Below are 60,948 nucleotides of genomic sequence, written 5' to 3' on the forward strand. Positions count from 1 at the left end.
GTTTTTTGACCACTGTGTGACACAGAGTGTTGGACTGGATGGACCACTGGCCTGAAACAACATGGCTTCTCTTATGTTCTTACTGGGTGGGAAACCAGGGCTCAGGAGAAGAAAGTGAGAGAGCCCTCTGGGCAGAAGTGCCAATTAACAAAGGGGGCCTGGAGATCCCACTGAATGACAACTAATATCCAGACAGCAGAGATCTGTTCTGCCGGAGAAAATGGCTGCTGTGGAGAGTAGACTGTAGGCCATTATACCCTGCCGAAGTCTCTCCCCTCCTCAGATCCTGGCTTCCCCAGGTTCTATTCCCAAATCTCCAGCAATTTCTCAACCTACAGGTGGCTACCCTACCCCTGAGCCGGACTTGAAGACTTTAACTGTGATATATTTATTGTATCTATGTAATGGAACAGTCTGCTCCTCCCCTGATATCTGTGAAATTTAGTTTGGTCCTATTGGGTGGAACTTTTCTTTCAGTTTCCAGTTTTGTATGTCAGCTGTCTTTGGAGTTGTCTCCTTGCAAATAAACCTCTGATGTTTTGTGCCAGCTTGTCTCTGCTGAATGGACTGAGAACGGGTGGGTGCCTGAGTGAGTACTCTGACCTGGAAACCCACAGCCAAAGGGGGAAATTACATTACCAGGGCTTTTTTTGGTAGCAGGAATTCCTTTGTATATTAGGCCACACACATCCTGACCTCCTGGAGCTTACTGTAGGCCCTGGACTAAAACCCCTCTAAGTTCTTGGAGGATTGACTACATCAGGGGTGTGTGGCCTAATATGCAAAGGAATTCCTGCTACAAGAAAAAGCCTTTAAACCAAAAGCTCAGGTGGCCAGGCTAGGTTGAAAGTGGGAATTAATTTGACCTCCCCCTCCCCTCCCTCCTCAATGCATTCTGATAAGTTATCTTTTCTGGTTCTCATATATATATTCATTCAATGTCTGATATTCAGCAACTTCTTCTGACACCCAGACAATATCTGTCAGGGTGGACAATCTTTGACAGATGGAACACAGAACAAGTCAATCTGCGATAGGATGCCACATATTTTGCATTCGCTGTGGCTTTTTTGTAGCAGGAACTCCTTTGCATATTAGGCCGCACCCCCTGGTGTAGCCAATCCTCCAAGAGCTTACCGAGCTCTTCTTACGGGGTCTACTATAAGCTCTTGGGGGATTGGATGCATCCGGGGATGCGGCCTAATTTCCAAAGGAGTTGCTCCTATAAAAAAAAGCCCTGACTGTGCTCAAACAAAGCCAGCAGGTTTGAGCCTCCACTTTCACTGGAGAGAGAAGAAGAAGACCACCACAGATTTATACCCCGCCCTTCTCTCTGAATCAGAGTCTCAGAGTGGCTTACAATCTCCTTTATCTTCTTCCCCCACAACAGACACCCTGTGAGGTGGGTGGGGCTGAGAGAGCTCTGACAGAAGCTGCCCTTTCAAGGACAACTCCTACGAGAGCTATGGCTGACCCAAGGCCATTTCAGCAGCTGCAGGTGGAGGAGTGGGGAATCAAACCTGGTTCTCCCAGATAAGAGTCCTCCTCACACTTAACCACTACACCAAACTGGCTCCCTGAGTGGCAAAATCTGAACATTGGCCCAAGTCCTCTGAGCTTGGGAGCAGGTCAGTGGGACCCTGGAACCCAGAATGTCACTGGCAAAGGCCGGAATGCAAGAAAGTCAAGCTAGGAGGCTCCGGCCCCAGCCCTGGATCTCACAGCTGGTCTTGCATAATGAGAGCAAAGCCACGCCTGGAGCCCAAAGATGAGAACTCACCGAATTAACATTTTACAATCACACAGCAAGACGCCTGACAGAATTGTCTCGCCCCGAGGTCTCTCATTTATCTGATTATCTGCTTTCCTGCTAATGTACCTTCTCCTCTCATTTCTGGCCTTGTAACACTTTGTGCGAAATCTTATTAGTTGCTTTTCCAGGGACACCAGAGGGGGAGGGAGGAAGTGCTCGTTCGCTCGCTCTTGGTTTTTCATTAAGTTTCCTAATAAAGGCAATCACAGCTATTCTGTCGCCGCCAGCATAAAGGCAACTCATTGGCCTGCCTGCAGCAACACGGATGAGCAGAACCCCAACTAGCCAACAGAGTCCTGACCAAGCCCAGAGGGTAGACAGACATATGATTGCCAACTCTGGGCTGGGAAATTCCTGGAGCTTTGGAGGTAGGGTCTGGTGAGGATGTAGTTTGGAGAGAAGAGATCCTCAGTGGGGAATAGAAAGCAGGGGTGTCAAACATGCGGCCCAGGGGCCGAATCAGGCCCCTGGAGGGCTCCTCTCAGGCCCCCAAGCAACTGGCTGTCATCTGCTTCCTTCTCCCTCTCTCTTGCTTCCTTCTGCATTACAGCTTGCTTTGGAGGGCTTGCACAGGAGCTACACAGCAAAACCTCTATTGTCTCCATTGGCTGAGGCTCTTCTCTTGGGGAGGAAGCGGGGGAGAACTTGCTTTGCCAGGGTCTCTCAATCACACAGCAGAGCTACTGAGCCAAGCCTCTCTTCCTTCTAATGGCTGAGGCTCCTCCCCCTCCTGGTCTCCTGAGGAAGGAACAAAGAGCCAGAGCTTCCTTTGCCCAGTTCCCTGGATCCCATGGGAGAAATACAAAGAAAACACCTTTAAGACCAATGAGTGCTCAAGTTTTGAGCATGTTTTATTTTAAGGTTTTTTTTAAAAAAAAAACTTTAATTGTGTTTGTGTCCCTTATAAAGTTTATACCTCTGCTACCTGGCATTACATTTTATGACACACGTGGCCCAGCCCAACAAGGTCTCATTTCTGTCAGATTTGGCCCTCATAACAAATGAGTTCGACGCCCCTGCATAAAGTCCAAAGCAGCCATTTTCTCCAGAGGAATTGATCTCTGAGATCTGGAGATCAGTTATAATCCTGGGAGATCTTCAGGTCCCTCCACACATGGATAGCTCTCCACTGAGAAGGACTCCCATCTGAATACGTTCCTCCAGAGGTCAGTATTCTGAGGATACCGCAATTTCTTAGTAGCACAACAAAAGGGATCTCTTGGCTGAAGCACTCCAGTGGTGGAAAGTGTCCTCAAGACACGGCCGACTTATGGCAACTCCATAGGACCTTCAAGCCAAGAGACTAGCAGAGGTGGTTTGCCTGGTGCCTGCCTCTGCACAGCAACCCTGGACTTCCTTGGTGGTCTCCTGCCTAAGTACTAAGCAGACTGACCCTGCTTAGCTTCGGAGATCTCCTGGGCCATTGAGATCATGGCTTTAAAAAGGTAGTCCCCTGTGCAAGCACCAGTCATTTCCAACTCTGGGGTGACGTCGCATCACGACGTTTTCACAGCAGGCTTTTTACGGGGTGGTTTGCCATTGCCTTCCCCAGTCATCTACACTTCCCCCCCAGCTAGCTGGGTTCTCATTTGATTGACCTCGGAAGGATGGAAGGCTGAGTCAACCTTGAGCCAGCTACCTGAACCCAGCTTCCGCCGGGATTGAACTCAGGTCGTGAGCAGAGAGCTCAGACTGCAGTACTGCAGCTTTACCGCTCTGTGCCGCAGGGCTCCTGATCAGGGCTTTACTCCCTGAGAATCTCAGCATCATTTTTTGAAACAAGAAGCAATGCTCTCCACCAAAGGTCTCTCTTTCTCAACAGGCTATCTTAAAAAAAAAAGTATTTGTGTGTGTGTGCACACGCACGTGTGTTCATGCACCTACTTGCATGCCTGGAAATCATGGTGAATTCTAGCAACCCCCAATAGGGCTAGGACATTTTTTTTTCAGAGAGGTGACTTCTATTGCCTGCCTCTGTGTCCCAGCCATGGTATTCCTTGGACATCTCCCTTCCATGTATGCTTTGGTACTGAGATCTGATGAGATCAGGCTCGCCTGGGCTATCCAGGTCAGGCAGCCTTGGCCACCTTGCAGAATTGTCAGAAGGATAAGATGGAGTAAGGGAGAATCACATATCACCACCCGAGGGCCTCAGACAAAGGGCAGAACAAGAAATGTAATAGACAGTTGGCTGTGAAGATACGCCTGGAAACTGAGCCCATATCTCAAAAGACAGATCTCCAGAAACCAAGAGATGGACTTCAGGGTTTCAACAGCCTGCTCCCTCCCTGTGGTGAGCAAAATAACATAATCATTGGAGAACAGATGATGCAATAAAGATGCATACTTTGGGTAGATACAATATGTATTATCTGTCTAGGTTTTGTGATTCTGGAACTGCCTGAGAGTACAATCATCATCATCATCTTCTTCTTCTTCTCACACACAGGCATGCTCTTGGGAGAATTAGCAGTTCTGAGGTTGGCAGGAGGGACATGTTCTATGTGTCCCCCCTCCATTGAAGCAAGACAGGCAGCAGCCAGCGTTTCTTCTAAGCTGAGTTAGCATGAGCTAGCTCACAGATTTTTATCCTCCAGCTCACACATTTTTTTGTCTTAGCTCAGGAAGGATGACCCCAGAGCACAATAATTTATGCAGTAGCTCTCAACCCCATGGCGTAGAGTGTTAAAGCTGCAGTACTGCAGTCCTAAGCTCTGCTCGCGACCTGAGTTCACAGAAGCTGGGTTTTCAGGTAGCCGGCTCGAGGTTGACTCAGCCTTCCATCCTTCCGAGGTCAGTAAAATGAGTACCCAGCTTGCTGGGGGGAAAGTGTAGATGACTGGGGAAGGCAATGGCAAACCACCCTGTAAAAAGTCTGCCATGAAAGCGTTGTGAAAGCAACGTCACCCCAGAGTCGGAAACGACTGGTGCTTGCACAAGGGTTCTTTCCTTTCCTCACAACTTTAATGCCAGTGGCTCACAAAGTAGAATTTTTGCTCACAAGACTCTGCAGCTTAGAAGGAACATTGGTGGCAACCAGTGACAGGGCCTTGTCAATGGTAGCACCACCATCATGGGATGCTCTTCCAAGGGAGATTCTTCATGCTTCCTCACTGCTGGCATCCAGGAAGCAAGTGAAGGCCATCTTGCCTTGTGGTTGAATCAGTTGGGGCATCGTCATGCCAATAAAGGTGATTGATTGATTGATTGAGTTGGGGCATCCACGCTAGACTATGTGAATTGTGGCCCTGAGGCTGAAAAGCGAAGGTCTGTCGGCTTGGGCAAATAACTAAAATGAAATATCTCTCTGTGAGTGTGACAATTGAACTGAGCTACAGAGCCAAAGCCCAGCCAAAGCAGAGTCTTCCAGTCTGCAGGGAGAGAGGGTTTTCTCTCCAGTTGTCTGAGGACTGCCCTACACAGACGCATCAGAGCAAGCTGACCATGAGCCCGAGGAATTCTGGATGGGCATTGTTGACTCCGGCTGGCTTGGCTGGTGTCACAGTCGTGCATCACAATCCTGGAGCGTATTGTTTGGCAGGCAGCTCAGGTGTCTTGCGAATGGTTGTTCCCTGAGTTGCTTTCCATGCCTGCCTTGTGAGTGGCCCCCCCTGCCTCCGTCTGCTGTGCCGTGTGCTGCAGGGATGGTTTCAATGAAGAATTAGGCTCACATAGAAATAAACACGGGGAGGGGCCTCTGTCTTTTTTTGTATTTGTGTGACTGTGTGTGCGCACCTGGAAGTCATGGCGACCTCTGGTGACTGACCCCTACTGGGGGCCTGGAGGATGTTCAGGAGAGTGGCTGAATCAAGCCTGCCCCTGCCCTCCCGACTGCTGGTATTCCAAGGAGGTCTCCCATCCAAGGACTTACCTGAGCTGACCCAGCTTAGCTTCTGAGATCTGAGGAGCAGCAGGGATTCGAACCTGGGTCTCCCAGTTCCTAAATTGACACAGTCAGGGCTTTTTTTGTAGAAAAAGCCCAGCAGGAACTCATTTGCATATTAGGCCACACACACCCTGCCACCAAGCCGGCCGGAACTGCGTTCCTGTGAGTTCCTGCTCAAAAAAAGCCCTGGACACAGAAACCATTACACCACAGTGGTAGATCCATGTGGGCAAGCGTGTTGGCCTTAAGCAATAGAACAAAATTGGACTCCACTAGCACCTTTAAGACCAAGCGTGTTTTATTCAGAATGTAAGCTTTCATGTGCATGCACACGAAAGCTTACATTGTGAATAAAACTTGCTTGGTCTTAAACGTGCTAGTGGACTCCAACTTTGTTCCACTACACCACAATGGCTATTGAAACGGAGTGTTCCTTGCCGTAGCCCACTAGATCACAGGGGTTCTTATTTTTTAACAAACCACTACTGCATTGCTGGTTGAATTCTGCTTCTGTATATAATTCTGCATCTGCTTAGCTTCTGATGAGATCAGGCTAGCCTGAGCCATCAGGTGATTAAAAATAAGAACCACAGTGGACTAGGTCTGGGAACACGTTATTATCTGACTGGATTTGATTAAACCCAACCGTACTGCATTTCCTGAGATACGGCTGCCCGTTGCTTCTCTGCACGAGTGGGCTTTCCCTCCTTCCCATCAGAACAGCGACTCATGCAGAACTGCAGCAAACAGGCCCCTCCGAATGCAATCGCGCCGTCTTTCTAAACGCAGCTCTCTAGCGTGCGGGGAAAGCGTTGCAGCTGGATTATTTGCAATTCAACACTTCCTCACATGGGAAGTTCCATGTGCACGAACGCCAGTTGCTGAGATCATGCCAGGATTGCAGAATCCACACACTCCCTCTTGACATTTGAGCTGCACAACAACACATCCCTGCTTTCCAGGTGTGGTGGAGAGAACTACTCTCTCTCACACACACCACCCCCCCAAGCAGGCTCCCCTGGTGCACACCAACGCCTCATTCATTTGAGCTAGCAACGGACTCACACACACCCCTCCTTTAATTTTGGTTTAATATGGTCTCCAAGTCCTTTTCATAAATCACTTCCCTCCCCTCTCTGCCCTGAAGTGGGGGACCAGAGGGGTTGGGTTTAATTTCTCCTCTTCTCCTCCCCCCCTTTTCCTTTCAAGAGATATTTTTCTTAACACTTGATCTTATCGGTCCCTTATAAATCAAGAGTGGGGAGGGGGGGCGCACTTTATCAGCTCTTGCGGGCAGAGGTATCTTGGCGGCCAGGAGTGGGTAGCCCGGCCATTTAATTTTCTGCTTTGACTTTTATAAATGTGGTGAAGAGTATCGGGGGATCTAAGTAAATCAAATTGTTTCAGAGCCCAGGCTGGGCAGCGGCTCCGCTCTGCAATTCTTCTTAGGGGCGCCTTCCAGGCCTGTTTATGCACCGTTCAGAGGCTTAAGCAGGGATCTAGCAGGCTTGCTCTGAGACTGCCCCCCCCTTACACCGGCCTAACATACTACATTTTCTATGCAGAAGGACTAAGGCTCAATCCCAGGAAAGACCCCGGAGAGCTGCTGCCAGTCAAGACAGACAGGGCTGAGCGAGGGGGACAAATGACCCATATACAGCTGCTGCATGTCTTCTCTCTAGCCTGCCTAGATGTTACCTCCGTATCGCCAGACTGATCTCCCTGGGCCCTGTTACTAGCAGAGAGGCGGAGGCTACCGCTGCCTTGGATGCAGAAGCTTTAGTCCCTGGCATTTCCAGGATCTTGGATTTCGGCTGGAAACCCTGGAGCGTGACTGTCCGTAAGAACTAACAATACCCAGGCTAGCCGGCTCTAAGCTCTGGCTTGGGAGAAGGCGGTCTGGGTGTTAAAGGGGCTGTGGCTTAGTGGAAGAGTGGCTGCCTTCAGTTCCTGGCAGGATGGGTATCTGGCATCAGGTGTTGGCAGGGCTTTCTTTTGTAGCAGGAGCTCCTTTGCCTATTAGGCCACACCCCCTGATGTAGCCAATCCTCTTGGAGCTTACAGGAGGCCCTGTAAGAAGAGCCCTGTAAGCTCTTGGAGGATTGGCTACATCAGGGGTGGATGGCCTAATAAGCAAAGGAGTTCCCACTACAAAAGAAGCCTTCAGTGTTGGGAAGACCCTGCCTCTGCCAAGGACTCTGTGGCACTGCTGCCAGAGGGAAGGGGCAGCCGCTGAGATGCCAGGAACTGGATCAATATGGAAGAGCCGTATTCTTCTCTCTCTCTCTCTCTCTCTCTCTGTCTCTTTGGATTTATATGTGCATTTCTGTGTGTGTGTGCATGTGTGAGTGTGTGTGTCTGCACCTGGAAGTCATGGCAACCTCTGGTGACTGACCCCCTCCTGGGGGGCCTGGAGGATATTTAGGAAGGTGGCTGAATAAAGCCTGCCCCTTCCCTCCCGACTGCTGGTATTCCAAGGAGGTCTCCTATCCAAATACCTGCCAGGGTTGGCCCAGCTTAGCTTCCGAGATCGGGCTTGCCTGGGCTATCCAGGTCAGAGCGAGGCGTGTTCTCCTCTTGAGCTAGGATCGGTGGGACTCAAGTTCCATTCCCTGCTCTGCCAGTGGAAGCCTGCTGGGTGACCTTGGGCCAGTCATGCACTCTCAACCTTAACCTACCTCACAAGGCTGTTGTAAGGATAAAATGCAGGAGAGAAGAACAATGGGAGCCTCGTTGGATCTCCGTTGAAGAGAAAAGAGGGATGTAAATAAAGTAAATAAATTAGCAATATTAAATAGTTGCTGCTGAAGTTACTCTAGCTTGGTTCTCTGTAGAAGAATAAGAAGAGCTGGTTTTGTACCCTGCTTTTCTCTGACCTAAGAGCCCCGTGGCGCAGAGTGTTAAAGCTGCAGTACTGCAGTCCTAAGTTCTGCTCATGACCTGAGTTCGATCCCCGGCGGAAGCTGGGTTGACTCAGCCTTCTATCCTTCTATCCTTCCGAGGTCAGTAAAATGAGTACCCAGCTTGCTGGGGGGGAAGTGTGGATGACTGGGAAAGGCAGTGGCAAACCACCCCGTAAAAAGTCTGCCGTGAAAACGTTGTGATGCGACATCACCCCAGAGTCGGAAAAGACTGGTGCTTGCACAGGGGAGCTTTCCTTTCCTTTCTCTGACCTAAGGAGTCTCAAAGCAGCTTAAAATTGCCTTTCTTTCCTCTCCCCACAACAAACACCCTATGAAGTAGGTGGTGCTGAGAGAGCTCTGTGAGAACTGCTCCTGAGAGAACATCTCAGAAATAGCTGTGACTGGCCCAAGGTCACCGAGCAGCTGCATGTAGAGGAGTGGGGAATGAAACCCAGTTCTCCAGATTAGAATCTGCAGCTCTTAACCATGACCCTGTTCTAGCCTCACACTGACCCAAGGAGATAAATTAGAAGAAGAGCTTGTTTATACCCTTTTCTTCACTACTCAAAGGAGCCTCAGAGCACCTTACAATTGTCTTCCCTTCATCTTCCCACAACAGACACCTTGTGAGGCAGGTGGGGCTGAGGGAGCTCTGAGAGAACTGTGACTGACCCAAGGTCACCCAGCTGGCTGTGTGTGGAGGAAGAGTGGGGAATCAAAGCTGTTTCTCCCGATTAGAATCTGCTGCTCTTAACCATGACCCCGTTCTAGCCTCACACAGACCCAAGGAGATAAATTAGAAGAAGAAGAGCTGGTTTTATACTCTGTTCTTCACTACCCAAGGGAGCCTCAGAGCACCTTACAATTGCCTTCCCTTCCTCTCCGCACAACAGACACCTTGTGAGGCAGGTGGGGCTGAGGGAGCTCTGAGATAACTGTGACCGACCCAAGGTCACAACAGGAGCTGCCTGTGGAGGAGAAGTGGGGAATCAAACCCGGTTCTCAATTAATTAAGAAATACAATTTCAGTATTGGATGCCTATGTTGACAGTTCCTCTTGGAGGGTATTGGATTCTGGATATCAAGCCTTAGCATCTCTCTCTCCCTCTCTCTCTCTCTTATTTTTTCATGCACACACCCAGTACACTGTAATTCGCAGCTCATCATACAAACCCCAACAGCACAGGGGAAGCAGATCTGCCTTTTCATCTTGCCCCCTGCCTCGCTTTGATCCTTCCCTCTCTCACACTCAGCCCCCTTTGATGAAATTTTCAACAAAAGTCACAGGAGATGCCGAAGATGACAAAACACTGTTGGCAAAGCTCTGCCGCCCTTTGGAGACCGTGTCCAGGGGAAGGGAAGCGGCCACGTTGGCCAGTCAGTGAACAAGGAACCCTGATGGGGAAACTGCAAGCCCCCACAACGTCCTGGCACCCGTCGCAAAAGGGGTGGTGGTGGGGGGTGTTGCTGCTGACGCAGCCGGGCTCATTTCTTAATGCTCAAAAGAAAAAAAGGAAAACGCTGAGCATATGAGCTCGGGGAATCGGCCTCCTCGCCGTCAGGATGACATCTGTCGACAAGACTAATTGGGCCCCTGTCCATGGTGCTGATCGCACAGCCCATCCATGTGGTTCCTTTGCAAAAGTGCTCCGGGGAGGGAAGGAGGAAGGTAGTACAATACAATCTGTCTTTTTTAAAAAACCCAGCATTGGGGGAGAGTCCAACTTCTGATGCGGATTGGAGGGTAAGTCATCCATGCAAATTGAGCGCGCTCGGAGCCAGGAGCAAACGCCAAGAAGTAGGGGGGGGGGGGGGGGAATCAGGCCTGGGCCGCCATTGACTCTGATGTTCAGAGCTCAGCTTCTCCGAAGAGATGTGCCAGGATTTGTGCTTATTTGGGAAAAAACACACCCATCATTCCAAGTATGAGGGGGCTGGCTGCGCTGGGTCAGTGGGGAGGGAAGGGCTAGCAATGCTGCAGTGAGAAATCTTCCACTCTGCTTTCGCAGTTGTCGCATTTCCAGGCAGGCAGTGATTCTTCAGGGAGCTTCCGGGGATGTGATAAAGCTCCTCATCCCTGCTGGTTTGTCTCAAAAATTCCTATTTTTGATTTTGTTTTCCCCTGCTCCTTTGTGTGAATCAAGCCCAGGAGACTCACTGAACCGTCTTCTGCTTACTTGTGCTGAATTCCGTCCCATTTCAGATGAATGTGTGTGTTTTTTTCCCCCTTCGATGTCAGTTAGATCTAAATGACATAGTAATGGCTCAAACAAATGGCCCCAAATTGGTATCAAGCAAACAAACAAAGGGAAATGGATGGAGGATGAAAGGGCTCGCAAAGACAGCCCAGGAAAGCAAAATGCAAAGGGGGTTTGGCTCCTACAGGCCTTTTTTTTTGTAGCAGGGACTCCTTTGCATATTAGGCCACATCCCTCTTATGTAGCCAATCCTTCAAGAGCTTACAGAGTTCTTAGTAAAGGGCCTAGTGTAAGCTCCAGGAGGATTGGCTACATTGGGGTGGGGGGTGGGGGTGGCCTGATATACAAAGGAGTTCCTGCTACAAAAAAAAGCCCCGGCTCATACATCCCAAGAGGTGACCTGTTTCCCCATAGAAGACCCTCCATGTGCAATTAATATATTGATACAAAATGAATTGGTCATTTCTGTGCAGCTCTGTAACACCATCAGGATTTCTTGGTCACCTTTCAGCAGAACAAGGATGCCCATTAAAGCTCCTGATGGCACTTGCAGATCTTTTACAAAGGTGCTGTTCTTTTGTTCCCTGCTCCTCTCCCCCCCCCCCTCTCCCTGACAGATGCATAAAGCCTTTAACAAGGACACCACTGGCAGGAATTCAACAAGTGCCCTCTTTTCCAGGCAAGGAGACATGGAAGGAGGGGGAACTGCGCCTGTTGAATTCCTGCCCAGTGCCCAGCAGTGAGAGGTATGGAAGAAAGGGGGGGATCACCCCAGAAAGGCCCTTGGCTTCCCATTCAGCTCCAGAGAAGTTTTCACCTCCAGTCTCTTTTTCAAATCCCTCCTGTGCTGTGAAGCCTCTGGATTAACTTCTTAATCCTCGCTCTCAACTGTAACCAAGCCAAAGAATGCAAATTGGCATTTCCCCACCACCACCACCACCACCACCACATTTGCAAATCACTGCTCTCCCTCCATCCAAATGGGGCTCAGGGGCTCTGGTGCTACCAAGGTGGCCAGCTAGGGGTGGAGCTGGATTTCATTTGGATTGGAAAATTCTGATTTCTGCCAGGCTCTTATTTGTGACAGGGACCAGACTGCCACTTGCTGCCCAGCCACACTAGTAAAATCTGATGAAGCTATAACCCTTGAAATTGATGCCTGTGTTTGTGCCAACTGCCTCCAAAGGACCTACAAATATCATCAAAGAAACGAATGAGCAGGGGACACCAGCCATGAGGGGGGCGGCGGGTGATAAGGCTCAGGACCAAGAAGAAGAAGAAGACTGCAGATTTATACCCCGCCCTTCTCTCTGAATCAGAGACTAAGAATGGCTCACAATCTCCTATATCTTCTCCCCCCACAACAGACACCCTGTGAGGTGGGTGGGGCTGAGAGAGCTCTCACAGCAGCTGCCCCTTCAAGGACAACTCTGTTAGAGCTATGGCTAACTCAAGGCCATTCCAGCAGCTGCAAGTGGAGGAGTGGCGAATCAAACCTGGTTCTCCCAGATGAGAGTCCGCGCACTTAACCACTACACCAAACTGACTCTCCACAAGGGGCACACACGCCCCTACTTAGAGCACAGCAGGGCTTTTTTTTTGGTAGCAGGAACTTCTTTGCATATTAGACCACACACCCCTGCTGTAGCCAATCCTCCTGGAGCTTACAGTAGGCCCTGTAAGCTCTTGGAGGATTGGCTACATCAGGAGTGTGTGTGGCCTAATAAGTAAAGGAATTCCTGCTACCAAAAAAAAAAAAAGCTCTGGAGCACAGGAAGTGAAGTGCGAGAGGAAGAGGAAGTAGAGGGGCAAAGCAAAAGATGGTAGGAGACCAGTTTGGGCATGTGGTGTTCTGCAGGTTGCTGTACTAGTGGGATTGCCAAACTCCAGGAGAAGAGGAGGGGAAGTTCTGGAATTACAACTGACCTCCAGCTTACAGGTATCAGTTTCCCTTGAGAAAATGGTAGCTTCAGAGAGTGGCCATTATGGCATCCCATTTAGGTTGCCAGCACCCCAGTCTGGGTGGGCTTTCTTTTGCTTTTGTGGGCTCCTCCCTGCTGCCGGTCCACTGGCTGGCAGGGGCAAACCTCACCACCATGCTAAACATGCCCAGCTCCTTCAACCTTCTTCATAGGACTTGGTCTCCTGACCCATCACCATCTTCTTCACCCTCCTTGACCACTGAGGAAGGCCCTAGAGGCCAAAATGCATGTGGTCCTATTGGTAATTTGATATATCCATTAACTGTGTATGTGAAATCATCAGCTTTGTATTTCAAAGTGTATTCCGTAATTAATGGAGAGCCAGTTTGCTGTGGCAATTGCGACAGCCTGCAGGGTTTTTTTGTGCATGTGCATGCCACTGGATGCTCCATGGAAACAGAGACCTCGCCTCACAAAACAGGCCCCTGCAGAAGTCTCCAGTCTGTGCCCAACTGTAATGTCCAGAATAGCAACCTTCCTTCCATCCACAGGGAATCAACTGGAAGCAGTGCCCTGACCTGGATAGCCCGGGCAAGCCTGATCGCGTCAGATCTTGGAAGCTAAACAGGGTCATCTCTGCCAAGTGCTTGGGTGGGAGACCTCCTTGGAATACCAGCAGTCGGGAGGGCAGGGGCAGGCTTGATTCAGCCACCTCCCTGAATATCCTCCACGTCCCCAGCAGGGGTCAGTCACCAGAAGTCAACATGACTTCCAGGCAATGTTCCCTCTAAGCTGCAGAGTCTTGTGAGCAAAAATCCTACTTCGTGAGCTCCTGGCATGAAAGTGGTGAGCGACTGCATAGATTAGTGTGCTCTGGGGCCATCCTTCCTGAGCGAAGACAAAAAGGTGTGAGCCGGAGGCTAAAAATCTGTGAGCTAGCTCACGCTGACTCAGCTTAAAGGGAACACGGCTTCCAGGTGCTCGTGCGCTCACACACTAATACAAAAATACCTCCCCCCCAAAAAGATCTTAAAAATGACAGTATACCCTCTGCACAGAAGGGCTTTTGCCTGCATCCCTGCTCCGAGACCGGCAAAGGGCTCGCCTTCAAGCCCACAGGATAGTCTTTCCGCATCCCCCCACCCCTCATCACCAGCATTTCAGCTCAGATCCACCTGCGTTCTCTCAACAAGCTCTCTGGAGGGACCTCCCAGCAGGGAATACTCTGTGGAGCTTGAAGAATTACACTTATGTATTTATTAGCTCCTTTGGTTCAAGCAGACTCCATTTCCCCCATCCCCGGTATTTCCTCCACTCCCCCCCTCCTCCCCGTTTGAGAAAGAAAGCACGGAGAAAAGCACAGCTCTCCGTCTCCCGTCCTCCCCCCAGCCAGCTGCCTCTGGACACAGACAGCAGACAGTGCCAACCACAGAACTGCAGCCAGGTGAAGTCCCCCCTCCTCCCCATCTTCTATTATTATCATCCTTCTAATTCATATCAAGGACCAGGTCTAGGGGATGCAAAGAAGAGAGGAGGAAGTAGAGACAGCGGCAGTCATTGTGATGGGCAAAGACCCGCCAGGAGGCAAAAGGAAAGCGGGGAGGATTAGCTTTGCCCTGTGTTTTCTGAGTCTCTCCATCCAGTTAGGTCACAGACCTACAGGCCTGCGAGTCTCTTTTTCCCCAACGTCATTTATGTTTCCAATAAAAAGGAGATGAGAATCATCGCGGTACAAGCCTCAAAGTTAACACAAGGGCCAGGGCTCCTGCGCAGGATGGGAAGCCCAAGGTGGTCGAGGGAAGTTGGCCCCCCAAGAACAGCCCTCAAAGGTCTTCTAAGCACATGGCCTCCAAGTGGATCATCAGTGGGCAGAACAGCAACAACCAGATGCTTGATTGGCCTGCAGTGATCCCAGCTGCATTTGATCACCCGCAAACTTGTCTTATAACTGAATCAGAACATCGCGGTCAGGGTTGTCTACTCAGATTGGTGGCAGATCTCCAGGGTCTCAGGCTGAGGTCTTTCACATCCTCTCCTGCCTGGTCCTTTTCATTGGAGATGCTGGGGATTGAACCAGGGGATCTTCTGCATGCAAAGTGAATGCTCTACCACTAAGCCACAGCTGCTGTCTATGTCTCTCCAGGGTCTCAAGTTGAGGTCTTTCTCATTCCCTACTGTCTGGTCCTTCTAACTGGAGATGTTGGGGATTGAACCAGGGGATCTTCTGCATGCAAAGTGAATGCTCTACCACTAAGCCACAGCTGCTGTCTATGTCTCTCCAGAGTCTCAGGTTGAGGTCTTTCACATCCCCTACCGCCTGGTCCTTCTAACTGGAGATGCCGGGAATTGAACCAGGGGACCTTCTGCATGCAAAGCAGATACCTTGCCACTAAGCCACAACTGCTGTCTCTGCCTCTCCAGGGTCTCAGGCTGAGGTCTTTCACATCCCCTACTGCCTAGTCCTTTTACCTGGAAGTGCCAAGGAGAACCTGGGAACTTTTGTAGGCAAAGCAGAGCCTCTTCCACTGAGCCACAGCCCCTCTTCAATTTCATTGTTCACAACTCTGTCTAATGCGGAGAAAGGATTTTTTTTTTTTTTTTGCAGAGAATCTCCTTCTAGGATCAGTTTCCTTGTGAAAAGAAAGGACTTTGGAGACTCACAACTTGCGGCTTTGTGCCCTGCCCAGTAAAGCAAAACATTAAGTCCCACCCTCGTGCAATCCAAATTCTGGACGCCAGACACTTTTTTGTTCATGAGACACCCTCCCAGCCCCCGACAGCAGCACTTTAGAGGCCTTAGAACAAGGGTGTTGAACTCATTTGTTATGAGGGCCAGATCTGACATAAATCAGACCTTGTTGGGCCAGGCCATGTGTGTACCTATTTGAGTTTAGGTAGCAGAGATTTAAATTTTATAAAGAACAGAGACAAACACAAATATATATATATATATATATATATATATATATATATATATATATATATATATATATATATATATATATATATTTAGAAAAACTTAAAACATGCTTAAAACATTAGCACTCATTAGTCTTAAAGATGCTTTCTTTGTATTTCTCCCAAGGGATCCAGGGAACTGGCCAAAGGAAGCTCTGGCTCTTTCCTTCCTTCCCCAGGGGACCAAGAGGCGGAGGAGCCCCAGCCAATAGAAGAAAGAGAGGCTTGGCTCAGTAGCTCTGTGCAATTGAGAGAGCCTGGCAAAGCAAGCTATTCCTCCCCCCTTCCTCCCCAAGGGAGGAGCCTCAACCAATGGAGAAAATAGAGGTTTTGTTCTGTAGCTCCTGTGCAATTGAGCAAGCCTTGCAAAGAAAGCTGTGATGCAGAAGGAAACAAGGTATAGGGAGAACAGGCAGTTGCTCGGGGGCCTGATAGGAGATGACAGGCAGTTGCTCGGGGGCCTGATAGGAGCCCTCCAGGGACCTGATTCGGCCCCCGAACTGCATGTTTGACACCCCTGCCTTAGAGGACTTTTCAAGAAATATGAGGGCAGGAACACGCCCTTGATGCACCCGTTCCATAAGTTCCAGGCTCTCACCTTTTTTATTTCATCCTGCCCAGCGATTAGCAGTTCCTGTAGCTTTTTCAACACTTAAGCAAAGTGCTGCACTTTTGCAGAGGATGTACAGCCATTTTGGACCCTGATTGCTGCAAGAAGCGAAATGATCCAGACAGGGCTTTTTTCTTTTTCTTTTTAAACAGGAACGCAGTTCCAGCTGGCTTGATGCCAGGAGGTGTGGCCTAATATGCAAATGAGTCCCTGATGGACTTTGTCTACAAAATAGCCCTGTGTGAAACAGTGGTGATGTCAGGGGGTGAGGCCTAATATGCAAATGAGTCCCTGATGGACTTTTCCTACAAAATAGCCCCGTGTGAAACAATGGTGATGCCAGGGAGTATGGCCTAATATACAAATGAGCCCCTGATGGACTTTGTCTACAAAATAGCCCTGTGTGAAACAGTGGTGATGTCAGGGGTGTGGCCTAATATGCAAATGAGTCCCTGATGGACTTTGTCTACAAACAAAGCCCTGGATCCAGAAGAAGGGATCGACTTTCATTGCTTCATCTAGTGCAGGGGTGGCTAAACTTGCTTAATGCAAGAGCCACATAGAATAAAGGTCATTTGTTTAAGAGCCACAAAACATGAACAGATGTTGGAGAGCCGCAAGACAGGAAGGAAAGAAGGCAGGCAAATAGATGAGGGGGGAAGGAGGGGGGAGAGGAAATGGAAAGAAACCAACTTTAACTTTTAATGCATTCTCTGAACCATTGGCTGGCTTGGTTTGGAGAAGTGATTTAAAGAGAGAAATGCCTTCTCCAAGCCAACTGATGGGGCAGTGGGGGCTTCAAGAACCACACAGTATGTATGAAAGAGCCACATGTGGCTCCCAAGCCACAGTTTGGCCACCCCTGTTTTCTCTCCCTCCACCATCTTTGAGCAGAGACTTCTGGGATTCCTGACTCATGACAGGTCCTGACTTCCTTAGCCAGACCTGGAACGCTTCTCTCATTACAGGGGTCAACTAGCTTCGCTTATCCAGTGAAGGGTCTCCGTGTTTCTTCCTGATTAGATTGGGATTTTACATAATTACATTTCACCCTGGTCATCTTGCATTTCAGGGCTTCTTGACCCTGCTGCTTTATCAGGCTTTTTTTTTTTAGCTTCCTACATAAGAGTCATGCTGAGGAAGATTTCAGGAGCTCACAGCCTCCATGACGACCAGGGGCTATCTCAGAACAATTTGATCCCTATGCTTATAGCAGAATCTAGAATACCAATCCCCAGCTGGGAAGCAGGGGAGACCCGTGTTTTTCTACAAAAAAAGTCAATTTCCGTAAAATTTACAAGATGATGTTGTGGTTGCTCAGTACAAAGAATTTTTTAAAAGACTCACTATGAAAGGACTATCTCATGCTATTTTATAACATATAATGTATATATCCAAAATTATAAATCAAAATTACGATAAAGCATTTGCCATTTTTCATCGTGAAAGAGTCCATGTAGAGTAAAGACTCCAAGGAGTGCAAAGTCCTAGTAGGTGCACTTTGACCTCTCCTGATGGATGACGATGTTGTCTGCGATGTCAAAAGCTACTTTTGTAGTACATTGAAGACTCAACGCGTGAGGCACTGTCTTTATAATAAAGTGTAAATGATAACAGAACCGCTAATGCCAGACAAACATAAGAACATAAGAGAAACCATGTTGGATCAGGCCAATGGCCCATCCAGTCCAACACTCTGTGTCACACAGTGGCCAAATATATATACACACACACCATGGCTAATAGCCACTGATGGACCTCTGCTCCATATTTTTATCTAACCCCCTCTTGAAGCTGGCTATGCTTGTAGCTGCCACCACCTCCTGCGGCAGTGAATTCCACATGTTAATCACCCTTTGGGTGAAGAAGTACTTCTTTTTATCCATTCTAACCCAACTGCTCAGCAATTTCATTGAATGCCCACGAGTTCTCGTATTGGGAGAAAGGGAGAAAAGTACTACTTTCTCTACTTCCTCCATCCCATGCATAACCTTGTAAACCTCTATCATGTCACCCCTCAGTCGACGTTTCTCCAAGACAAAGAAACTGACTAGTCGTGTGCATATTGTTGTGAGCATTGGTTCCAGATAATATGAAGTGAATTGATCAAGACGAAGGTCTACGACTGAAACGCGGCTTTTTAAACCTAGGAAACATGTTATCATTTAAAGGAGAGGTCAAAGCGCACCTACTAGGACTTTGCACTCCTTGGTGTCTTTACTCTACATGGACTCTTTCATGATGAAAAATGGCAAATGCTTTATTGTAATTTTGATCTTTAATTTTGGATATATACATTATATGTTATAAAATAGCATGAGACATTCCTTTCATAGTGAGTCTTTAAAAAAATTCTTTGTACTGAGCAACTAGAGCATCATCTTGTAAATTTTACAGAAATTGACTTTTTTGTAGAACACGGGTCTCCCCTGCTTCCCAACTTTACTGTGTTCATCCCTTTTGGTTAGCTAATCCTCAGTTGGGAGTAGGGGATCCCCCGGTTTGGAGGCCCTCCCCCCACTTCAGGGTCATCAGAAAGCGGCAGGGGGAGGGAAATGTCTGCTGGGCACTCCATTACTCACTATGGAGACTGATTCCCATAAGGTATAATGGAGAATTGATTTGCGGGTATCTGGGGCTCTGGGGAGGCTGTTTTTGAGGAAGAGGCACCAAATTTGCAGCATAGCATCTGGAGCCTGTCTTCAAAACACCTACCAAGTTTCAAAAAAGATTGAACCAGGGAGTCCAATTCTATGAGCCCACAAAGAAGGTGCCCCTATCCTTCATTATTTCCAGTGGAGGGAGGGCATTTAAAAGGTGTGCAGTCCCTTTAAATGTGATGGCCAGAACTCCCTTTGGATTTCGATTATTCTTGTCACAACTTTGCTCCTGGCTCCACTCCCAATGTCTCCTGGCTCCACCCCCATAGTCCCCAGATATTTCTTGAATTGGACCTGGCAACCCTAAGATAGGACCAATTTGATATTCTTCAAGGACCACCACCTGTTCATGGATGCTTCTGTGGATACTCAGAATCTCTGCAAGCCACATGAGATGGTCCTCTCCAGGAAGCTGATGGAGCCAGAGGGCTTCTTGGCACCAGGGATTTTCCAGTCTACAAAGCAATCCTGTAGAGTCCTTGATTGATCTGTGGGATTCAGAGATGGCTTGGGTGGCATTCTGCAGGCATGGAATTCTAGCAGGAGCTCCTTTGCATATTAGGCCACATACCCCAATGTAGCCAATCCTCCAAAAGCTTACAAGGCTTTTTTTTGTAAGCTTTTGGAGGACTGGCTACATCATGGGGGTGTGGCCTAATATGCAAAGGAGCTCCTGCTAGAATTCCACCCCTGGGTTCTGGAACACCCCTCACCCAACCTGTGGAGTCCAGAATGCCCCTTAGTTCACCAAGAAGCCTGCGGCAATGAAATACAAGTGATGGAAAACACGATGACAGATGGAATTAATTTCTTCACTACCACTTCATCTGTGCAATGTCATCTGATGGAGCTTTTCAACCTGGAAGATGTGCAAGCTTACTGAGTATTTTTTTTAAAATGCAATTTACAGATAAAATTGCTGTCATCTGCCACGAATTAGATGTCATGATGGATTTGGTTCAGTATGCTAATACTGTTGGAGCACAGCCTGGTCTGAGTTGTATGGGCTGCCCTTGGAGACTGTCCAGAAGCTACAGTTGGTACAGAATGCTGCAGCCAGAATGTTGTCTGGACTGGGTCACGGGGACCTTATCACCCCAGTCTTATTTCATCTACACTGGCTTCCAATTGGCTTCAGGGCTCAATTCAAGGTTCTGGCATAGACCTTTAAAGCCCTGTTTGGCTTGGGAGCAACAAACCTGAAAGATTGCCTTCTTCCATATGAACACACCTGTCCACTCCGGTGGTGTTCAGCAGCCTGGCTTTGGGTGCTCCCACCATCTGAAGTTCCATGGGTGACAACCTGAGAAGGGGCCTTCTTGATCAGGACCAGGGCTTTTTTTTTGTAGCAGGAACTCCTTTGCATATTAGGCCACACACCCCTGATGTAGCCAGTCCTCCTGGAGCTTACAGTACACCCTGTACTAAGAGCCCTGTAAGCTCTTGGAGGATTGGCTACATCAGGGGTGTGTGACTTAATAGGTTAAAGGAGTTCCTGCTACAAAAAAAAAGCCCCTGATCAGAGAACTACAACTGTGGAACTCCATCCCCAAAGAGATTTGTCTGTCTCCCTCTATTGTCATCTTCTGCCTTGCCAGTGGGCAAAGATTTCTCTTTGGTGTACCTCTGGGCATAGAGCAGGGATTACTGGAAGAGTGAGAGGGAGCAGTTGTAAATTTCCTACTTTGCACAGTGAGGTGGGAGTAGATTACCCTTGAGTTCCCTTCCAGCCCTACATTTCTGTGTTTACCACCACCACCACCACATCCGTCACTGTGTTGTTCTCGGTGCTTGTATGTTGTGAGGCAAAGTACCCTGGATTCAAGGGTTAATGTGAATGGTAACCGGCCTGTCCCATCCTGTAGGTGCTACTAATCAATCTCTCGGCCTACCCAGCTCTTATCATTTTCAAGGCCAGAGCTGAAAGTGCAGCCCACAGGATGGGAGGGGAAGAATCAGGGATGATGAGGTAATTTTCTGGAGGGTTCCGGCAAAAGCAATAGACTGAAGGACTGGACTGTGATATGCTTATGTTGCAATAGACAGCAATGTGGAAAATGCATGAGCAATGGCCTTTGATTCTTGGGCTTATGATTTGTGCCATCCAGGGCTTTTTTTGTTTAAAAAAAAAGCCCAGCAAGAACTCGTTTACCTATTAGGCCACACCCCCTGGTGTCACCATCGTTTGCACAGGTCTTTTTTGTAGAAAAAACCCAGCAGGAACTCATTTGCATATTAGTCCACACCCCCTGGCACCAATCCAGCCAGAACTGTGTTCCTGTGCATTCCTGCTCAAAAAAGCCCCGCCATCCAATGCAGACCTTGAAAATGTGTCAGATAGTTAAGCTAGTGTTCTTGTTTTTTTCTTGAGGTGTGACATTAGAGAATCATGTTGCTAATAGAGTTAACTTTTTTTTTTAACTAATATTAAATCAAGATTGCCAGATGATCGGGTGGGGGGGGGGTTACAGGGAGGATTATATAACCCCAGCACTTCACCAGCTGCCAGTCTGTTGATAGGAATGATTCTCACTTTCAAGGCCCTAAACTGCTTGGGGTCATGGCTTTTTCAGTGGTGGCCCCTGTCTTTTCAAACACCTTTCTCCTGAGAGCTCACCTGCTGCCTACTTTCTTTTCCTTTCAGCGCTAGGCTAAAACATTTCTCTTTAGTCAGACTCTTTCCTGAGGGTTTCCATCATTTTAAAGCTTGGTCTGCTTCTAGCCGGACAATTGCTTTATGAATATCATTTTATGCTGCTGAAAGTTATTTGTGTGGCTTGCTTTCACGCTGATAATTTTAAGAGGCTTTAAAAAAAATTGTTGCAATTATTTTTTACAGAGTGAGCTGCCTCAAGCAACCCCCTGGAGAGGTGGCGTATATGTTTGCTAAGTAAATAAGTAGACCTGCCTTGTGAGAATCCACTCTTCACATCTGTAGAGGAAGGCTTTTGGCCACAAAAGCTTCTGTTGAAATAAATCTAATGATTCTCATCAAGGGTAACGAGTGGTACAGCGTTTTACCTTCAAACTGTCTTGATCTAGTAGTCAATTATACACAGCCTAGTAGTCAATTACACACAATTACTCACAAGTAGTCAGTCGCACACAGCTACCGTTCACATTTTTTTTAAAAATCCAGCATACATTTTTGACTGCACATCCAACTTTATTAGAAGCCTCTCCATCTATTTGATCTGACTTGTGACAGCTCACGTACCAATAGTGGAGTATTTTGTAATGGTTCTCTTTCATGGTAATGCCCCAAAATTTGCTGAATGTTGCGCAAAAATCCTGTGCCAGCTGGATTCTCCAGTAGACTCTCCCAGTGTCCTGTCCTAATCTTGAAATTATTTCCAGACAGGTAATAAATAGATAAAATTGAGGAGTAAATCTTCAGTAACGTTCTTCTAGATTCTTTGACAGTCAAAACCTATCTTTTCAGATTCATGAAACCATTTCTAAATCACTAAGGCTGTCTCTGAGCTGAAAATACTGGCAGAAATTAGGGCTTCTCTCCTCTCCTTCATTGCTGGAGTAACTGATAATTTAGACCCTCCTGGAAAATGTCAGTTTAACTCTCATGTTTTATGGACGGCGAGCCTGTGGGAGCAAAGCTGCTATTTTTAACCATGGACCCAAGATGAAGGGAAACATTTTCAAACTGGGTGGGGGCGGGGGACCCCTTTCCTATATTTATCTTGTATTTCTAAACCTAAGTGGATTAAAATACACCTGGCTTTTTATACTTACCTACCTGAGTCCATATCTGATGGGCTACAGCTACTTTGTTCAAGGCAGATGTTCTTAGTTGAGTCGACCCATTCATCACTCTGCAGGGTTCCCTGTTGGGCATCTCTTCTGCTATTCTGGCCTCCTCTAGAAACTGGCCCTTTTTCTCTGTCACGCCTGCCTCTTGGAATGCCCTTCTCAAAGCTTCTTGTCTCTGCTGCCTTTCAAGAGGAGTCGCAGGGCGAGACCTTTTGAGAGGGTACTTTATTCAGTCTTGTGCCAATTTCTGCACCTTGTTTACTATGCATTGGGCAGCTTTATATGTTAGGCTCTGGCATTTCCCACTGCTTTTATTTGACCATCTGTTTTTCGAACATGTTGATAGCCGTCTTGAGCTATTTCTGGAAAGGCAGGGCATACTATTCTTAAAACAAATCCATAAATAAAACTCTGCATATGTCCTTTCTCCCAGATTGTGTCCAGGTCACCAGAGTTCCAGAGCCAGAGTTTGATGTAGCGGTTAAGTGCGCAGACTCTTATCTGAGAGAACCGAGTTTGATTCCCTGCTCAGAGTCTCAGAGCGGCTCACAATCTCCTTTATCTTCCTCCCTCACAACAGACACCCTGTGAGGTGGGTGGGGCTGAGAGAACTCTCCCGGAAGCTGCCCTTTCAAGGACAACCTCTGCGAGACCTATGGCTGACCCAAGGCCATTCCAGCAGCTGTAAGTGGAGGAGCGGGGAATCAAGCCCGGTTCTCCCAGATAAGAGTCTACACACTTAACCACTACACTACACCAAACAGAGGCAGGCGATGGCAAACCACCTCTGAATGTCTCTTGCCTTGAAAACTCCATTAAGGATCACCATTTGTAAGCTGCGACTGGACAGTGAAAACAGAAAAGGAAAGTGCAGTCTGGGGGTGACCACAGAGAAGGTGTGATGCAGCTGCTACGATGGTGCGGCCAGCCTGCAGAGAGCAGCAAGCAGGAAAACAGCCTTTGGTTTGGTCTGAGGTCAGCAGGGGGATTACAGGCCAGGGTGGAGAGAGGCAGCCTCTGCCTAGCCAGCATCAGCACAGATCCTGGGGACATTTGCAGAGAGCCTCTTGTGTGCTTTTGTGTCCATGAAAACCCTTGTTGCCTTGTTAGCTGTCTTGAGCCTACAGAGATAAGGCAGGCTAGAAATATTTTAAATAAACTGAGGGAATAAGCATCATGGCCCCGCTTGTTATCCCCTTTAATTCTGATATAAAGTGATGGATCTTTTCCGTGGTTGCTGTTGCATTTAATAAGTATTTATTCCCTTCCAGTTGCAAATTTGGTTTAAAAAAAAAAACCCATTCTCAGGACTGAATTGACCTTTACGTCTCAACAGAGTCTACCAGAGACGGCTCGCCTTCTTTCGCCGTATAATGTGCCAATATAACGCATCAGCCTGATTCCCATTTTTTTCCTTTGTTTGCTTGACAAAACTTACTCCCCCTCCAAAAAAAGAGAAAAAAAGATAACTGGGACTTAAGAGAGTCTGATAGATAGATGGCTATAACATTATACTGTTATAGTAACATTCAACTGTCATTCAAAAAAGAACGTGAAAAAGGCCCCAGTGGAAGTGTGTGTGTGTGGGGGGGGAAAATAGCTACTGCAATAAATAATAATTCTGAATAAAACTAAGTTGGTCTTAAAGGTGCAATCGACTCCTATTTTGTTCTCCTACTTCAGACCAACACGGCTGCCTACTTGGATCTATTGCAAGGAGATGAGCTGGGGTAGGGAAAATGCAGGGAAACCTGCCCGGTGGAAGCCACTGTATCAGTAGTTGCAGCAGGGATGGGAAAGCACACAAGCCCACCCTCATGTGGAAATAGGGTTGCCAAGTCTCCACACACCCCGGCTAATCCCGGTGGAGGGAGGGGAGGGTTGTCAGATCCAGGATGGGGAAACTCCTGGAGATTTGGGGATGGCGCTTGGAGAGAGCAGGGACCTCAGTAGGGTTGCCAAGTGCCCCTGCTGCTGCAGCAGGGGACTTCTTTCTCACACTTGCAAAGTGCGCAGGGGGGGGGGGGGGGCGTGATGATATCACCCAGAAGTGAGAAAGAAGTACTTTTCTCCCTTTCTCACAATACAAGAACTCGTGGGCATTCGATGAAATTGCTGAGCAGACAGGTTAAAACGGATAAAAGGAAGTACTTCTTCACCCAAAGGGTGATTAACATGTTTGAATTCACTGCCACAGGAGGTGGTGGTGGCCACAAGCATGGCCACCTTCAAGAGGGGTTTGGGCCATTGGCCTGATCCAACATGGCTTCTCTTATGTTCTTATGATGTCATCGCACTGGGGATGTCCACCAGGGACGCTCTAGGACTCACTATAAAACTCTATAGTACCATTGAGCTTTCCCGTGATTCCTAGAGCGTCACACCGGAAACTCTGTGGTACCAGCGTTTTTTACCATGAGTCCTAGAGCGTCCCCGGTGCAATGTTCCCAGCACGATAATGTCACTTCCAGGTGATGTCATCATGCCGGGGACAGCGTGTGGCGACGGGGATCTTTGGGAGCGGGGATCCCCCGGTGGCTTGCTCCCTGCCAGCGGGTTGGGGCCCTCCAGGCCGGGGAATCCCTCGCCCCCAGCAGGAGCTTGGCAGCCCTAGACCTCAGTGGGGCACAATGCCCTAGAGTCCACCCTCCAAAGCATCCATTTTCTCCACAGGGACCGATCTCCATAGTCTGGAGATGAGCTGTAATTCCAGGGGATCCTCAGACTCTACCTGCCGATGGACTAGATGGACTACTGGTCTGATCCAGCAGGGCTCTTTGTATGTTCTACTGCTTACATGGTTCTGGAATTCAATTTTTTTTAAAGTATCAGATATTGAAGAAAGGGATGAGTTGAGGAATGATACAAACTGTGAAGGGGGCAAACCTAGAAAAGGTTTAGAAGTACTTGGAAGAGAAGCAACACGCACTGTGAGGGAACTGCCCCAAGAGACATGCCAATTAAACCAAATTTCCCCCAAATTCTCCCATATATATGGGAAGGGGCCTGTGTCCCCCATCCCCATGGTAAATCAGGTGATTCAGGAAAGGTGGCTCAAAGGCTGAATCTCAGAATTACAACAGGAGGCAACATCAGGGGAAGGTCTTGCCTCTATAACCTGTTGTTGGCCCTCCAGAGGAACTGGTTGGCCACTGTGCGAGACAGGAGGCTGGACTAGTTGGACCAGCGGTCTGATCCAGCAGGGCTCTTATGTTCTTATGAAGGTCTTGGCTTCTATGCCCTGTTGTTGGCTGTCCAGAGGAACTGGCTGATCACTGTGTGAGACAAGATGCTGGACTAGATGGGCCATTGTTGTGATCTGACAGGGGTCTTCTGATGTTCTCATGAAGGCCTCGGCCTCTGTGCCCGGTTGTTGGCTGTCCAGAGGAACTGGTTGGCCACTGTGTGAGACAGGATGCTGGATTATATGGACCATTGGTCTGATCCAGCAGGGCTCTTCTTATGTTCTTACAGTGTTATGGACTTGGGTATACTGCCTAATGATTTATTTCCCCTCCCCACAATTCCTGCTGGGATCCCAATTTATCCTTCTTATATTGGCCCTATTGCATATTCTAAGACACAGATATGGTCACAGATATTGCAGCACTTAGATAGTATATGAAAAAAATGGCATTTTTGTGAGAAATCCAAAGTGACCCCTATAGAGGAATGTGTCTGCAAGTATCAGGTTCAAACCACCTATGGAAGATGTAGGTTTACTTTGTTTCTTTCTCTGAGAACCAGCATGGTATGGTGGTTAAGAGTGGTGGACTAGAATCTGAAGAACCTGATTTGATTTCCCACTCCTTCCCATGAAGCCTGCTGGGTGACTTTGCGCCAATCACACTTCTCTCAGCTTTCTCAGCCCCGCCTGCCTCACAAGATCCCTGTTGTGGGAAGAGGAAGGGAAAGGGATTGTAAGCCACTTTGAGACACATGAGGCCTGCTGGGTGACCCTGGGCTAGTGACAAGTTATCTCTAAGAACTCTCTCAGCCTCACCTGCCTCCCATGGTGCCTGTTGTGAGGAGAGGAAGGGAAAGTGATTGTAAGCCACTTTGAGACACATGAGGCCCACTGGGTGACCCTGAGCCAGTTCCCTCAGAACTCTCTCAGCCCCACCTCCCTCACCCAGTGCCAATTGTGAGGAGAGGAAGGGAAGGCGACTGTAGGGTTGTCAAGTCCCCCGCAGCCTCTGGCGGGGGACTGTTTTCGTGTGAAGTGCCCGCAGCGCGATGCCATCACCCATGAGCGATGTCATCACGCTAGCAATGTCGCGCGCCGGCCACTCTAGGCATTTCTGGGGAAACTCTATGGTTTTCCCAGACGTTCTAGCATTTTGGGAGGTAAAAACTCCATGGTAGCTATTGATACCAGGCATTACATTTTATGGCACATACAGCCCGGCTCGGCCGGACAAAGTGACATGTATGTTGGATCCAGCCCTCATAACAAATGAGTTCAGCACCCCGGGCTTAATGTATCTTGTCAATACTTACGCTTTGCATCCATTCTTTCTGGTGGTTCCAGAGTTTTGCAAGCCTAGTGCATTGGTTATGGAATGTCCCATTTTGTCCACCGTGCTAATTCACTCTGCGTAAAGTCCCTGTGAGAAAGGCCAATATAAGTAACATGGCTAAATAATAAATCACCTACCAAGGAGGTCGGGGTTTCTCGGCAGAGGCAGACAACGATGACAAACCAGCTCTGCTTGTCTCTTGCCCGGAACACCCTAGAGGTGGGGTTGCCATGATGGCCTGTTCTTTCATTCCAATGTAATCATCTCCCATTTATTTTATTCCCTGTTCCTCAAGAGAGAAAATAAGGTCACAAATCATATGCCTGTTCCATGCGTCATGGCTCTGGACTCTCTCTCTCTTTTCCCTTCTACCACCGTTGCTTATTTGTTACTTTCTGGTCCTGGACAAGCAATAGTTGTGCAACTGCTTTAGCTTTGATAGACTGCCCCTCAATAATTTAAAAAAAAAAAAAAACGTTCAGACCTTTCCCCTAACCAGGGTTGCCAAGTCCAATTCAAGAAATATCTGGGGACTTTGGGGGTGGAGCCAGGAGACATTGGGGGTGGAGCCAGGAGACTTTGGGGGTAGAGCCAGGAGCAAATTGTGACAAGCATAACTGAACTCCAAGGGGAGTTCTGGCCATCACATTTAAAGAGGCCACACACCTTTTAAATGCCTTCCCTCCATTGGAAATAATGAAGGATAGGGGCACCTTCTTTTGGGGCTCATAGAATTGGACCCCCTGGTCCAATCCTCTTGAAACTTGAAGGGTATTGTGGAGAGAGGGACTGGATACTATGCTGACAATTTGGTGCCTCTACCTCAAAAAGCAGCCCCTCCAGAGCACCAGATACCTGCTGATCGATTCTCCATTATACCCTATAGAAATCGGTCTCCATAGGGAATAATGGAGTGCCCAGCAGACATTTCCTCACCCCCCCCCACTTTCTGATGACCCTGAAGTGGGGGGAGGGCCTCCAAACTGGGGGATCCCCTGCCCCCACCTGGGGATTGGCAACCCTACCCCTACCCCTTTTTAAAGCTACCCCTTGTCATAATCTGGTGCCAGATTCTCTCTAGGAGGACTCTCACCTTTTAGAAACAAAAACCTTCTTGTGAAGCAATTCGAATGCCCCCGCGTCCCTCTATCCTCAGCCTGGGCCAACACCAATGGGATTATTTTTTTTTTTTTGTCCCTCTGCTTCGGCTTCCTCTGAGCCAGCCAGCTAGTTTGCTCTGGCCAATTCTGCATTGGCAGCAGCTCCCAGCACCAACAGCCTTGGCGCCTGGCCTGGCGTCTCTGCTTGGCAGCTCGGCCAGCAGGGACTCAGCAAAGCTGCTGTCCCCAGTGGAGGTATGAACAGATGGAGCTGCAGGGACGCTGACATGATGCCAGAAAGCAGGGGGGAGGGAGGGGAGACATGTGGCCCTCTCCCTCGGCTCATCTGGGCATGCCCTCTGAAGACTGTCCACAACGAACCGGCCTCAGCTGACTTCTCTGGACCCCAAAGCTGGCCCTGGACCTCAAGGGCCATTGTGTTGTTTTGTCCGAGCTGCCATTTTGCATGGTCAAAGGATCCACAAGCTGTAATGCCCCTGGATGTTGTTTGGGAGCCTACCCAGGGCAGAGGTCAGAAGGCCTGTTTTGAACACTCCCTCTAAACTGTGGAGTCTTGTAAGCAAAAATTCGACTTTGTGAGCTACTGGGATTAAAGTTGCGAGCTACTGGCATAGATTAGTTTGCTCTGGGGCCATCCTGCCCAAGCTATGAAGAAGAAGATGATATTGGATTTATATCCCGCCCTAAACCCTGAATCTCAGAGTGGTCACAATCTCCTTTTTACCTTCTCCCCCCTCCCCCACAAAAGACACCCTGTGAGGGAGGTGGGGCTGAGAGGGCTCTCCCAGAAGCTGCCCTTTCAAGGACAACTCTGTAAGAACTACGGCTGACCCAAGGCCGTTCCAGCAGGTGCAAGTGGAGGAGTGGGGAATCAAACCCGGTTCCCCCAGATAAGAGTCCGCGCAGTTCACCACTACACCAAACAGGCAAAAATGTGTGAGCCAGAGGCTAAGAAATGGTGAGCTAGCTCACACTCACTCAGCTTAGAGGGACACAGTGCCCAGGAGCCCCAGGTTGCCATTTCTGATCCCTCCCCAGTTCACTGAGTGTCTTTGACATCTCTCTCAACCTCTCCTCCAAACCCTTCCACATCGAGATGGATGCGGGGGGGGGGGGGTGTCGCCGTGTCATTCTGAAGCAAGAGAGCAAAGTTCGATTCCAGTGGGGGCACCTTTTCGACCAACAAAGTCCTATTCAAGGTATGAGCTTTCGTGTGCTTGCCCGCTTCTTTAGACCGTGTGCATGCACACGAAAGCTTAAACTCTGTCAGTCTTAACGGCGCCGCTGGACTCAGCCTTGGTTCCCTTTCACATCATGTTGAGATGGATCTGCTCGGTTGTGTGCAAATCTAAGGTGTGCAGTTTCTCCCCAGAACTATACATACCTTCAAATAAGGGGGAAGAGAGAATGAATGGGTTTAACTCTTTCCTCCATGAGGCTTCACCCCCAATGGCAGTTAACCCCTCCCCCCCAAAAAACAGGACTATGAAGTGCTGCCTGCCATTCATCTCTCCTTACCCTCCCCTTTTCTGTCTGTCAAAACTGAGATCGTAAGGTCTTTGAGGCAGGGCTGGCTCTGCCACTAAGCAAACTACGTAGGTGGTTGTCTAGGGCGCCGGCAGACTGGGGCGCTCTCCCCATGTGCTCTCCCCATGTGTCTCGGTGTGGCAGCTCTCCCCTTCTCTAGCGTCGCTCTGCAGAAGTGGCACGATCCCTCCATTCTATCCTATGCGGCCATAGGAAAGAACGGAGTCCATTCTCTCCTATGGCCACATAGGATAGAATGGAGTCCATTCTTTCCTATGGGTCTCATAGGATAGAATGGAGGGATCCACGGCGGCTGCTGTTCCGCTCTAGAGAAGAGGATTCAAACTTTCAACCCCTTCTCTGGTGTGGCGCTGCAGAGGGGTGGGGAAAGTTAGTTTTGCCTAAGGCACAAAATGCTCTAGAGCAGGGGTGGCCAATGGTAGCTCTGCAGATGTTCTTTGCCTACAACTCCCATCAGCCCCAGCCAGCATAGCCAATGGCTGGGGCTGATGGGAGTTGTAGGCAAAAAACATCTGGAGAGCTACCCTTGGCCACCCCTGCTCTAGAGCCAGCACTGCTTTGAGGGTCAGGGATTTTTCTTGCTTATGCTGTAACACCCATCGTATGTCGTTATGCTGAGAGTGAGAATGAGGACTAGCAGCGTGATTTTTTTAAAAAAGTGCCAACGTCCCTGGAAACTTTTGCTCTGCCAGTTTCTTGTGACAGCCACTCACCAGAGTATGATTTGTGAATGGTCTCGGTGGCCTCCCTTCGGAGAAGGTGCAGGAAAGGAACTAAGGAAGAAATGGAAAGGAAGCTGGCATGAGGAATGGGGGAGGAAGTGGAGAGGGAAGGGGAGGGTGCCGCTAGCACCTTTGTGTTCCATATGATTCTTGCGATTCCGCAGGGCTTTTGTTGTAGCAGGAACTCCTTTGCATATTAGGCTACACCTCCTGATGTAGCCAATCCTCCAAGAGCTTACAAAAAAGATCCTTGTAAACTTTTGGAGGGTTGACTACATCGGGGAGGTGTGGCCTAATATGCAAAGGAGTTCCTGCTTTTTTTAAAAAAACCCTGGAGATAGGTATACTCGTGTGAAGCTCTGGTTAGTGTTCCTGTATCAGATTGGGTTGCCAGTTCTGGGTTTAGAAATACCTGGAGATTTTTTTGTGTGTGTGGGGGAAGTAGAGCCTGGGGAGGGCAGGGACCTCAGTGGGGCACAAGGCCATAGAGTCCACCTGCCAAAGCGGCCATTTTCTCCAGGGGAACTGATCTCTGTAATCTGGAGCTCAGCTGCAATCCCAAGAGGTCTCCAGCTACCCCCTGGAGGTTGGCAACCCTAAAACTATAGAGCATTAATATCTCAGATCATGAATCTCCTGGCAAGAGGTTTCCCCCCAGGATTTATTTAGTCTGTTGTCAGTTGAGGAGACAAATGAACATGATTTGAGAATCGTACCTCTATTTTATCATTTGTTAAAACTTAACTACCTTACGTCTCCAATATCAACTTATTTAGCATAGTAATGAAAAACCCACCCATAGCGAGCGGTCCCAACAGGGCTTTTTTTTGTAGCAGGAACTCCTTTGCATATTAGGCCACACCCCTCTTATGTAGCCAATCCTTCAAAAGCTTACAGGGCTCATCACAGGGCCCACTGTAAGCTCCTGGAGGATTGGCTACATCAGGGGTGTGTGGCCTCATATGCAAAGGAGCTCCTGAGCCTTGTAAGCTCCTGGAGGATTGGCTACATCAGGGGTGTGTGGCCTAATATGCAAAGGAGCTCCTGAGCCTTGTAAGCTCCTGGAGGATTGGCTACATCAGGGGTGTGTAGCCTCATATGCAAAGGAGTTCCTGCTACAAAAAAAGCCCTGAGTCCCTTAAATATCTTACCCCAAAGTAAGCAGGATGGTGGGTGTGGAGCTTCCTTTGAGAAGAAGCCAGCAATCAATTTAGGCCTCCTATACTCAACAGGCTTTTAAAAATCATCTCGAACAATAGCTAATTGTCCCGCTTGATAAGGCACCCATTCTTGATTAATTATCCCATAACTTCAGACATCATACAAAGTTATCTGTACACACAGATGTCCTCTAAAATTATAGACGGGCTGTGTTCGTGCAGTCTTGCTGCTTTTAAACAGAACAAAGAATATCAAAAATTGCAATGACAACTTTTTGGTACATCCAATGGCCCTCAGACGGCAGAACCCCTCTTCGAACTGTATCTTCAGTTCTGTCCTTGGCTGGACGTTCTCAGACACACTTTGTACCTGAACCCTGACATGTTTCACACCTATTAATCTGAACTGCTAGACTGTCTCTAGTCTATCAGAGTCCCTGTCACTCTGTGACTCCTTTGTTCCCTGTCTCTCTCCAAGGCTATTCTATTCTGGGTTTCTTGTGTGTCTTTATCAGAGAGGCCAGGCTGGCCCTGATTCTGACCTGCAGAAGCACCTTCCACCAGGGGTGGAATTCTAGCAGGAGCTCCTTTGCATATTAGGCCACATGCCCCTGATGTAGCCAATCCTCCAAGAGCTTACAAAAAAGAGCCTTGTAAGCTCTTGGAGGATTGGCTACATCAGGGGCATGTGGCCTAATATGCAAAGGAGCTCCTGCTAGAATTCCACCCCTGCCTTCCACAATTTTTTAAGTCAAGACCACCAACTGCTCCCCTATGTTCCTGGCTGGATTTGTGACTCCTGGGTGATCCTTTAGTCCCTTTCTCACAGTACAGGAATTTGTGGGCGCTCAATGAAATGAATGAGCAGTGGGTTTAGAACAGATAAAAGGAAGGACTTCTTCATCCAAAGAGTAATTAACCCGTAGAATTCACTGCCTCGGGACGTGGCAGCGGCTACAAGCATAGATAGCTTCAAGAGGGGAATGGATCGACATAAAGAGTAGAAGTTCCTCAATGGCCTGGGCTTTTTTGGTAGAAAAAGTCCAGCAGGAACTTATTTGCATATTAGGCCACACACCCTGATGTCACCATTGTTTCACTTACAGCTTTTTGTGAAAAAAGCCCAGCAGGAATTCATTTACATATTAGGCCACACCCCCTGACACCAAGCCAGCTGGAACTGCGTTTCTGTGTGTTCCTGCTCAAAAAAAGCCCTGTCAATGGCTATTTAATAGTCACAAGGTATAGATCAGGGGTGGCCAAAGTTGCTTACTGTATGAGCCACATAGAATAAATGTCAGATGTTTGAGAGCTGAAAGATAGAAACATCAGATTTTGAGTGCCGCAAGACGAAAGAAGGAATGGAGGGAGGGAGGAAGGAAGGAAGGAAGGAAGGAAGGAAGGAAGGAAGGAAGGAAGGAAGGAAGGAAGGAAGGAAGGAAGGAAGGAAGGAAGGAAGGAAGGAAGGAAGGAAGGCAAATAGATGGGGTAGGGAGAGATGGAAATAAAGCAACTTTAAATTGCATTCTCCAAGCCACCAGCTGCCTTGGCTTGGATAAGTGATTTAAAGAGACTAATGCCTTGTCCAAGCCAGCCTATGGGGTGGGGTAGTGTGGGCGCTTTGAGAGCCACACAATATGTGTGAAAAAGCCACATATGGCTCGTGAGCCACAGTTTGGCCACCCCTGGCATAGATGGAACTTCTGTCTGGGGCAGTGCTCTGTATTCTTGGTCCTTGGGGAACAAGAGTGGGAGGGCTTCTGGAGTTCTGGCCCTGCTGGTGGACCTCCTGATGGCCCCTGGGTTTCGGCCACTGTGTGACACAGAGTGTTGGACTGGATGGGCCATTGGCCTGATCCAGCATAGTTTCTGTTATGGTCTCTAATGTTATCATGATTCCCTTCGCCCCACACAAACACATTGGCCTGTATTAACTTTGATATTTATAGCCAAGGAGACCAGCTGGATGCCCTTGGCAAAATGTAGCCTGACCTTCTCTTTGGCAAGCTGGAGACAAGGAAGCTGGGCTGCCAACCTCCAGGTGGGGCCTGGGGATCTCCCCACCTTACAACTGATCTCCAGATTGCAGAGATCTGTTGCCTTGTAGAAAATGGCTGCTTTAGAGAGTGGACTCTATGACATTGTGCCCCACTGAGCACCCTCCCCTGCCCAATCCCAGATCCACCCTCAACTCTCCAGGAATTTCCCAACCCAGAGTTGGCAACCCTACAAAGGAGACACAGCTTGTGTCTTCACGATCATAGACTTTGTTCACATGGGGGCAGGGCTTTTTTTGAGCAGGAACACAGTTCCGGCTGGCATGGTGTCAGGGGTGTGTAGCCTAATATGCAAGTGAGTTCCTGCTGGGGGGGTTTCTATTAAAAAGCTCTAGGTGAAACAATAGTGTCATTGGGGTGTGGCCTAATATGCAAACAAGTTCCTGCTGGGCTTTACCAAAAAAAAGCCCTGATTGGGGAAGAGGGTGAATTGATCATTCCGCGTGGACTTTCCAAAGTGGCCCTCCAGGAAAACTTAATTGCAGCCCAGCTGTGGACAGAAATGGTGGGGGAAACAAATGCCTCCGTCGTGCCTTCCTTCTGTTGCTGCAGAAACATTGGAGACCCGCTGCTTTCTTATTTGGGAATCTGAATCAAGACTAAAAATAAATAAATGCTGGGGGAGCAAAGGAGATGGAAGGTTATCGGCAAGTGAGGAATGCGATCCCTGGGAGGCCCAGGCTGGTGTTCGCTCCGACTCTTCCCCAGATGTTGGCAAAAGCCACGCCTGGCAGTGGGCCAAGCACTGGCTGCCAGGAACAAACTGGGCCTCTGAAGCCTGAACTTTGTTCCTGTCTCCTCCCCTCAGCTCAGCTGTGGGGGAGGAAGGAGCAAGAATCCACCATGGCTGTCCAAGAGAACTGCGGCTCCAGCTGCCTCTACGAGGCCCTTGTGGTGGGAGCAGGGATCCAGGGCTCCTTCACCGCTTATCACCTGGCCAAACGGGGGCAGAAGACCCTCCTGCTGGAGCAGGTATGGATGCCGAACCCCTCTGCCCTATGCAAGGGAGCTCCTGCAGTGCTGGATTAAACCCTGTGGAGGCCCCAGGCAGTCGAAATCTTGGGGGGGGGCCTCACACATTGTCTCAATGTTGGAGCCCTGCTGCAGCCTGCAGGCCCCTTCTCAAAAGCCCCTTTGACCAAGCTGCGGAGGAGAGGCAGAGAGAGGCAAACTTGGCAACAACGCCGACAGCAGCCGCACCAGGCAAGTCGGGCAAAGAGTGGCTTGGTTGCTGACTGCGTGTGGAGGCTGGGAGGCTGCAAGGAGGGGGAAACCCAGGGGGGGAAGTTGGCCTGGGGCCCCTAAAGGCATGGGGGCCCATAGGCCAGTGCTTACTTGGCCTAATTGTTAATCTGGCCCTGCGCTCCTGAAGGCAGGGGGAACGTCTGCTCCATGCTGCCGATATCCTCATCATTAGCCCTCCCCACATCTTCGGGGGCCCTTCAGTGCCACCAGGGGTCATTTTGTAGAAAAACAGGTGGTGGAGCTCATCCGGGGATTGTTCTGCAGCTGCACCTACTAGTCAATGGACAAGGAGGTGGAACTTTCAGAAGAAGGAGGTGGAACTCTGAGAAGGTTCAGGAGCTGTGCTTCTGTGAGCTCCCACCGAATCCGAGGCCTGAGTGGTGCATAGCCTGGGTCACTCGTCCCTCCCAGCATAGTTTAATTGGTCAAAAGCTGCTGATGCCTTCCCCCCTTCCAAGCATGCTTGGAAATGAGGCAGCAGTTTAAAAATGCTCTTTTGCATTCGCACAGTACCGCAGAGCCCATTCTGGAGTCACCCCAAATATTTGGATTACCGCCTTCCGCACTAGACTCATCCACATCCCAGATTAATGTTTTTTTTACATCAAGGTTTAGCAACTCTCATTAGATCTTCAAACGTAGGAAGAGGGCCTTTTTGTTTCTTTTTCATTTGGGAATGTTATTTTACCCCCTTTTCCTTGCAGCCCTTCCGATTTCCATTTATGCTGTTTCCAGGGCTTTTTTGGGTAGAGAAAGCCCAGCAGGAACTCATTTGCATATTAGGCCACACCCCTAGGCACCACCATTGTTTGGTGCAGCTGGAACTCATTTGCGTATTAGGCCACACCCCTAGGTGCCACTATTGTTTGGTGCAGCTGGAACTCATTTGCATATTAGGCCACACCCCTAGGTGCCACTATTGTTTGGTGCAGCAGGAACTCATTTGCATATTAGGCCACACCCCTAGGCATCACCATTGTTTGGTGCAGCGGGAACTCATTTGCGTGTTAGGCCACACCCCTGGGTGCCTCTATTGTTTGGTGCAGCTGGAACTCATTTGTATATTAGGCCACACCCCTAGGTGTCACTATTGTTTGGTGCAGCAGGAACTCATTTGCATATTAGGCCACACACCCCGATGTCTAGCCAGCTGGAACTGTGTTTCTGTGCATTCCTGCTCAAAAGAAAAAGCCCTGGCTTTTCTATTCAAGTAACACGCAGACATTGGCTTTAACAGTAACATTTCTGTTGCATGTCCAGAGCTGGGGGTGCCAGCAGCTCCATGCCAAATGGGGAGGAACCACATGACCATCTGGGCATTTCCAAAATGAACAGGTTGGCCATAACATTCAGACAACAGGACGGTGCGGCGCAGCGCTTAAGAATGCTGGACTCATGAATGGGAGATCTGGGTTCAAATCCCTACTTGTGCCACAGAAGCTCACTGGGTGACCTTGGGTCAGTCACACTCTTTCAGGCTAACCGACCTCACAGGGTGGTTGTGAGGATAAAATAGAGGAGAGAACGATGCAAGCTGCTTTGGGCCCTCGCCGGGCAGAAGAGGGATGCAAACAAATCAATTCTCCCTTCCTGATTCCTTCCAGTTCCCTTTGCCCCACACGCGGGGAAGTTCCCACGGGCAGAGCCGCATCATCCGCAGCGCCTACCCCCAGGACTACTATGTGGCCATGATGAAAAGGGCTTATCAGCTGTGGGCAGTGCTGGAGACAGAGGCTGGGACCCTCCTCCACAGGTGAGACGCCTTGGGCATGCAGTATGGAGCCGGAGAGGCATCTGAGCACTGGGGCCAGTTTCATAAGGGAAAGGGAGGCCAGACTGGTTGAGAAACCACGTCTCCCACTGTGGCAAGAGATTGGCACTCAGCGCATGCCCAGAGATACCCTCTTTTGTTAGGGGATTCCAGCGTTTAATGAACAGATCACTCAGTGCAAAGTTGTCGTCAGCGTGGGCCAAGTTCAAGGAATACATTGGTTAAAACAACCCATATGCTCCAAGGTCTGTTATCTGTTCCCGTTCACAAAGGCTGGTGAGATGAAACCAAGAAATAATAAGCAAAAGAGGTAAACTTTCGGTATTGCTCCCCCCACTCCCATTCCCTCTCCTCTCCCTATTGCCTCAGCAACCATTTCCCCCAGCATCTTTGCTTGTGTTGTCAGCTACTCCCAAAGTACCTCTCTCTCCCTAAAGCAATGCAGAATCTGCACCACCTGCTGAAAACCACCTGCTGGTCCTGGGGAATATAATACCAAAAACACAGTTTTTGCTCATCAAGTGGTGGAATCTGGCCAGCCCAGCTCTTTGCTCCCTTCCACCACTGAGCTCCAAAGAGACAAAGGTTCATAGAGGAAGAGGGAGAGGGAGGAGGAGGAAGAGATTAGATTTATACCCCACTCTTCACTGGCTTACAGTCTTCTTTCCTTTCCTCTCCCCACAACAGACACCCTGCGAGGCAGGTGGGGCTGCGAGAGCTCTGAGAGAACCTGCTCTTGAGTAGAACAGCTCAGAGAGAACTGGGACTGGCCCAAGATCACTCAGCTGGCTGCATGTGGAGGAATCAAACCTAGTTCTCCAGATCAGAGTCTGCCAGTCTTAACCACTACACCAAATGGCTCTCTTAAATACCGTAAGAGAGCCAATTTGGTGTAGTGATTAAGTGTGCGGACTCTTATCTGGAAGAACCAGGTTTGATTCCCCACTCCTCCACTTGCAGCTGCTGGAATGGCCTTGGGTTTGCCATGGCTCTCACAGAGCTGTCCTTGAAAGGGCAGCTTCCGTCAGAGCTCTCTCAGCCTCACCTACCTCATAGGGTGTCTGTTGCGGGGGGAGAAGATACAGGAGATTGTAAGCTGCTCTGAGTCTCTGATGCAGAGAGAAGGGTGCGGTATAAATCTGCAGTCTTCTTCTTCTCCTCTGAAGGTCCTGAAATTGCGATGTCCCTGCCTGTTTTGCTCCCCTAACCAGTAAAGTTGCCAGCTCTGGGTTGGGAAATACCTGGAGATTTTGAAGTGGGTGGAGCCTGGAAAGGGCCAGATTTGGGGAGGGGAGGGAACGCAAGAAGGTATAATGCCCCAGAGTCCACCCCTCAAAGCAGCCTCCTCTTCCTCCAAGGGACTGAACTGGATGGTCTGGCGATCAATTGTAATAGCAGGAGATCTCCAGGTGCCACCTGGAAGCTGGCAACCCCACCAAGCAGCTATCCTCCTTCCACCCCACCCCCCACAGGGGGATTCTGTTGATTTCAGATCTGAACTCCCCTCCCCTGCCCCGCAGCAAGAGGAGACAGATTCTCCACATAATTTATTTGACTCCCTAAAAGAAGAGCCATTAAGGAAATACGCATCTAAATGATTTTTCATCACGCCAGGGTCAGCCATAATAGACCCATCCATCTTATTAGCCAGGAGGCACGGAAAAGCCTGGCTCCTCCGTTGCTGAGGGCAGCTCCGTCCCGGGGAACAGAAGGTGCCGCTCCCCGAAGGGACTCACCTTTGGCCTGTTTGCCGAGGCTCTGTGGGGACCAGTCTTGCCCTAGACCAGGGGTGTCAAACTCATCTGTTATGAGGGCCAAATCTGATACAAAGGAAACCTTGTCGGGCCGGGCATTGTGTGTCATAAAATGTCATGCTGCGTATAAGATATTGAAGAAGATATTGGATTTATATCCTGCCCTATACTCTGAATCTCAGAGTGGCCACAGTCTCCTTTACCTTCCTCTCCCCCCCACACACACAGACAACAGACACCCTGTGAGGTGGGTGGGGCTGAGAGAGCTCTCCCAGAAGCTTCCCTTTCAAGGACAGCTCCTGCGAGAGCTATGGCTGACCCAAGGCCATTCCAGCAAGTGGAGGAGTGGGGTATCAAACCCGTTTCTCCCAGATAAAAGTCCACACACTTAACCACTACACTAAACAGGCTCCCGAGATAGGGGAGATAAAACTTTACAAAGGACACAAAAACAATTACAGATTTTTTTAAAACAAAAAACTCAAAATAAAACATGCTTAAAAGATTAGTGCTTCGGCAATATTTTGTTTATTTAGCAGTTTGTGATAACTGACACCTCTTGTTCTGAATTATTGCATCAAAATCTGGCAACAATGTCCGTGCTGTAGCAATTTTGAGTATGCTGCTCAGGTGTTGTTCAGGTGTGTATCTGTAAGTTGCAAACTTACTTTTGATTGATTGACATTCATTACTGAAATCTCATGGTCAGTGCTTTGAGCCTAAGACCCAGGGGGAAAGCATGACATGGCTGGGCATTGTGAGCTTTTGTACATAAGTTGCTTTGTGTGCTGGTCAGCCATTGGAGAAAATAGAGGCTTTGCTCTGTAGCTCCTGTGTGATTGAGCAAGCCTGGCAAAGCAAGCTGTGATGCTGAAAGAAGCAAGAGAAAGAGAAGGAAACAAATGACAGTGAGTTGCTTGCGGGCTTGATAGGAGCCCTCCCAGGGCCTAATCCAACCCATGGGCTGCAAGTTTGACACCCCTGCCCTAGACAAAGCCCAGGCCTGCCTGGATCAGGGATACCAAAGGAGGCGGCTGAGCATCGCAAAGCCTTCCATTCCCTTGTGCAGACCAAAACCAGGCGCCTTCGTCTCCGCACCGTGTTCTGCTCTTAACCATCACTCTTGCCTGTTACATTTACGCCTTCTTGGCTTTGTTCTTGTGCTATTTTGGCTTCTAACGTGCAACTCCAAAGTCATCTGAAAACAGGGCTCAAAGAAACATATAGATCAAGAGCACCAGCCTGAAGGAGAGGCGAAAAGACAACATCTCTGAACAGCATGCAAAAGAAAGAAATGGGGAAAAGGCCTGCCTAAGGAGAGAGGGCAAATATCTTCTTAGAGATAAATAAAGAAGTGTAGGTAGAAACCGGAGAGGGACTGAACCCAAAGCTGCTTGCTTGCTTCTGTTTTAAATGTTTGAATGATGTTAAGTTTTACAAACCTCCCAGGCAACTAAGTGTAGAGAAAAAGGTACAGAATTTGGAAAAACAGGGATCACGCGTACATTGAATAGGTTTTTTTCAGTTTAAGAAAAAAAGGGGGGTCTCAACAGGGATCAGGTGACCAGGGATCAGATGAAACAATCATTTAAAAGAAGGAATTCCTAGAAAGAGGTTTCAGTTTGTTTTTCTTCCTTTTTGCCTGGGGCCAACCTTGGCCTACAAACCACCCTTTGAGCCGCAGTCTTTCTCCCTGGATAGAGACTTTACCTGGATAGCCCAGGCTAGCCTGATCTTGTCAGATCTCAGAAGCTAAGCAGGGTCAGCCCAGGCTAGTATTTGGATGGGAGACCGCCAAGGAATACCAGGGTCAGGATGCAGAAGCAGGCAATAGCAACCTCCGTTTAAGGTCTCTTTAAGGCATATAGAGAAGGCATTTTCCTTGACGATCATGCATTCCGGTTCTTTAGAGAGCCAGTGTGGTGTAGGGGTTAAGTGCATGGATTCTTATCTGGGAGAACCGGGTTGGATTCCCCACTCCTCCACTTGCACCTGCTGGAATGACCTTGGGTCAGCCATCGCTCTGGCAGAGGTTGTCCTTGAAAGGGCAGCTGCTGGGAGAGCCCTCTCAGCCCCACCCACCTCACAGGGTGTCTGTTGTGGGGGGAGAAAACATGGGAGATTGTAAGCCGCTCTGAGTCTCTGATTCAGAGAGAAGGGTGGGGTATAAATCTGCAATTCTGCAATTCTTCTGAGCAAGGTACTGAAAACAGGTTCTGGGGCTGAGCTGCGAAATGCAAAGAGCTCAAGGGCAGACCCTTTCCATTGTGCTCCAAGGAGCTTGATGCGAAGGTATTAAGAGACGCATCGCAGCAGGGATGGAATACTCAGCGTTCGGAAAACACTTCCCATGCATGATGATACAGGTTGTAGGCAGCTGAGCTGGTCCAAAGAGAACGCAAAAGACAAAAGCCACCTCAAAACCTTTTGCCGGGATTAACCAAAATGAAACAAAGGAGCACCCGCCCCTGATGCGATGTGTGTTATCGCAGTGACCAACACGGTGGTCTTATGTGACAATGGGAGGGGAACTGAGAAAGTGGCTTAAGCAGGGCTCATTTTGTAGCAGGAACTCCTTTGCATATCAGGCCACTCCCCCCCCCGCCCGATGTAGCCAATCCTCCAAGAGCTTACAGGGCTCTTAGTATAGGGCCTACTGTAAGCTCCAGGAGGATTGGCTACATCAAGGGTGTGTGGCCTAATATAGAAAGGAGTTCATGCTACCGGGCTTGCGGAAGTGATCTTTGTGGCGAAACAGAATGGAAGACTTCCCAAGCCACATCTTGTTCTCTTTGCCTCTCTGAGGGCAGGGATTTTTGTCCCAAAAGCCTGTGAAAGGGGCTTTCTTTCCTGCCCAACCGTCCAGCCATTCGTCCTCCCAAGCCCCAGAAGGTGAGCTCCTTCAATGTCAGCCCTGCTCCAACGCCAGCCCTCCAATGCTTTCCTGGCCCCACTGATGGACCTCCTGATGGCACCTGGGATTTTGGCCACTGTGTGACACAGAGTGTTGGACTGCATGGGCCATTGGCCTGATCCAACATGGCTTCTCTGATGTTCTTATGGACCTCCTGATGGCACCTGGCTTTTTGGCCACTGTGTGACACAGAGTGTTGGACTGGATGGGCCACTGGCCTGATCCAACATGGTTTCTCTTATGTTCTGTTCCTACAGACCAACCCCGATGCTGGTTCTGGGGCAGCAGCAGAACTCCGAGTTCCAGAGCTTCTGGCAGACCATGCAGCGCCTTGACATCCCCCATGAAGTCTTCACCCCGCAAGCCCTCGCCCAAAAGTACCCAGAGATCCATCCTCATGGCGGGGAGATGGCCGTGGCTGACCTGACAGCAGGTGTCCTTTACCCTGACAAGGCACTGCAAGCAGTCCAGGTAAGAGGGAGAATTTGGAAACGGGCATGTATGAGAGAGAGTCAGAATGCTGTTGCAAGGTTAGTTGATCGGCTTGTGAAAAAGCTGTAATCAGTGACACGTGATCTAAAGCTGGCGATCACGTGAAGGTGAATTTTTCCTTTGAAGTCCGATCTCCGAGGTTGGACTCTGCACTGCGAGATGGTTTTTGGAGTAATGTACTCCATTGAAGATTGAAAATTTCTTCGGAGTCACCCAGTGGAATATCTTTGTAAAAACTTGATGCTCATGCACTTAGAGAATGAAATATTTTTCCTAGTGTAATTAAGTGTCTGATTTTGGGGGGCACAGTTATTTTGGGTTGCTTAGCTTCCAGGTGGTAGCTGGAGACCTCCTGGGATTACAACTGATCTCTAGGTGACAGAGACCAGTTCCCAAGAAGAAGAAGAAGAAGAAGAAGAAGAATTGCAGATTTATACCCCGCCCTTCTCTCTGAATCAGAGACTCAGAGCGGCTTACAATCTTCTCTATCTTCTCCCCCCACAACAGACACCCTGTGAGGTGGGTGGGGCTGAGAGGGCTCTCACAGCAGCTGCCCTTTCAAGGACAACCTCTGCCAGAGCTAGGGCTGACCCAACGCCATTCCAGCAGGTGCAAGTGGAGGAATGGGGAATCCAACCCGGTTCTCCCAGATAAGAGTCCGCACACTTAACCACTACACCAAACTGGCTCTTTCTGCAAATTAGATAAAATGGCCTCTTTGGAAGATGAACTCTGTGGCATTAGACCCCACTGAAGCCCCTCCCCTCCCCAAACCCCGCCTTCCTCAGTCTCCACCCCTCAAATCTCCAGGAATTTCCCAGTCTGCAGCTGGCAACCGTATATGCTTGCACTGTTCTACTGCATAAAAATGGGGCAGAGAGAAGGAATACTCTTCTACTGGGATAAACCAGCAGGGGAAAGGAAAGTCTTCCTAATTTTGGTTGAAATTCCTGTTCTTATGATTCCCCTGTACCCCAGTTGAGCGGGGTCCCCAATTCTACACCTGGAAATGGGCACAGGGGCTGGCTGAGCAGGGTTGTGTAGCAAGCAGGAAGGAGTTGCTAAAAGCCCAGCCAAGCATTGCTCAGATAAAGTACTCCTGCTCCATCCCTCCTCGCCTGCGGTCAGAAGGGACCCGGCAACCCTATCCTGCGCTGAGACATTTTGGAAAACAAAGAAATGTTAGCACAGGGAGAGGGCGATGCAGAGGACAAAGGGACCGTGAGCTAACCCAGTTTGGTGCAGTGGTGAAGTGCACGGACTCTTCTCTGGGAGAACCAGGTTTGATTCCCCACTCCTCCACTTGGAGCTGCTGGAATGGCCTTGGGTCAGCCATAGCTCTGGCAGAGCAGTCTTTTAAAAGGCAGGTTCTGTGAGAGCTCTCTCAGCCCCACTACCTCACAGGGTGTCTGTTGCGGGGGAAGAAGGTAAAGGAGATTGTGAGCCGCTCTGAGACTCTGATTCAGAGAGAAGGGCGGGGTATAAATCGATGGTCGTCTTCTTCTTTGGAGCTTGGTCAGGGGGACAGCAAAAGAGACTGATCCAGGCCCTTTTCCCCATCAGGAGCAGTTCCAGCGCAGTGGAGGAACTGTGCGGGATGGTGAAAAAGTGCTCAGGATCCTTCCTGGGAATGTGGTCACTGTAACAACCAACCGAGGGGAGTACCGGGCGAAACACCTTGTGATCACAGCAGGACCCTGGACTGGCTGCCTCCTGGCTCCGCTGGGAGTGCAGCTGCCTCTTCAGGTAAGTGCCACACCTTGCTGCACACCAGGGGGCCAGAGAGAGGGTTGCCAGCCTTCAGGTGGCAGCTGGAGATCTCCTGGGATTACAAGCAGCGTTCCCTCTAAGCTGAGTGAGCGTGAGCTAGCTCACAGATTTTTAACCTCCAGCTCACGCATTTTTGTCTTAGCTCAGGAAGGATGACCCCAGAGCACACTAATTTATGCAGTAGTTCACAACTTTTAATGGCAGTAGCTCACAAAATAGAATTTTTGCTCACAAGATTTTGCAGCTTAGAGGGAACGTTGATTACAAGCGATTTCTACGAGAAAGAGATCAATTCACCTGGAGGAAAGAGCCGCTTTGGAAGGTGAACCGTATGGTATTCTATCCCTTTGGAACCCTCCCCTTTCTCAAGCCCCGCCCTCCTCAGACTCCACTCTGCCCAAATCTCCAGGTGTTTTCCAATCCAGAGCTGGCAACTTGACTGAGCGACCTGCATCTGTCCCAGAGGCCTGAGCTACAAGCAGTGTTCCCTCTAAGCTGAGTGAGCATGTAGCTCACAGATTTTTAGCCTCCAGCTCACACGTTTTTGTCTCAGCTCAGGAAAAAGTAAAGGTCTCACCCAGGACTTCTGGGGTGTCACCTGGCCATATCTCAACTAGGCTGTTTGGAGTATGGTTGCCAGCCTCCAGGAGGGGCCTGGGGATCATCTGAAATTCCAACTCATCTCCAGGTGACCGAGAGCAGTTCCCCAGAGAAAACAACCGCTTCAGAGGGTGGACTATTATTATAGCATTATACCTTGCTGAGGTCCCTTCCCAAACTCCACCTTTACAAGATTATGCATGGGATAGAGAAGGAACTCTCTTTCTGGGGCAGTGATGCTCTGTATTCTTGGTGCTTGGGGTGGGGCACAGTGAGAGGGCTTCTAGTGTACTGGCCCCACTGGTGGACCTCCTGATGGCACCTGGTTTTTTTATCCACTGTGTGACTCAGAGTGTTGGACAGGATGGGCCACTGGCCTGATCCAATATGGCTTCTCTTATGTTCTTATGGACTTCCTGATGGCACCTGTTTTTTTGGCCACTGTGTGACACAGAGTGTTGGACTGGATGGGCCTCTGGCCTGATCCAATATGGCTTCTCTTATGTTCTTATGGACTTCCTGATGGCACCTGTTTTTTTGGCCACTGTGTGACACAGAGTGTTGCACTGGATGGGCCACTGGCCTGATCCAATATGGCTTCTCTTATGTTCTTATGGACTTCCTGATGGCACCTGTTTTTTTGGCCACTGTGTGCCACAGAGTGTTGGACTGGATGGGCCACTGGCCTGATCCAATATGGCTTCTCTTATGTTCTTATGGACTTCCTGATGGCACCTGTTTTTTTGGCCACTGTGTGCCACAGAGTGTTGGACTGGATGGGCCACTGGCCTGATCCAATATGGCTTCTCTTATGTTCTTATGGACTTCCTGATGGCACCTGTTTTTTTGGCCACTGTGTGCCACAGAGTGTTGGACTGGATGGGCCACTGGCCTGATCCAACATGGCTTCTCTTATGTTCTTATGGACTTCCTGATGGCACCTGGTTTTTTTGGTTACTGTGTGACCCAGAGTGTTGGACTGGATGGGCTACTGGCCTGATCCAACATGGTTTCTCATTTTCTTATGTTCCCATGCTCCATTCCTAGATCTCCAGGAATTTCCCAGAGTTGGCAACCGTAATTCAGGGAGATTTATTGTTTGTGCTTTTGCTGGGACCAAAATGAACTGGACAGGGGAGGAACATGAAACAAAGTGACTTGCAAAAATTCAGATTTCCTTGCCCTCTTTCCTGCTTCACCTCTCTTATCTCAAAAGAGATGCTAATTTGCTGCCTCTAAGCATTTCCTCCCTTGCTCTAACCAAGCTCATTACCGCAGGTTGTCCCTTTGCACCCTGACTTGCTCCCTTCTTTGCAGCAGCCCCCCACACACACACACACCCCTTCTGGCTGGGATATACAGGCTCCCCATTCTGACTCCTATATGTTGAAGGGAGCTGTGTGCCTCTGGAGAGCTTGCAACCCGGGAAACCTCTTTGGTCTTTAAGGTGCTCCAGGAGTCGGCTCTTGCTCCTTATTTATGCTTTCTTAATTATGATGTTGCATTCCCTGCTCAACTTCTCCCAAAAGACAGGATCCAGGCAATATTAAACCAAGGCTGTCGAAAGCCAGAGGACTTCAATTAGTTGCAATTAATGTGTTCTTTTGGTTGCAGCAGAGATTAATCACATCTCACTAGGGTTGCCAATCTCCAGGTGGGGGTAGGGGATCCCCCGGTTTGGAGGCCCTCCCCCCACTTTAGAGTCATCAGAAAGCGGGGGAGGGGGGAGGAAAATGTCTGCTGGGCACTCCATTATTCCCTATGGAGACTGATTTCCATAGGGTATAATGGAGAATTGATCTGCGGGTATCTGGGAGGGGGCTGTTTTTTGAGGTAGAAGCGCCAAATTTTCGGCATAGCATTCAGTGCCTCTCCCCAAAATACCCCCCACATTTCAAAAAGATTGGATCGGGGATTCAATTCAATGATTCCCAAAAGAAGGTGCCTTCATCCTTCATTATTTCCAGTGGAGGGAAGGCATTTAAAAGGTGTGCAGTCCATTTAAATGTGATGGTCAGAAGTTCCTTTGGAGTTCAATTGTGTTTGTCACAATCTTGCTTCTGACTCCACCCCCAATATTTCCTGGCTCCACCCCCAAAGTCCCCAGATATTTCTTGAATTGGACTTGGCAACCCTACATCTCACTGTTTGCTGGATCAGGCCCAGGGTTTAAAACCTTAGCGCTGGCATTTCAAAAATGCAACAAGACCTAACATTGAGGTCTTTCCCATCAACTGACCTCAAAACTCATTTCAAAAGCAACATTTCCACACACACCCTGCCCAATTAAAAAAAAAAAAAGATCAGTCCCTTTGGTATAATGTTAAGCCTTCTGCATTCGGGGAGAAAGATGCTCTCTGTTTGTACCTGTGCATGTTTCTTCATGGGGCCGATGGATTTCCATTCTGTACAGCAAAACGTGGTGCCTTCCTTGGAGACAGATCAAGACAGGCAGCCAAGTTAGTCTGTCCCTAGCAGTGGAAAAGAACAAGAGTTCAGGAGCATCTTAAAGACCGGGGTGGCCAGACTGTGGCTTGGGAGCCACATGTGGCTCTTTCACACATATTGTGTGGCTCTTGAAGCCCCCACTACCCCATTGGCTGGTTTGAAGAAGGCATTTGTCTCTTTAAATCACTTCTTCAAGCTAAGCCAGATGGCAGTTTGGAGAATGCATTGAAAGTTACAGTTGCTTTCTTTTCACCTCTTCCTCCCTTCCCCATCTTCCTTCCTTCCTTCCTTCCTTCCTTCCTTCCTTCCTTCCTTCCTTCCTTCCTTCCTTCCTTCCTTCCTTCCTTCCTTCCTTCCTTGTCTTGCAGCTCCCAAACATCTGAAGCTCATGTCTTGCGGCTCTCCAACGTCTGACATTTATTCTATGTGGCTCTTACATTAAGCAAGTTTGGCCACCCTTGTTCTGGAATTACAACTGATCTCCAGACAACTTAAATCACTTCCCCTGGAGAAAATACAGGTTTGGGAGGGTGGAGTCTATGATGTCATACCACCCTGAGGTCCCTCCCACAGGCTCCACCTGAAAGTCTCCAGGAATTTCCCAACCTGGAGCTGGCAACCAGAGACACCCGGTGGAAGGACTGGCTTCAACAGAGGAGCCCGTATGAATCCCACGCAAGCACCGCTGGCAAGCTCTGTGCCCCAGGACCGATAACAGTTCCTCTCCCTGCTCAGTGTATGCCAGGTGCAAAGCCTTCCCTGGCCGCCAATGACGCTGCCCACCTTCAGCCAGGGCAGGGCCTGGGGACAAAAGGAGCCTCACCCTTCTTCCTTGCCTCCTCACCAGCCCCTGCGCATCCATGTCTACTACTGGCAGGCAAAAGGACCGGGAACTCGCAGCCACGTGGAACATCTGCCTTGTTTTCTGGGCATTAGCCTCAACCAGGAAGCACACCACATTTATGGGCTGCCAAGCGACGAATATCCAGGTCTTGTCAAGGTGAGAGAAGGGCAGGGTCAGATGGGAGGGGCTGTTGGGAAGCAGAAGGTCCCAGGTTCAATCCCCGGCATCTCCAACTAAAAAGGATCCAGGCAAGTAGGTGTGAAAGACCTCAGCTTGAGACCCCAGAGAGCCGCTGCCAGTCTGAGTAGACAATACTGACTTTGATGGACCGAGGGTCTGATTCAGTAGAAGGCAGCTTCATATGCTCATATATTCACAGGGAGGGACCATCTCTTGTGCGGCTGCCTCTGGGGATCTGAGTAGGGCTGTCAGCCTCCAGGTGGGGCCTTGGGGGGTCCCCTGGAATTACCGCTCATCTCCAAGACAACAGAGATCAGTTCTCCTGGAGAATATGGATGCTTTGGGGGGGGTGTGTCTCTAGGGCATTGTGCCCCACTGAGGTCTCTGTCCTCCCCAGGCTCCACCCCCAAATCTCCAGGAGTTTCCCAACCTGGAACTGGCAACCCTACTTCCGCATCCCCCGCTGGTTGGCAGGGGGGAGCTGGCAACCAAAGGGCAGTGGTTCCCAACCTTTTTGGCACCAGGGACCAGTTTTGTGGAAGACAATTTTTCCGTGACCAGTGGGGGGGGGTTGCCGCCCCAGGCTGCCCCCCATGCCCCATCCCTGCCTCCCATGGGGGTCTTTAAATGAGGAGTAGGTGAAGGTCCCTGCCACACCATCCCTTCCGCCTGCCTGGGATCTGGGCGGATGAAAGAGGTGGTACTTGGAGTGAGGCCATGCTGCCTCTTTTATCTGACTGGGTCCCAGGCAGGTGAAAGGGGTGGTGCAGCGCCTCTGCTTCGATTCACAGTCCACTTGCTAATAGGCCACGGACCGGTACTTGTCTGTGGCCCGGGGATTGGGGACCCCTGCCATAGGCGACCGTTTTTTGTTATCCTACCTCCAAAAAAGGTTCTTGCCAAGATGGACCAAAGACGAAAAGGGGGAACCCAAATGAAGACTTGCCCCGTGAAGAAAGGCTGAAGAGTTTGGGACTTTTCCTTGAGTGAAACTAGAACTCAGGGCCGCCCAGTGTAGTTGATTTGCAGTGGATTTAAGGACTTTGTGGGACTCAGTGCTGCTCGATGCAATGAGGGTGGCTAGCACAGGCAGCCTGAAAAGGCAAGTAGACAAAGCTTCATGAACACCTATTAGCCATGATTTTCTATTGGAGCCTCCATGTCCAGAGGCAGTCTACCTCTGAAAGCTAGTTGCTGGAGGAAACATCAAGGGAGGCTTGTTCCTGCTTGTGGGCCTTCTGAGGTGTTTGGCTGGCCCCTCTAGGATTCGGGGATTACACAGACCCACCTGGAGCTAATCCTGCAGTGCTCTTCAGATGAGAATGGTTCTGCTACATTCCTTTGTGCGCTTCAGCTATGGGTCTGGGGTCAGCAGTGAGAGAGGCTAACTTGAGCAGAACTCACTTCAGTCCCCCAGGCAGGGGGCTTCAGCCCCACTCTGCTCTCTGCACCCATCCAGATCTGCTATCACCATGGAAGCCCCGTGGAACCGGATCAGCCCGATCAACTGGACCGGGCCTCTGCTGTGCCTGATCGCCAGATCCTCCAGGATTTTGTGAGGAACTACCTGCCAGGGCTTGATCCTGAACCGGCTGTGGAAGAACGCTGCTTATATACAGTAAGAAGCTGTCGGGAAGCGGTCCCTGGGGCTTTAGTGGGGATGAGCAGGTTTTAAGTCTACTTTGGGGGGCGGGGCCAGAAGCAAGGGTGTGACAAGCACCATTGAACTCCAAAAGAAGTTCTGGCCATCTCATTTAAAGGGACTGTGCTCCTTTTCAATGCCTTCCTTCTAGGGTTGCCAAGTCCAATTCAATAAATATCTGGGGATTTGGGGTGTGGAGCCAGGAGCAAGGCTGTGACAGGCATAATTGAACTCCAAAGGGAGTTCTGGCCATCACATTTACAGGGACCGCACAGCTTTTAAATGCCTTCCCTCCATTGGAAATAATGAGGGATTGGGGCACCTTCTTTTGGAGCTCACAGAACTGGACCCCCTGGTCCAATCTTTTTGAAACGTGGGGAATATTTTGAGGAGAGGCACTAGATGTTTTGCTGAAAATCTGGTGCCTCTATCTCAAAAAACAGACCTCCCCCTTCCCCCAAGCTCCAGATACCCACAGATCGATTCTCCATTATACCCTATGTGAATCGATCTCCATAGGGAATAATGGAGTGCCCGACAGACATATCCCCCCCCCACTTTCTGATGACCCTGAAGCAGGTGGAGGGCCTCCAAACCGGGGGATCCCCTGCCCCCACTTGGGGATTGGCAATTCTAGTCTCCTTCAGTGATGGGGGCCAGAAGCCAGGGAGGCTCTGGGGGTGTCGAAACATTTGTTAGGAGGCTCCTAATTGGCTATTAAGGGCCCCGTGGTGCAGAATGGTAAAGCTGCAGTACTGCAGTTGGAGCCCTCTGCTCACAACCTGAGCTCGATCCCAGCGAAAGCTGGTTCAGGTAGCCGGCTCCAGGTTGACTCAGCCTTCCATCCTTCCGAGGTCGGTAAAATGAGTACCCAGCTTGCTGGGGGAAAGTGTAGATGACTGGGGAAGGCAATGGCAAACCACCCCATCAAAAGTCTGCCGTGAAAACGTTGTGAAAGCAACGTCACCCCAGAGTCGAAACAGGGGACTACCTTTACCTTTAATTGGCTATTGGAGATGTATTCCGCTTTGTGCCCCTGCTTGTGGGCCTTCTGAGGTGTTTGGCTGGCTCCTCTAGGATTCGGGGATTACCTTTACCTTTAATTGGCTATTGGAGATGTATTCAGCTTTGTAGATTTTTAAAAACATAGCTTAGCTAGCAGTTGCCACCACAGCGCAAGGATCTCCAGTGTGTGACTGAAGGTAAGCTGCGGCAGCCATTTTGTGCTAGGGTCCGTCACCTGTGGCGGCCATTTTGTGGCTGCCCTTAACACACTGTGTCAGAATTCCAAAGGTGCCCACAGGCTCAAAAAGGCTCTACATTTTACCCATTTATCTTCTCAGAACACACCCGATGAGGACTTCGTCTTAGATCGGCACCCACGGTTTAACAACATCATCATTGGGGCAGGATTCTCAGGTAAGCAACGCTGCAGTGGACAGGTTGGAAAGAGGAGGAAGTGGGCACATACGTGGGGGAATTATGCAGGAAGTCGGCCAGGAGATTATTATCAGTAGTAATATTGCAAACTATTTATGAAGTATTGTGTAGCAAGGTGGCAGGGCTTTTTTTGTAGCAGGAACTCCTTTGCATATCAGGCCACATACCCTTGAAGTAGCCAATTCCCCAAGAGCTTACAGTAGGCCCTGTACTGTAAGCTCTTGGAAGATTGGCTGCATCAGAGGTGTGTGGCCTGATATGCAAAGGAGTTCCTGTTACAAAGAATGCCCTGCAAGGGGCCCGTACCATAGCTTGCTGTGGTTACATCACGACCCTGTAGGGTAGATATTATCCTTATGGGGGGCTTCAGGAGGTGGCTTAGCTGCTGCCACCTTTATAAGCAGGCTGCTGCTAAACCCTGTCATTTTAACCCGACAAGCCTTGATTTAGTTTTGCTGCTCTCTCCGAGCCTGTCGCTTCACATCTGCTTTTGCTTCCTCCTGCCGAATTTTTCCTGTTAAAATCAAGCCATTCTTAAATGTCATTTTTGCACTGATGGCATATAAACCACATAAAAGAAGCCAGCGAATCAGGCGCGTCAGCAGTAAAACTGGATGAAACAAAAAGACTCATGCAAACAGATAACAGAATGAGGGAGAACAGGATCCCGGCATCGCTGAACTGGGGAGGAGGAGAACCTTTCACGGTCTACTCCCCTCGGTAAAATTCTGCCCAGCTGACACTCTGTCTTCAGCACCACCCTGGGAGGAGAGGGAGCAGGCAGAGCCAGATAAACAATTAGGCCAAGTAGGCACTGGACTATGGGCCCCCATGTCTTTAGGGGCCCTGGGCTGACTTCCCCCCTAGTTTTCCCCCTGCTTGTGGCCCTCCCAGCCTGCACATGCAACCAGCAATTGAGCTGCTCTTTGTCTGACTTGCTTGGTGCAGCTGCTGCTGGCGTTGTTGCCAAGTTTGCCTCTCTCTGCCTCTCCTCCGCAGCTTAGTCAAAGGGGCTTTTAAGAAGGTGCCTGCAGGCTGCAGCGGGAGCCATGGACGGCGAGGCGGGCACTCTGAGATAATTTGTGAGGGGCCCTCCAAGATTTCTACTGCCTAGGGGCCTCCACAGGGTTTAATCCGGCTGCGAGCAGGGAAGGGGTCCGGCAACTTTTGCATCTGGTTTCCTCTCTTCTTTTCTCTCCCACAGGCCATGGGTTCAAATTTGCCCCTGTCATTGGAGAGATCCTTTGCAAGCTGAGCCTGGGGGAGGAGACCCCTTACAACCTGGCGCCTTTCCGGATCAGCCGCTTCCTGCCCTCCCCCAAAGCCACCCTGTGAATGCCGCCGTCTTCGATGAAATTAAGATCGAGAGCACTACGCTGCTTTAAAAAAGAAATACTCTTTGATGGGGTTGCCAATCGCCAGGTGGGGCAGGAGGAGAGAGCCACACAGGCGTTCTCGTTAAATCAACCTCAGATCCTTCGAAATTCAATTGTTTATATAACAAATCATTCATAGCAAATACAGCGTATCACCAAGTGCAATGCTGTGAAAACAGAGTCCAATGCTCCAACTGGACTCTGTTTTCATGGCATTGCACACTACTTCCCGACTCCATTCTCAAGGAACAAACTGTCAGACATCAATATAGGACTGGTTGTTTCGGGAGTAGTTTTTCTTTGCACTTTGCGATACGCTGTATTTTCTACGAATGATTTGTTATATAAATAATTGCATTTTGAAGGATTTGAGGTTGATTTAACGTGAATGTCTATGTGGCTCTCTCCTCCTGCTCTACCTTGTCACGTTACTCTGTTTGGTTGCTAAATCCTCAGGTGGGGGGTGGGGATCCCCCGGTTTGGAGGCCCTCCCCCCGCTTCAGGGTCATCAGAAAGGGGGGGGAGGGAAATGTCTCCTGGACACTCCATTATTCCTTATGGAGATCAATTCTCGTAGGGTATAACGGAGACTTGATCCTTGAGACTAATGGAGACTTGTCTCCTAGTCATATTTGGGAAGAGGAACCATTCTCCCAGCTCATACATTCCCCTTCCATAGAGAAGGGATGGGTTACAGCCAAGGTTTTCACTCCAATAACAGATCCATTGAAATGAAAGTCCACCCCCCTCTCCCAAAGTCCCCACCACCTCTTGACTGCTGTTCAAAGTAGTGCAATAAAACCCGGGGAAAGTCATTTAACATTCAGATTCATTAAACACACACACCAGCCCCCATGGGCTGAGCCACCCCCTCCTCACCCCCATGCATACGCTGATGCACACTTCAGAGTCAAGCGAAATGTTTTAAAGTTAAATGTGCCATTTTATTATCATTAGATAGCTTAGCTTAATAGAGGCGCATTACTGTCATGCCGGCTTTATGGCTCCGGGCCGGAGCGCGAATGTGTCTCCGTTTGCGCTTTGCCAAAGTAGCCTGTTGGGGTGAGGAGTTTGCAGATTTCTTCGGAGGAACGGCTGGCTTTGCATGCCGAAGCATGTGGATCTGCCTACTGGGTGCGTGCAATGTGGAAGGATGCTGCTAGCTCCATGTGCACGCACAAGTATATACACAGGCTACCTCCTTGGGTTCTAAGAACCTCAGAAGAGCCCTGCTGGATCAGCCGTAGGAGGGGCTGCATAGTCCAACTTCCTGTTTTGCACGGTGGCCAGCGAGAAGGCCCCCAAACAAGGGCACAAAGGCCAAGGGCTCCGCCCAACAACCGGCATTCTGAGGTAGCTGCCTTTGCACATGGAGATTCTACTTAGCCAGTCATGGGCTGCAATCACACACACTAAAGAATTCACTTTCAATCCACTTCCAGTGCACTTTCCAACCAGGTTTTGCCAGTTCCCACAGTAAAATCCAGTTGGAAAGTGGATTGAAAGTGTATTATGTAGCGTGCGTGATTGTAGTCATGGTTTAAATTACGATTGACAGGCCTCTGCTCCATTCATTAACCTACCTCCTTGTTAAAGCCATCGTAGCTGTGAGGAGGAGAAGAAGAAGAGACTGGATTTATACCCCATCCTTCACTATCCAAAGGACTCTCAGAATGGCTTACAATCTTTTTCCTTCCCCTCCCCACAACAGACACCCTGTGGGCAGTGTTCCCTCTAAGCTGAGTTAGCGTGAGCTAGCTCACAGATTTGTAGCCTCCAGCTCACACATTTTTGTCTTAGGAAGGATGACCCCGGAGCACACTAATTTCTGCAGTAGCTCACAGCTTTAATGTCAGTAGCTCACAACTTTAATGCCAGTAGCTCACAAAGTAGAATTTTTGCTCACAAGACTCTGCAGCTTAGAGGAAACATTGCCTGTGAGGTAGGTAGAATCATGGCTCAGTGACCTCTGAGCTGAGAGAGCTCTGACAGAAACTGCTCTTGAGAGGAACAAGCTCTGTGAGAACTTGTGATTGACTCCAGGTCACTCCAGCAGCTGCATGTGGAGGAATGGGGACTCAAATCTGGTTCTCCCAGATAAAAGTCCATGCACTTTAACCTCTACACCAAACTGGCTCTTTCTGGAGGGAAGGTAGCTTGGTGCAACTGTGACAATGACTCATGAAAGCTCGTGCCCTGCCACCAATTTTGTTAGTCTTTAAGGCGCTGCTGGACTCACCTTTTTCTACTGCCATGGACAGACAAACAGGGCTACACATCTCGACCTGTCTACCTGAAAGGGGGACCACCAAGGAAGACTCTGAAGAGGAAGGCAATGGCAAACTACCTCTGCTTCTCACTTTCCTTGAAAGGCCCTCACTGGGGTTACCATAAGGCAGCTGAACTTTGACAGCACTTTACACACACGCAAGGTACACACCTCTTCACCCATAAAGTAATAAACCTGTAGAATTCACTGCCACAAGTGGTGGTAGCTACAAGCATAGACAGCTTCAAGAGTTTGGAGAAAAGGATGGAGCAGAGGTCTATCAGTGGCTATTAGCCACAAAGTATAGATGGAGCACTGTCTGAAGCAGTGATGCTCTATTCTTGGTGCTTGGGGGGGGGCAACATTGGGAGGCTTCTGGAGTCTGGCCCTACTGGTGGGCCTCCTGATGGCACCTGGGTTTTGGCCACTGTGTGACACAGAGTGTTGGACTGGATGGGCCATTGGCCTGATCCAACATGGCTTCTCTTACGTTCTTATGTAGCTGTCATCTCCATGTACCATGGCATTGAATTCCAAGAGCAAATGAGAAATTGTATTGGAAGAGTATATTTTGTGTGCCCTGCCCATCATCTTCATTGGGAGCCACCCAAAAGCAACTCTCCCCCCACCCCTCCAACGCATTGCAGCACTGCAGTTCATCCAAGGCTAAGCAATCGCTGGCCTGGATTCACTTCCAATTGGGAATCTTCACCCTCTCCCCGGCCTGGTTCTCCCCAGACTCAAGTTCCTTGGGATTCACAGCGAAGCAGGAAAGGTCTTCTCAGGCAAAACCATTGGAGAAAGAAGAGGAAGATTTCTCCGCGTGAGCACTTCTTTTTTGCCCAGGCCTGGCTCTCCTTCCAGCAGGGACTGGTGCTGAGGAAGAAGCGAAAGAGCCCTGGGTCTCCCCACGCCCATCTCTTGGTCATGAGTTCATCTGGGAAACCTGATTGCTTTTGCCCCTGCTCCATCTTCCATTTTAAACTCAGCAAAATCAAATTCAGCAAACCTTGAATGGGTTTGGGGAAGGGGGGAAGCGGGTTGGGGAGGACGATGTGTCAGAGGTGTGGGGGGGGGCAGGACTTTGAATCATTTATAAATCTTAATAAATATGCTAACGAGGCGCCAAGAATCGGAGCCCTTGAGAGGTTCTCATTAATTATTTAAAGTTATGGTAATGCAGAGGAGCCGACTCATTTGCATAAACCTCTACCTGGCGGCTCGGCAACCCTGCAGGGAAAGAGGTTGCAACAATGACCCCCCTCCCCTCCTTTCCCGGAAACACACAGGCTCCGGAAGCTCCTGCCCCCTTCCAAAATGAGACAGGGCAGCGTGGTGGAAGGAAGGCATCCTCTTCTCAAACAGGCCTAACTTAGAATGGCTTCCTTATCTCCCCTTTCCACCTTCTGCCATTTCGGTCATGCCCAACAGGTTTGGCTCAAGTCACTTTGCAAATCGTGCAATGCACAATTATGGACCGAAGGGCTGCCAACTGCCCCCCCCCGCCTCCTCCCCGTGTCGTTCCAAATCTGATACCTAACCCAGCTGCTTGATGCTGCCCAGTGGGGCCGGCTCAGATGCTAAGAGGTTGTGTCGCCCCCGTCCCCCCCTTTCACCTCTTCAAGAAACAGGCGGAAAGAGATTTTCAGCCTGCTCTGAAAACTGGCATCTTTAAATAAATGAGCCGCCAAGGATACCGAGGTTTCAAGATCGGCTGCTATTTTTGCCCACAACCGAAGGGAGAAATTGGGTTAATTTGGGGGGAGATGTTCCAGTTTGATGGCGACCTCGCTGCATTGATATACCTTTGGGATTTTTTTTTTAAAGCTTGCCGTCAAGAATGCAGATGGCAGATGGAACAGAATAGACCGGTGTTGGGGAAAGATATGCCTCATGTGGGGTCTCGTTGGGCATCTGAGCCCAGCTCAGGGTATTTGTTCCTTTATCATTTCCTAGACTTTTATCCTGCCCTCCGTTCTCAAAGGAGCCCAGGAAAATAGACACCGTCCTCCGCTCGCCCCCATTTTATCTTCACAACCAGCCCGGGAGAGAGGTTCGGCTGAGAGAGATTGGTTGAAAAGTTGCCCAGTGAACTTCCCTGGCAGAGCGAGGATTTCAGCTCAGGCATCACCACCATCCAGGTTTCTTTTCTTTTTTTTAGAAAAAGCCCAGCAGGGACTCATTTGCATATTAGCCACTTTTATATTAGTACTTTTCTCCCTTTCTCACCATACAAGAACTCATGGACACTCAATGAAATGGCTGAGCAGTCGGGTTAGAACGGATGAAACTAAGTACTTCCTCACCCAAAGGGTGATTAACGCGTGGAATCCACTGCCACAGGAGGTGGCGGCAGCTGTAAGCATAGTAGAGTTGCCAAGTCCAATTTAAGAAATATCTGGGGACTTTGGGGGTGGAGCCAGGAGACATTGGGGGCGGAGCTGAGAGCAAGGGTGTGACAAGCATAATTGAACTCAAAAGGGAGTTCTGGCCATCACATTTAAAGGGACCGCACAAATTTTTAAATGCCTTCCTTCCATAGGAAATAATGAAGGATAGGGGCACCTTCTTTTGGGGCTCATAGAATTGGACCCCCTGGTCCAATCTTTTTGAAACTTGGGAGGTATTTTGGGGAGAGGCACTAGATGCTATACTGAAAATTTGGTGCCTCTATCTCAAAAAACAGCCCCCCCAGAGCCCCCGATACCCGCGGATCAATTCCCCATCATTCCCTATGGGAATCGTTCATGGAGGTGCATGATGGCTCTGGGGGCGGGGCTTCCCCCGCCGGCCAGCTGGCTGGGGGAGGGGGGAAGCCTGTAAAACCGGGGGATCCCCCTCTGGGACCAGGGGATTGGGAAGCCTAAAGCATAGGCAGCTTCAAGAGGGGATTGGATAACCATATGGAGCAGAGTGGCTACTAGCCACAGCGTATTGTTGGAACTCTCTGGCAGGGGCAGCGATGCTCTGTTTTCTTGGTGCTTGGGGAGGGGGGGCAACAGTGGGAGGGCTTTTAGCCCCTCTGGTGGACCCCCTGACGGCACTTGGGTTTTTTTGCCACTGTGTGACAGAGTGTTGGACCGGATGGGTCATTGGCCTGATCCAGCATAGCTTCTCTTATGTTCTTAGCCAGGGGTCATTTTTTAGAAAAATAGGTGGTGGAGCTCATCTAGGGATTGTTATGCAGCTGCACGTACTATTCAGTGGACAAGGAAGTGGAACTTTCAGAAAGGTTCAGGAGCTATGCTCCTGTGAGCGCCCACTGTATCTGATGTAACCATTCTTTCACACAAGGCTTTTTTGTAGGGAAAAAACCCCAGCAGGAACTCATTTGCATATTAGGCCACACCCCTGTTGCCAAGCCAGCTGAAACTGCGTTCCTGCTCAAAAAAACCCCACTATCAGCCCATAGAGTCGAACGCACATTCAGCAGCAAAGTTTCTTGCTGTGCGGTGTGTGAAAACGGCATTTTTGAAGAAAACACTTTGCAGATGAATGAACCCCCTTCCCTATTCAACTGTGCCTGGGCTTTTCAAAGCTACGGTGGATTCAAGGGGTTTGCCATAGCTTTTCCACAGTGAAAGGGAGCAAGAACCAGCCCTAGTGTCTCACACACCCTTCCCATTACTGGAAGGTGTACTCAATCGTATCAGCTCAGCATCTCCCTTAAAACGCTTCTTGAATTATAATTGTCATAATAAAACCTGACTCCCATCATACTTTTAAAATTACTTTCTCTTGTGTGGCCACAGTGGCATGATGAGGATTTCCATCTGTCTGCTTTCTATGTTTTGGTTATTTTCCCATTTTTTTGTGAGGAAAAATATTAAGACGGTTTGTCGAATCTTAAGAGTTCAGCAAAATTCTCAGGGGAGGGGGGTGGGGTTGAACAGCGGAGTCCAGACGCAAGTATTGGGGTGGGGGGTAAGTCAGAGCACAATAAAATTTAGAGGTTCTGGAGCTCTGTTCTTGTGAGCTCCTGCCCAAAATGAGGCCTGGTGGTAGCAAAGGGCAAAGCCGTCTTCCCGAGTCAAAGCTCCATTCCTGGGTCTGTGAGCAGCAGAATCAAGAAGAGGCTCTGCACACGTTTAATGATGCACCTTGCTTTGTGTCCTCCACTCTGTTTCCTGCTGAGGAAACCATGCTGCCCACTGCCTGGCACTTCCTCACCAAGACGCCCCATGCTAGGAAGACTCCTCGGAGGTTGCATCTCTGCACCCGAAAGTGTCCATTTCTGCCTCGCTCTTGAGAGGATTACGTCGCGCAACAAAGCAGGTGGGAGAGCCCGGGGGCAGGAGCGCTCCGCCTGCACCAGCTGTTCCAAACGAGGCAAGATTTGTGGCCTAGATCGGCTCCCTGCTCTGCAATCCCGCAAAATGCCCCCTCCCTGTCCCAGATTTCCCAGCAGCCACTCCTCCTTTATACCAAAGGCCCTCTATCAAGGCCTCCGGCCCTCTTTTTGGCACCAGATCATTGCTTGTGGCCAGAGCTTTTTTTTTTTTTGCAAAAAAAGCCCACCAGGAACTCATTAGCAAATTAGGCCACATTCGCTGACATCACCATTGTTTCACACAGGGCTTTTTGGGTAGAAAAAGCCCAGCAGGAACTCATTTGAATATTAGGTCACACATCCTGACATCACCATTGTTGTGCACAGGGCTTTTTTGGTAGAAAAAGCCCAGCAGGAACTCATTTGCATATTAGGCCACACCCCGGACATCAGCATTGTTTCACACAGGGCTTCTTTGGGTAGGAAAAGCCCAGCAAGAACTCATTTGCATATTAGGCCAAACCCCCTGACATCACCATTGTTTTACACAGGGCTTTTTTTTTTTGCAAAAATAGCCTAGCAGGAACTCATTTGCACATTAAGCCACAACCCCAACGTCAAGCCAACAGGAACTGCTCAAAAAAAGCCCTGCTTATGACAAGGGGGAAATTTCTCAGCCCCCTTCTCATTGGAAGGAATTGGATAGAACTCCGGATGTGAGCATGTGACCCACGCCTTCCATTTCCAGGCCAAAAGAGCTTCGATTGCATTCAGAGCCTCTAACCTGAAAACTGCCCCAGGTCAACAAGGAGCTGGTCAGAGGCCACCATTTTGGATTCCAGCAGCCACGCAGGGCTTTAAGGCACCCCCGTGGATGCAGAAGGGACTGATAATGCAACCGGGCAATGCATTTTAACAGCAGCTGCTATGATTATTTCTAAATAAGGCTGTTGGTCATAAGAACATAAGAGAAGCCATGTTGGATCAGGTCAATGGCCCATCCAGTCCAACATTCTGTCACGCAGTGGCCAATATATGTGTGTGTGTACATACATATCTACACACACACACACACACACACACACACATATATATATATGCTCCATATTTTTATCCAATCCCCTCTTGAAGCTGGCTATGCTTGTAGCCGCCACCACCTCCTGTGGCAGTGAATTCCACACGTTAATCACCCTTTGGGTGAAAAAGTACTTCCTTTTATCCGTTTTAACCTGACTGCTCAGCAATTTCATTGAATGCCCACGAGTTCTTGTATTGTTCTTGTATTGGTCAATGAAAGAAATCAGAGGAGTTCGAGTGGCCAAATCTGCATATGAAAATGGTCCTCTTTGATATCACTGCAGACCTCTTCTTCTACCCCGGGGGATTCTCTACTGTGCAAGGAGAACATCTCTTCCCAGGAGGAGTTTGCAGCTGTGGATTTGCAAGTCCTTCCAAATATTGTTTAAAAACCAAACTCACTGCCCACTTTTATCAAAGCCCTGCAGCCGTGCCTCATAACACCTCCAATTAATTCTGGCAGCATCTCAGGGGCAAAGGTGCAGGATACCTGGCGGAAGAAAGAAAATACTTGGGGGAGGGGGCTCCGGGCAAAGTGCTGGAGGACGTCATCCCGGAAGGCAGCAGGGCACAGCTCGGCGGTCAACAAGCAACTGCCCCCCCCAAAGAGGGCACGACCTGGGCCGTGCAGCCGGAACTGTCCCCCAGCAGTCTGCAAAGGGCAGGTACCTGATGCTGCGGCTTGGTGTGATTTGCTCCCCGCCCCTGCCGTTTCAGCCTCAGCTGCCCGAGTGAACGCTTCCCTCCACCAACCAAGCTAGGGACCCTTGGAATCCTTCAGAGCTGCCTAGCCCCAAGCGCTGGTCCCACCTGGCCCCTGCCAGCAGATGAAGGAGGCATGGAAAGCAGCCTTTGCTCCACTTCCGCTTTGTGACGCCCCCCTGTGGGGCCGGCCCTAGACTGTCTGGCACCCTAGGCAAGGTTAACTTCTGGCGCGCACACCCCCCCCCCCTCCCCGCACTGATAATATCTCCTGGAACATATGAACATATGAAGCTGCCTTCTACTGA

At 49.4% G+C, this 60,948-nt stretch overlaps 1 protein-coding gene across 1 annotated transcript; it reads left to right on the plus strand.

The window, feature by feature from the left end:
- Positions 1-34,655: 34,655 nt before the first annotated feature.
- Positions 34,656-53,137, plus strand: PIPOX (pipecolic acid and sarcosine oxidase). The gene is made up of 8 exons (XM_060258955.1): positions 34,656-34,818; positions 36,696-36,844; positions 41,788-42,001; positions 43,586-43,768; positions 47,688-47,840; positions 49,324-49,482; positions 50,850-50,925; positions 52,151-53,137. Exons 1-8 carry the CDS (start codon positions 34,690-34,692, stop codon positions 52,279-52,281), a joined length of 1,194 nt encoding a protein of 397 aa, XP_060114938.1. The 5' UTR covers positions 34,656-34,689; the 3' UTR covers positions 52,282-53,137.
- The last annotated feature ends 7,811 nt before the right edge of the window (positions 53,138-60,948 follow it).

This window comes from Heteronotia binoei, chromosome 18 (genome assembly GCF_032191835.1).
Source record: "Heteronotia binoei isolate CCM8104 ecotype False Entrance Well chromosome 18, APGP_CSIRO_Hbin_v1, whole genome shotgun sequence".
NCBI lineage: Eukaryota > Metazoa > Chordata > Lepidosauria > Squamata > Gekkonidae > Heteronotia > Heteronotia binoei.

Bases quoted from the DNA above. Each gene is read 5' to 3' on its own strand.
- PIPOX (XM_060258955.1), top strand. From the start codon at position 34,690: ATGGCTGTCCAAGAGAACTGCGGCTCCAGCTGCCTCTACGAGGCCCTT. The intron at 42,002-43,585 runs GTAAGAGGGAGA...TTTCCCCATCAG, and splicing joins AGGCACTGCAAGCAGTCCAG to GAGCAGTTCCAGCGCAGTGG. The intron at 49,483-50,849 runs GTAAGAAGCTGT...TTATCTTCTCAG, and splicing joins AAGAACGCTGCTTATATACA to AACACACCCGATGAGGACTT.